At 42.0% G+C, this 71,311-nt stretch overlaps 5 protein-coding genes and 1 long non-coding RNA gene across 8 annotated transcripts; 4 read left to right on the top strand and 2 right to left on the bottom strand.

The window, feature by feature from the left end:
* Positions 1-3,142: 3,142 nt before the first annotated feature.
* On the top strand, positions 3,143-5,743 carry LOC119886952 (transcription factor HES-5-like). Its single transcript, XM_038697961.1, has 3 exons — positions 3,143-3,446; positions 4,798-4,883; positions 5,008-5,743. The coding sequence occupies exons 2-3, from the start codon at positions 4,818-4,820 to the stop codon at positions 5,410-5,412; spliced, it is 471 nt and encodes a 156-aa protein (XP_038553889.1). The 5' UTR covers positions 3,143-3,446; positions 4,798-4,817; the 3' UTR covers positions 5,413-5,743.
* Positions 5,744-10,356: 4,613 nt separating this feature from the next.
* On the bottom strand, positions 10,357-11,555 carry LOC119885431 (transcription factor HES-5-like). The gene is made up of 2 exons (XM_038695471.1): positions 11,344-11,555; positions 10,357-11,219 (listed from the first exon to the last, which is right to left on the bottom strand). Exons 1-2 carry the CDS (start codon positions 11,407-11,409, stop codon positions 10,815-10,817), a joined length of 471 nt encoding a protein of 156 aa, XP_038551399.1. The 5' UTR covers positions 11,410-11,555; the 3' UTR covers positions 10,357-10,814.
* A 6,725-nt stretch (positions 11,556-18,280) lies between these two features.
* Positions 18,281-24,194, bottom strand: LOC119886974 (nuclear factor 7, brain-like). Its single transcript, XM_038697990.1, has 2 exons — positions 22,303-24,194; positions 18,281-22,217 (listed from the first exon to the last, which is right to left on the bottom strand). Exon 2 carries the CDS (start codon positions 22,202-22,204, stop codon positions 20,864-20,866), a length of 1,341 nt encoding a protein of 446 aa, XP_038553918.1. The 5' UTR covers positions 22,205-22,217; positions 22,303-24,194; the 3' UTR covers positions 18,281-20,863.
* Positions 24,195-33,045: 8,851 nt separating this feature from the next.
* Positions 33,046-42,624, top strand: LOC119886855 (nuclear factor 7, brain-like). 2 transcript variants are annotated; one of them, XM_038697831.1, is made up of 2 exons: positions 33,046-33,104; positions 40,888-42,624. In XM_038697831.1, exons 1-2 carry the CDS (start codon positions 33,094-33,096, stop codon positions 42,266-42,268), a joined length of 1,392 nt encoding a protein of 463 aa, XP_038553759.1. In that variant the 5' UTR covers positions 33,046-33,093; the 3' UTR covers positions 42,269-42,624. The 2 variants fall into 2 exon arrangements, with proteins under 2 accessions (XP_038553759.1, XP_038553758.1); XM_038697830.1 differs by lacking the exon at positions 33,046-33,104 and adding an exon at positions 40,639-40,644 and having other exon boundaries at positions 40,864-42,624.
* On the top strand, positions 33,066-34,888 carry LOC119886856 (nuclear factor 7, brain-like). The gene has a single exon (XM_038697832.1). It carries the CDS (start codon positions 33,094-33,096, stop codon positions 34,393-34,395), a length of 1,302 nt encoding a protein of 433 aa, XP_038553760.1. The 5' UTR covers positions 33,066-33,093; the 3' UTR covers positions 34,396-34,888.
* A 17,978-nt stretch (positions 42,625-60,602) lies between the features above and the next one.
* Positions 60,603-64,360, top strand: LOC119886361. 2 transcript variants are annotated; one of them, XR_005441475.1, is made up of 5 exons: positions 60,603-60,688; positions 62,832-62,895; positions 62,988-63,367; positions 63,460-63,747; positions 63,829-64,360. It is a non-coding gene; the product is annotated as an uncharacterized LOC119886361 (long non-coding RNA). The 2 variants fall into 2 exon arrangements; XR_005441474.1 differs by having other exon boundaries at positions 60,630-60,697.
* The last annotated feature ends 6,951 nt before the right edge of the window (positions 64,361-71,311 follow it).

The raw sequence follows: 71,311 nt of genomic DNA, 5'->3' as shown, positions 1-71,311 counted from the left end.
AACTTATTATTTCCCTTAAATGCTGAAGATGTCATCTTGTGTGAGCTGATGTGTTTTGAGTTTTAATAAATTCGATGAGAGCTCTGAGAGCGAGCGGGCCTCACGGCTCGGAAAACTTTCCCAGGGAATATTTCCTGCATCTCTTTGACATCTGGCCCCACGAACAACATCCCACCTGCTCCGTGCGACGGCCCCTCCATTCAGTCCATTGTCCCCCAGCTGCCAGCCTCCCGATTGGCCGAGAGCGCGGGATGAGCTGCATAAATGCAGAGTGGAGCTGCAGCCGTGAACAGAGACGTCCTCTGAACCTTCAGGAAGAAGACAGGAAGCTGTTTGTGAAACGGACCAGCTGGAGATGGCTCAGTATCTGGACTTGGCTCTGCACGGCAGCGTGAAGGAACAGCTGTTCAGGTGAGTTAAGGATTTAGATGAAGACATAACATTTAATCCAGAAACCCTCCCACAGTCTGTGACAGCCCGTGTTAATGAAGGCTCTCTGTCTCTCAGGTGTAAACTCCACCTGTTGGAGAGGAAGTGCAGCAGCGGGGTGGAGAGGCTGAAGGCTCTGATTGGAGAACACCTGCAGAACGGGACCCCCGTGTCAGACCTCCTGGACAGAACCGTGTCCTTCCTCACGCTGAGAAAAGCTCTGCTGTCACACAGCGGATACTCCAAATACTCACGGGACATTTTACGTCTGTTTCCTGACGCAGAGGAAGACGTGGCTCCGCTCTGCTTTTAAAGAAGAACAACAGACTCTGTGGAACTGCACTCTGTTTCTGTTTTCTGGAAATCTAAATAATTTAGAAATGCATTATATGCATTTCAATAAGCAGTTGTGCTGCTGTACAATTAAAAACATGGATAACAAGCTTTTTATATACTGCTCTGACACACCAGACCTGGTGCAAATTATAACAGAAAATACTTTTGTTTAATTGTTTTTACACCCCTGTGCTTAGTGGATGTCATTAAAACCAGCATTATTTGAACCAGGTCTGTGCGGAGCAGAAAAGGCTTCGACTCCTCGGCTGCATGAAAGTTGAGTGCTGGACACTTTTATAGTCATTGAATTATTAAAACTGACATTGATTCAGCTGATATTTGTTGGCAGGAATCAGTGAACTCGTACTTTATTTACTCTTTAATTAAAAGGGGAATGATGATTCGTTTATCTAAACATATTGTTTAATTTGATTTTGCTTTAATTCTTGATGATGGTTTCACTTGTGTACCAGAATCTGTGTGTGTGTTCATGTTAAAAATAAAACATTTTCACCGTTACTCTTTTTGTACTGAGTTTGGTTTGTCAGACAGAAGCAGAAATGATGTTTCTGACAACTGGGAAATAACACAAAGAACATGTTTTGTCAGATACAAAAGCAGGTCTATCAGCAAGTGTTTTAATTGTATTGTTCTAAAGAAGTTTAGCAACCAGTTTTCAGTGGAGCAGAGAAGTGCTGCTGGTTACAAACATGCTGAAGATAAAGAGCCTCAAAAACATTTCACTAAATACTGTCGGACGCTGAAGGAGTTATTAGAAACTCTCTTATATATCTGAATGTTGAGCTTTCTGCTGTCGGGGTGGCGATGGAACAATGGATAAGACTATGCCTTTGGTGTACGGCACCTGGCTTTAATCCCCCACTGTGACACATCCACTAATGTGTCCCTGAGCGAGACACTTAACCCCTAGTTGCTCCAGAGGCGTGTGACCTCTGACATATTTATATAACTGTAAGTTGCTTTGGATAAAAGTGTCAGCTAATTGAATAAAGGTAAATTAACATTTCTTTACTTGTTGTAACAAAGCCATGTGAGGCTTACCTGCACTGTGCTGCTGAAGGAAACAAACAAACAAAGGTGAATAAAGAGAAACCAAACTCAGATTTTAAAGGATCCACATCAGAACGGCCCAACGTCTGACTGAACTCTGATGAAAGTCAAACAGAAACTATAATTATGCCACTGACCATGTTTATTTTATTGTTTATTGCACTTTTTCTTTGCTGAGACGTCCTTTTGCACTTTTTAAAATTACGGTTACGGTACCAAACAAAAACTTTTTTATCACATGACTATAAATATCTCTCATCAGCTGTGCGAGCAGTGAGTGAAAAAAGGGAGGGAAAAGCAGCCAATGAGCTTCTTTCCCTCCAGATGGTCGACGACGTTCTCCAGAGTTAATGGCCACCACAAAAGCTCCATTCATCAGAGGTCAGTGTGGGAAACATCTGCTGCATCAGCTCACTGTGAAACACTCGGCTGCTGTTTAGAAAGTAACTGAGAACATTTACACAACCTAGTGCAATTTAGAGATTCATGTGCTTTACTTCAGTTTTTAAATTTCCTTCTACTTTCTGCTCCACTACATCTCAGAGGGAAACATTGTGCTTTTTACTGCTCTATATTTATTTAACAGGTCTACTTTCTAGTTATTTTTTAGATTACGATTTTACAAAATAAAACACATTATTAAAAAATTCTTAGTTTTTTAGCAGTTCCATACAATTATATGATTTCCATGAGCTGTACGCCTTAATCATTAAAACAAAAAAGCAAATACTTAATTTTATGTGTTATAAAACTAGAGTATATGAAAGTTTCACTTCACATTTATTCATTTAGCTGACGCTTTTATCCAGAGCGACTTACAATAGCTACATACGTCAGAGGTCAGGTCACACGCCTCTAGGAGTTAAGTGTCTCTTGCTCAGGAACACAATGGTGAATGGGTCACAGTGGAAATCTCTCACACCAAAGGCATGTGTCTTATCCACTGCGCCATGACCACCCCTGACCACTTTTTAAATTAAATTACTTTATTTACGTGAAAAAATGAACTTGGCCACGATATTCTAACTTTCTGAGACGCACCTGTATACATCTTTCACAGTCTCCGTCCTCTCCAGGCACATTTCTCCCCAGACCCCTTCATTGCCTTTTTCCATCTGTCCACCAGGTGGAACACTTTCCCTCCATCACCTCATTGTCACACACACACACACACACCTGTTCCCACTTCCCTCAGCTGCTCTGCAGGTGCTTGGCCTTCCTCACCTGCATCTCATTCCCTCGTCAGCCTCTCAGTAAACACACCGGATCAGCTGTTACTTTGCTGTGTTTCTGTCTCGCCTTGTGAGTTTGTCATTTCAAACTTACTTTGGCAATATGTTCCTGCTCCTGTTAAAGCCGCTAAAGTCTTAATGAATTCGAGAGACAGAAAGAGAGAAAACACCTCTGCATCAAAATCAGACATGAAACCTTCCTACAACCAAAGAAACTGGAGGGATTATTTCTGTTTTTAGAGCTAAATACTGACTTATAATTTAAGTATTTCCATTTTCTACTACTTTCTACTTCTACTCCACTACATCTCAGAGGGAACTATTTTAGTTTTTACTGCAAGGAAGTCAATGAAAATACATTTGGCCTGCACCAATTCTGTGAGTATTATTTATTTAACTTTATTTCACCTTTGGAGAATTGTATGTGTTTCAGATCCAATAAATAGTTTTGTCAAATTCAGAGAAAATCTCCTTATGGTCTGCAAGCGTCTGCACTGAAAATAAATCCTCTGTAAGTAGAAAACAAAGAAAGTGGGCCGAGCCACACAACACTACTCCACCCGTGATGTGTGTGTCGGTAACTCTCCTGCTGCTGTTGTGATGTTAGATATAGCAGCAGCAGCAGGAGAGTCCCGCTGGAGCTGCTGGCTCTGGGACCATTTATTTATTTTGCTTATGTTGATAAATTCTGTCATTCTCTATTTATTTTGACATTGTGCTTGAATTTCATTGTTAAAATTCACAATGTAATGCTGATATACTGAGCTGAAATGTATTAAATAATGTTTCTGCTGCTAATATTAATATTATACGGTGTGACCTGATTACAGTAAAGTACAGAGGTTATCACGTGTGGCGGTGCAGGGGCAGCTTTAACTACATGATGGGGGTGGGGAGGTGGAAGTGTGCCGTCTCCCCTGAGAGAGACCGACTACAATAACGAGAATAATGAGCACCACATGTATCACGACACCAGAAGTCGACTGCTGATGTTTGATAAATGATAAACTCATCAGTGTTCAGCTACTCTGCAAATAATATCAATCATAGGGGATCAATAAATGCACAAAGTATTTTGACACTTAGTGGTTATTGTCCATGTTATAATTAATTACAACAGCTTTTCTTGACTTTTAAATTTTGCTAAAACATACAGTATGTGTGATCCTGTTTGTGATTTATATTATATATTTATATACATTGTTTTTGTAAATTTCTACAGTGTATTCAGGATTTCTTGGCTGTCGTACTTCCATTTTTCTATTACTTTATATTCTGTTATTCACCACAACACAGAGGTAAATTCTTGTATTTGAAATCTGTTTCAGTAGGCTTCGAGGCCACAGAGCGTGTAACCTGACCTGGCGTCAGTGTGTTGTGAGTCCAGCATGTGTCTTATCTTTATGACTTTAGGGGCCCTTATCAGGCTGCTGTCTGAGCCGCTGCACATCTGCAGCAGCCTGATCACAGCAGACAGCAGGAAGGTTCCCAGGTAATAAAAGTGTGTCGGCTCTGCAGCAGCACTCCCTCCGCCGAGCCGCCGTGAGGCCACTTAACCATGAGATAATTGATGCCTCTCTCCTATTGTTGTGTGAGCCTCGCCCACTGGCCTCAGAGTGTGGGAAAGCTAATCCTGCCTGGGACTCATGGCTTTGTAATGCTAATGTGGGCCTATAAATAGAGGAGAGGGCTCCTCAGCCACATCACAGCTCGCTCTGCTCTCCCACAGAAGCTCTGCTCTCCACCAGAATGGCTCCAACCAACACCAACAGAGACTCTCCCGTCTCCATGCTCTCCACCAAAGACAGACACAAAGTAAGTCCTGCTTCTCATTCGGTCTGCTGAGCCGCTGAGCTCCTTCTCTCTCTCTCTCTCTCTCTCTGTGTGGCCCGAATGTTCTGAATGTGATCCTGACCGAGCTTCTTGTTGTGTTCCCCAGATGAGGAAACCAGCTGTGGAGAAGATGCGCAGAGATCGCATCAACAGCTGCATCGAGCAGCTCAAGGTCCTGCTGGAGAAGGAGTTCCACAAACAGGATCCCAACGCCAAGCTGGAGAAGGCCGACGTCCTGGAGATGACGGTGGTGTTCCTGAAGCAGCAGCTGCAGCCTCAGAGCCCGGCCGCTCGCTCGGCTCACGGCGACGGCTACTCCCACTGCTGGAAGGAGACGCTGCACTTCCTGTCCGCCAGCTCCCTGAAGGAAGTGACGCTGCCGCACCTCCGGTACCTCCACAGAGCCGGGCAGGACGCCGGGCCCACGCCGGCCCTCTCCTCCCACAGCCACATCCGGGCTGCGGGGAAGCAGCTGCCCAGCTCTGACAGAGCCGTGTGGAGGCCGTGGTAGAAGCTGCGCTCACTCTGGACCACACCGATGGATGTTCACCATCAGGGAGCCTGTATGGGATATTTCTAAACTCACTTAATGCTTTGTTGCTTCAGAGTCTCTGGAGCTGCTGCGTCTTTACAATGTAAAACTGTTTGACTCCTGTGGAGTCGACTTTATTATATTCTGATACTGAATCAATGTTTGCGTCCTGTAGTGGAGGAGAGTCCTCCGGGTCGGTTTGACTTGTCACCTTTTATAAAGGAAACTTGAATATATTTTCTTATGTGGCATCGAGCCTCAATTATATTTGCCTGCTGATATTTGAATAAATTCATTCTAAATCTTGAAACCTTGAGTTATTGTCCTTTTTTGCATTTTAATTCCAGATGTTGAACATAATTTATTCATGATACAACACCAGTTGGTGATCATACAGTATGTAACTTAGCTGTAACAGAATCTTTATATGCCTTCCAGGTGTTCATTTAAAAATAAATGGTAAACATAACATGTATACTTATACTAATACAGTTAGGAGGTACTGCAGTTACTTTGTAGATAAAACATTTTAAATACTTCACACACAGTATTTATCTTATATTGAGTATTTAAACTCTTATTTTGTAAAATTCAATTCATCCTGTTTTAATTTAATTTTTATATGTCGCACACGATGAAATAATCTCAGACTTTTAAAAACGTATTTTGAGAGAAAAATACTTTTAGGACTCCCTAACTGATCAATAATGACTCATTAAGATGGAGAGCAGATATCAGATTAGATGTAAAGTAGTAAATATGAACTCCGCCCTGAGCTGCTAACAACCAGATGCTGCTTGTTAAAACAGAGGTGATAATAATCCAAAATAATATATGTGAATACATTTTATACTTGCTGATCGAACTTCTGTACTTTTGCTAAGTAAAACTTTGAATGCATGCCTTTTACTTGAAATGTAGTATTTTACATTATGGAAAGCATCTTGTACACTTCTGCCGCCACTGTTCAACTGCATAAAACGTATTAAAACTAGTTGTAGTATTTATAAACTTCTCCCACTACTGGAGGACCTTTAATCTTCAGAAACACATCAAATCTTAGAAATGAAACATTTATAATAAATGCGGCAGAGTAGAAGCAGAAAGTATCGTAAATTGAAAATACTCAAAATGTTTTAAAATATTTTGTGTGCCCTCATTGATGGACAAAATAACAGAAACACCTCTCAGTATGACATGATACAGTTTAACAGCAGCACACACTGCATCCTGCAACACCTCTAAGACACCTGTACCTGTAATATTGTAATACTGATATTTTACTAATGTTTGATTGACTAATCAGATGAATTTCCTCATGCAGAGCAGCTTCTAACCGGCCAGCTGTGAATCCAGATAGATGGATGGATGATCCAAATGAATAAACAACACAACATGTGTATTCACATATTTAGAGCGTTGCCTGTAAATCGGATTGCGTGCCGTCACACGTGGTGTGTGCGTGCGTCCGAGCGCGTGCTGTGTGCGCGCTGGCCTCTGACTGGTCGGCTCTGTCAGCTCTGGTTTCATCAGCAGCTGCAGGGCGTCTCCCCTGTGTGGAGTCTGCCGCTCCACAGCTTTCCCACACTCCTCTGCCTTTCTCCCCTTCATCCCCGGGACAAAGGAAGTGTGCCGTGTTAAATTATCCCCCCCCCAACCCATAATGGTGAGAACCCTCCTGACCCTGCCCCCGGCCCCCCCTCCTCCATGCTCACTAATCTGCCTCCAGATCTGGAGGGAAGAGCTGGTCATTTATCAGGTTGTTTTCTCTCATCATGTGTGTAGTTTTTGGGTCCTCATCATGTTTCAGAAGAACAAATTATGAAGTCTGTGCAAAAATATCTTTATATGAATTCATGTGTCTAAAATTATATGTTTTTTTCAGCACGTTTCGAAAAATAATTTACAAACTGTGTTACAGAAAGTCATAAAACCCAAACAAAATGCAGTGGAAGAAGTACACAGATGTTCTACTTTAAGTACCAGTACAACAATGTAAAATACAAGTTCAGGTGCTGCGTTTCAAATCTTATATATTGGTATTAGCAGCTAAATGTTCATGTGGATTGTTCTTGTCTACCTGCTTTCTTTTAAATCAAGTAGTCGATTCTAAACTGTACCTGAGTACAATGTCGTAGTATTGGTTGGGGTATCTATTTTATGCTACTTTAGAATTCTTTTACAGTATTTGAAATCTGTAGCACAGCTGTAAGATTAAAGTGTAGTACAGTACACAGTAGAAATACAGCGTTTAAAAAACTAAATTCAGTGGTGGGACAAATACTTAGATATTTGACTTAATTAACTATTAAATTACTAGTATTATAAAATACCTGCTGACTGTAGTATTTTTACACATTTGGAAGTCTGTGTAGTACACAGTACACTGGTGTGGGACACAGTACTTCAGTGTAGTACACAGTGAGCCGCACAGTTTTCTCTTTGAAGCAGTTTTACTTCCTGTAATCACACCTGTGTGGAGGCGTGGGAATCCTCTGCCCTGCGTCTGATGTCAGCAGGTGCAAGTCGGGCTGCAGGTGTGTTCTCCCAGGTGAGAGCGCACACTGAGCAAACACACACACACACACACACACACAGGTAAGGACACACAATGCAACACAATAACACTTCATTGTCTATTTATACACACATGACTGAGGGAATTAGTTTTGTCGGTTTTTATCAGAAAATCTAATGATTGTATTTCATTTTTTGTCCAACCAAGATACTTCAAGTATAAAAAACAGACAGGAGCTTTTTAAAAATATGTAAGTAAAGGTAAATAGCACTCGCCTCCCCCCAATAATGTTCATACCGTCCTTTACTCTAGGCTGATGATGCAGTCTGCTTCATAATGACAGAACTTTGTTTTAAAAAACTGTTGGAAAAACGAAATATTAAACATGTAACAAAGCTTTTCATGCTGTTACTGGGTGAAGTGTAACTAGCTATAATCAATAAATAAATAAAAATGTCTGTTTTATTATGATTATTCTGTAACAATGCATCAACTTTTATGGAATTTACAATAATCATTATGTTTTGCATATAAAGTAGAAGTATATTGTACCTCAAACATGTACTTAAGTAGCCTACAGTACTTGAGAAAATGCATTTAGTTATTCCACCACTACTTTTAACTAATGTCAATTTAAAAATACTTTTTATGTAGTAATTTCCCCCAAATTGTTGTTTGTTCCTTCAGACTGAAGCTTCAGAGCAGCAAACGCTCACATATTAACATAAAGTCTGAAGCTTGTTAGTTTGGTTGAATTTAAACGCATCCACTGAGGAAGATTCAAGGTTTTCAGGCTCTTAATTCAGATTTGGATCACGTCTGTTAAAGAAGCTCCTCCTGCCCCGACCAAGAACTCACGTAGCCTGAAACGTCGTGCAGGTTTTCACAGATCATGTTTGTTTTGAAGCTCGTAAAGTGAGACGTGCTTGTAATTTCTTCAGTTACGTGTGTGTTTGCCCGGAGGCGTCTGTAACAGAGCGAATGTTTAACCTTTAATGTTTAGTCAAACACAGGAGCACTTTCACTGCAAGACTCATCCCTCAAAGTCACTCCTGCCTGTGGCCATCACACTCTTTGGCTCCTCCCTCAGAGTCAGACCCTCTTTAGTCATTAACTGAACCTTGAAAGTGTAATATAATAATAATAATAAAATAATAATAATCTTTAATTGTAGAGCACTTTTCAAAAACAAGTTACAAAGTGCTTTAACAAGTGTAAAGACAATAATACCCAAAAAAAACAATACATGATAAAAGCAAGAAAACACTAAAAAGATACTAAATAAAATACACGTGCAATACTCGCCCAATACTGCAAATTTATAAGGATTTAAATCCATTTCAGCTCTCATCATCATCAGTACTCATTATTATTACTTCTAACTTACTACTTATTAATTTCGCTTCTGTCATATACGCTGTAAAAAAAATGTACACACTCTGTTAATATTTATATTTTCTTCTTGCCAACACTTTTATTATTATTTCTTCCTCTTTAATGCCTTGGTTAGCAACTGTAATAAACCAATTTATTGATTTGTTTGGTTGTTAATGCAGCCATTCCCCTAATCCAGGACAATAAAGGAACTTTCACTTTTTATTTTATTTGACCTTTATTTAACCAGGTGTGTCCCACTGAGGTCGGACTCCTGTCTTGTGAGCAGCTGTGAACAGTAACTAAGTACATTTACTCGAGTACTGCACTTAAGTACAAAGTCGGATTTTTACACACAAAACATATGAAGAGATTAAAATATATGATGTTTTGTTATAAATTAAACTCCCCAACAGTTTGTACAAGTACAGCTGAAACGATTAGTTGATTGACAGAAATTAAAAATAATTTTAAATTTTTAAAACAGCTACTTTTGTACTTCGAAGAATTTTAAATTGAAGACTTGTCTTTTTAAGACGTTTCCGCCATTAACTGACTGAACTGACCCTCCAAACTGACAATAACCTGGAGGTACAACCCCCCCCCCCCCCCCCCCCCCCCCCCCGCCGCCGCCGCCGCCAACACACAGATTCATAACAATTGTTTTTATCACAATGAGCCTCGTCCTGGTTGACTGGTGTGGGAAACAAGGAAGCCCTCTAAACCCACGAGACTCTGCACCTCCTGTTATCATTGATTAATGAGAGAGAAGCCCGATCAATGTCTCTCTTATCGCACTCAGCAGCAGATTTACTCTTTCTGTCCTCATGTTTTATGGAGATAATAATGATCTCTGCTCACAGCAGCTCGCAACCTCACAATCGATCACTCAAATGTTTTCAGTGAAAGAAAATAACAAAATGCAAGAAAACAGAAAATCATTTGCAAAAGAATTGAATTTTATTTTGAAAATTTCTCTTTTGAGATTACAAGCTCTCATTTTAACTCGGCTTTAACTTTTCCACAGGAAAAACGTTTCACATTCAATCACTTCAACAAGTAATTAGAGCGAACACGCAGTGTCGACGATTAATTTCACAGCACAATAATGCCTCTTTTGGAACAGCTGAGGTCCCAACAGAGCCTTTACAAAAGGCATTCAGTCAGTACAGAACCACATCATTAAACCACACTAACAGAGTGTTAGCTTAGCAAACATCAAGACAACGTCTCTACAAACAATCCTCTGAGCAAACGGAGGATTCGTGAAGTCAAAGTGCTTCAAACTGAACCGCTGCCAACAACAGGAAAACACTTTCTTCAATATGAAGAAACCTAAAAGTCATTTCCACTCTTTCTTTGAGACAGTATAAAAATGATAAGACAATAAACAGGGAAAGATCCGTTGAATAAATGAGGCGGAGGTCAGTCTCCTACAGGCTCCCTGATGGTGAACATCCATCGGTGTGGTCCAGAGTGAGCGCAGCTTCTACCACGGCCTCCACACGGCTCTGTCAGAGCTGGGCAGCTGCTTCCCCGCAGCCCGGATGTGGCTGTGGGAGGAGAGGGCCGGCGTGGGCCCGGCGTCCTGCCCGGCTCTGTGGAGGTACCGGAGGTGCGGCAGCGTCACTTCCTTCAGGGAGCTGGCGGACAGGAAGTGCAGCGTCTCCTTCCAGCAGTGGGAGTAGCCGTCGCCGTGAGCCGAGCGAGCGGCCGGGCTCTGAGGCTGCAGCTGCTGCTTCAGGAACACCACCGTCATCTCCAGGACGTCGGCCTTCTCCAGCTTGGCGTTGGGATCCTGTTTGTGGAACTCCTTCTCCAGCAGGACCTTGAGCTGCTCGATGCAGCTGTTGATGCGATCTCTGCGCATCTTCTCCACAGCTGGTTTCCTCATCTGGGGAACACAACAAGAAGCTCGGTCAGGATCACATTCAGAACATTCGGGCCACACAGAGAGAGAGAGAGAGAGAGAGAAGGAGCTCAGCGGCTCAGCAGACCGAATGAGAAGCAGGACTTACTTTGTGTCTGTCTTTGGTGGAGAGCATGGAGACGGGAGAGTCTCTGTTGGTGTTGGTTGGAGCCATTCTGGTGGAGAGCAGAGCTTCTGTGGGAGAGCAGAGCGAGCTGTGATGTGGCTGAGGAGCCCTCTCCTCTATTTATAGGCCCACATTAGCATTACAAAGCCATGAGTCCCAGGCAGGATTAGCTTTCCCACACTCTGAGGCCAGTGGGCGAGCTCACACAACAATAGGAGAAGGCATCAATTATCTCATGGTTAAGTGGCCTCACGGCGGCTCGGCGGAGGGAGTGCTGCTGCAGAGCCGACACACTTTTATTACCTGGGAACCTTCCTGCTGTCTGCTGTGATCAGGCTGCTGCAGATGTGCAGCGGCTCAGACAGCAGCCTGATAAGGGCCCCTAAAGTCATAAAGATAAGACACATGCTGGACTCACAACACACTGACGCCAGGTCAGGTTACACGCTCTGTGGCCTCGAAGGCTACTGATGGATTAACAGGGAATAAAACAAGCGTTTTAATATAAACCTTTAAGTTTTATTACTTAAACTGTCTAAAGTACGAGATAAGACACGTGCTTACTGGAAACACTGGATTTAAATATGAATCATTGTTTTAAATTAAACTTCCCAACAGAACACAAAGTTAACATTAAATGTTAAATAATGTGAATGAGCATCAACAAACCAATAAAATAATGCACATACAAACACCAACAGGAGCTGTTATGTTGCATGCATATTTTTATATATATCATTTATTTCTGTAGTTTAAGATTTGAAAGGTGATGCATTATTATTAAATTAAATTATATCCTTTTTAAAGTAAGGTGTTGCCAGTAAAATAAATAATAGGTGTTTAATTTCTGCTGCTTCACTTTAACTCAGAGAGAAATGGAGGGAAAAAGAAACTGTCAATTAAACACAATTATCCAGAGTCCTCTGGGAAGGCACACTTCTATTGTGTGACGCCTCCTCCTCCTCCTCTAAGAACCCCACCCCCTCCACCCCCACCTCCTCCTCCCACTCCTCCCCCTCCTCTTCTTCTTTTGCTCACCTCTTTAGGAGAATATGTAATAAATGGGAAAGAGAGTGTGGGAAAGGAGGTTGGGATCCTCACACACATCCTCCAGTCAATAGAGCGCTCCCCCCCCCCCCCGAGCCTCCCCCCTGCCTCCCCCCCTCCACAGAGACCCTTTCAACCTGCAGGATCAGATCAGAGGCTCCGCTGAGCCGGGGGACGCGTGTGGGACGTCTCCCTGTTTTCCCGCCCTCGTTCACATCAACCAAACCTCATGAGAGTTTCAGTGTGTTTATACTCATCTACTGATTACTGCACTCCCCCCCCCCCTCCTCCTCCTCCTCCCCCTCCTGCACATGTGGTTCAACACCTGCTGCCAGCGCTGTAGGAAGAAGTACTCTCACCATTTGCATAAGTAAAAGTACCCACAACTAGAATGTAATCGCTTCAGTTAAAGGTCACATGTATTATCAGCTTCATGTACTTAAAGCATCACAGGTAAACGTACACAAGTATATTGTTTAACAGGTGTTTTTAACAGGGCTTTTCAGTCCCTTTGAGATTTAGTAAGTACATGTAAAGTAGCAGTAAATTGAAATACTAACGAAAAGTACCTGAAAATTGTATGGAACCATCTACAACATATGGAAGAAAGCAGGTGTACAAGAACAATATATACTTTAAGTACATAAAGCTGAGAATAATGTACTTTTACATGGGATTTTGAAAAATGAAGGACTTTTACTTGTGATACTTGTGTATTTGTACTTTGTTATACTGATACTTTTACTGAAGTTAAGGACGCTGCTTTGTTCCAGCTTAATAAAGACAAACTAACTTATTTCATTATTCTGAACATTATTTCCTGATTTAGTGACTAGAGTGACTTCTAACAGCAGAGAGGAGAATCTGAGACGTTGCCCCGAGCGAGGGAGGAAATGACTAAGTAATTTGGACGTCTTTAATGTGTGTTAATGACCATGAAAGAGGCAGATGGCGTGGAGTCCTCTTGGAGGGAAACCTCCACATCCTTTTCTTCTCTGTCTCTCAGGATGCATTTCTTCGCAGTGAGTCATGACACCATGACGCAGATGAAAACACACCGTTCGGCCTGTAAACACATTCCGGCGTGGACGTGCCCCCCATTCAGAGAGAAAGGCCTCAGAGTGGCCTCACCAGCACACGCCCCCACGTGCACACGCCAAACAACACGTCTCCATGGCTTTGAGCCCAGATGCGTCGCTGTGTGTGTGCGAGGACCTCTCTGCTCTGAGGAATGTGTGAGAGCTGCGACCGGCTCCTCGTTCCCACACTTCAGCCTCCATTCAGGTCAGCGGCCCACCCCGAGGCGGCCGCCACTGATCCTCCAGACCCTCATTATGCTCCGGCCTCAATGGGCCATCTGGACAGCTGCCGGTGGAGCCGACGCTCACGCAGACCACCGGCACACCTCCGAGTGTGCAGGTACATGACAATGACTGCACAGGTGTTTGTTTCATTGAAGAAACCAAGATGGAAAATATTCTTTGACGACGAAAAACTGTGACAAAAAAGTTTTTCATCTGCAAAATACACGACAGAATGAACTAATTACTGTTTGAATATTTTCATGCAGAATCTCAGGTCAAACAGTGAGTTCCCTTCAGAAGCCAATAAAATCTCTTGCTCAGGACCTGATTCATCAGTTTGCCCTGCCGTTTAGAAGAGACATCCTGTGTTCACACTGCAGGCCTTAACACTTAATTCTGATTTATTGCCCAGATCTGATTCTTTTAATTGACAGTTTATATGATAGTTTAAATGTGGCCCACATCACGTTCCAGTGTGAACTGGCTACGGCCTCAAAGTGACCCAAGAATAATACGACATTGCCCGCCATCGTACAGAAGTAAACATGGAGGCCACAGAGGTTAGCTCATACCTGCTAACTCTTCTGATTTTTTACTGGAGACCCCCGTTTGTCATTGCCGTCTCCCAGATTCCTGTATCTCTCCCGATTTATTTAATTTTAAATTTTTACATTTTCACAACTTTGTGTCCTTTTCATCACATTCGTTATTGTTTCTGGTGCTGGACCACAAATGAAAGTGGCCCACGTCCGAACTGGAAAATATCAGAGACTTGGGCTGTCCACACTTGATCTGTGTCACACATGAGCAGAGAAATTATAAAAAGACAGGTGTCACTTTGGCCTGCAGTCTGAACTCAGCCTCATACTCAGTCACGTTCTGTCTGATTTGACCACAGCGTCATGAAACAGCTTGGTTTTCCAACAATGACCTGTAACGGTCTGCAAGTCACTGTCACGGTTTTGGTGTTTCCTGTGCTTCCTGTTTTATTTTGAAGTTGGTCTGTCTCTGGTGTCCTTGTCTTGCTTTGTTTCCTGTCTGTCCTGATTGCCTGATGTGTCTCACCTGTGGAATCACCCTGCCTGCTTGTGTATAGTCTCTGTTCCCTCCTGGTTTTGTGAGATGGTTTTCTTACGATGTCAGGTGTCTCTGATTGATCCTGTCTTGTTTTTGGATTTATTCTCGGAGCTCTTTGGATTTCTGTTTGTACCTGTTTTGGGCTGTGGTTATTCCCTGGACTGCTTGTAAGTTCACATCAAACACTAAGAAACTGACATTCACAGACAGATGATATCATCTTCAGACCAGAAAACACTTGAAAGAAATGTCGTGCGTCGTTGTAGAAAGCGTAACAAAGTTTTATTGTATGACTGTAAAAGCTGGTTGAACATAGGCTCCCCTGCTTCCTAAACTATCAAGATCTAAATAGTGGTTGAATCAGTTTAAGGTCACGTGGTTCAGAAGAACTCTCTTTTACCTTGAAATTAACAAATTTACATGAAGTTAATTATAAAAGATTTAATGATTTCGCTGCATTTCTGTTTGTGAAACATGCCTCTAACTAAAGCACAAGAGGAATCAGAGGAGGGCAGATTTTAACCCCCTCAGCGTGGACAGAAAGTTTTCCCGCCTTGAGAGTCTTTTCTCAGACGGTTGAGGATCAGGGTTCACATGTTTCCCAGCTGCTCCGCGATGCTGCTGCAGTCAAAGGGACACTGACTCGGAGCCCCCCAGGTCCCACCCCTGTCTTTGTGGCTCAGGTCTCAGTCAGTCAAAGCCTGGTTCATCACCACGGCCTCAGGAATGCTTTGTGCCCGACCCCAGCCCGGAGACAGGTGTACAAATCACAGAGCAGATTGGGGTATGGACGGCAGGGACACGTCTTCACCAGCATCTTGGTGCTGCTGAATCGTCCGTACCAACATGTCAGATCTCACTTGTCAATTGAACTCTGCTCGTCTCTGACTTAGTAGCATTATTAATATTTTACTGATAGCATCCCTCTCACTCTACTTTATATTTGATCGTTTTGTCTCGTGGAGGCGTTGCTCCAAAATCTTCCACTGGTGTTGGACTGGGTTGAGATCTGGGGACCGTAAAGGCTGCAGCATTTTATCAAAATCATTGCACCAAGCATCTGCATGTGATGTTCCTCTTTCATTCGGGTATTTTTAGTTTGTGGTGATATATGGATTTAACTGTTACTAAGGTGATATATATATATATATAGTATTTCCCACTGCGTCTACTTGGATATGCCGACTCTTTGCAGACTGATGTGATGTTATTTAATGTAAACGTGGGGCACGCGTCCTTTGTTCAGGGTCTCTGTGGGAAAGTTGGACCAACATGGCGGACAGGCTTAAAGGCAGGAAAGCTCTGTTCTAATGTTGGCTAAAGAGAAGCAACATGGAGGACAGTTCTGCTGCTGTGAGACACTTTAAACACATCTGTATAATGTAGAACAATGTTTGGAACAGTTATGAGTGTGTTTAAACACATTTATCTGATGTTTGAAGTGAGGAGAGTTTGTTAAAGTGAGTTGAACGAGAACTTATTCAGTGCCTGCGGCTTTCACCGTGGAAAAACAGAGCCGCTGCAGCCCAACAGGAGAATAAAACTTCCAGTCTTTCTTGTGCTTACCGCTCGCTCCACCTGTCCCCAGGGACACCGTCTTTGTCCAGACAGCAACACTCAGTTTAGCGTGAAGTCATTCAGACCTTCTTTGTCATTATAGGAGCTCTTCATTGGCCTCAGAGTGTGGGAACCTGCAGTCAAACAGTTCACAGAGGGCTGCCCTCAGTTTGGACTACAGGCAGCCCTCCATAGACTGGCTTGCTACACTTCATAAAATAATAACAGCAGTGTTTAGAGTCTCTCACAGCTGTTGAACTGTACCAGTAGAGTCAGGTACTTTCCCTCACCCTTTTCATGAAGAGTGAATAACACAATAAAACCATAAAAGCTCAACAGAAGCTCAGCAGAGTGAAGGTCAAAGTCTGGGACACTAAATTATAACCGTCTGCATTTTTATCTTTGAAACAGTTTGTAGAAAGTAAGACAATAGTTGTATTTGGTCCCAGAAAATGTTGTAATACCTGGATGAGCCTCCACAGGTGTCTCTCATTAACAGACTCATACTGTATAGTGTTGGTTTATATGTTTTAATATATTCTCAGGTCAGGGACTTTTTAACAGACGTAACTGAGAGAATAAAGAGTCAACGAGGCCTTTTTACAGTTTGTCTCTCTTATAAGACTCACAGGCTTTAGACACGGTGACGCCTCCAGCAGGTGTAAGGACTTAGTTACACGCAAATAAAGTAAGCAGACAGCCAACAAATACACTAATAATAAAGAAGAAATGATAAAAAAATGAACAACATAATTGTAAAAATAGGATTTTATGTTCTTAGTGTTGAATTTCTTTTTTAATTTAACAGTTTTTGTTTTGTATTGTTAATCCGTTTCTAACTTCATCCAACTTGTGTATAATGACACTCATCACATTGATCTCCTGTCAGACATAACAAAGGGCCAGATTCCCTGAAGTTCTGCGTGAGTAAAAACATGTGCAAACTTGATATCACCAGCAAATTGACATGTAAGCTGATCTACTAAGGTGTGGACGCAGAATGACGTCTTTCAGAAGTGCACCTGTTGTTCATTTAGTACTTTTGCCTTAATGAATATGCAGTTTGGGGCGTTTCACTTTTTTGTGCAAAGTAATGGGAGGGTAACATGCAAATACATTTGTTTACTACACGCAATATGCTCTTACAAGCAATTTCATGTGAGTGCAACAGTTTGAAAGGAAGGTGCAAACCGCCAAGTGCTGCAGAGATGGCTCCTGTTATCGCTGTGAGAAGGAGAGAAGATGTAGAGAAATTAAAAATATTAGATAATATTATTCTATATCAATACATAGAAATACAATTATTTTATTTAACTGCATGAACTGAATCTTTCTTTTGTATTTTCCTTGAAACTTTGGCAAAACTGTTGTATTAACATTCATGCCAATAAAGCAAATTTGAATTGAATTGAGAAAGGGTTTTTTCCATTCTGTCAATATTTCTGGCATGACTGAGGAATGTATAACGCGCACATTTCGCCTCTCCAGCCATGCAGTGTTGGAGCTGTTGGCTGACCTAAGGGCTGATTTGGAGCCAGTTAGGAGTCACGCTCGCTCGCGTCTGTGTCATTCCAGCATACTGTAGTTGTTTCTGCTGGAGTTTCCCAAAGCAGTTTCTCAGGTGTGCAGGACCAAGTACTTAGTTTCGTCTCAGGCAGGACGGGCAGGTACAGACGATTTCCACACGCACTGAATGAAACAAACCAAGGTTTTTACGCAGTGGCTGCTTTCCCTCCCGACTCTCCAAGGCGGAAACCATTAAAACATACAACCCCTGATTTAAATACTCCACCTCCATCCTGTTTACACCTGTTGTCACTTATGCAAATCGTCTTAGTTAATCACCCATAACAGGTCCTACAATTACACGTGCAATATATTAGAATGCACACAAAATGTATTACTCTTTATTCAGGGTGTTAGTAAATCCAGCCCAAAATGTTTAGTGTTGGTATATAGTCATTTGTAAATATGTATATTGTATATGTAATATTTTGGAAGGTTATCATTTATATTTATATAATTTCACTGAACTTGGTTTCAAACCAAATGTATTTCTCTGACATGAAATATCAAAAAATACAAAACATCCTCAGACATAATTTGGCGAGTGTTTAACTCCTCTGATCTGCTTCATCAGGACCGTGAAAGGAGGACTCTAATGTTTTTGTTCATGTAGGATCCCATCGCTTATAATCAGAAGAACAGAAAACAACTTCAATATCGCACAGTGGTTAAATCTTTAAACAGAGCAGAAGGCCCTACAAAAACAAAACAAGTCAATGTAACATACTCCAACTTCTTATATCTCTTAAGTTGCTGATGAGCTGGTGCCACAGCAAACACAAGCAAAATTATTATTGTCACACAATTTCTTTCCCTCTTATTCATCTCAGTTTTCTTTTTTTGTAATTTAATTTCAATTCAATTCCGCTTTATTGGCATGAATGTAAAACAATATTGCCAAAGCAAAAAAATAAATTACAAAGGACCAATTAATTTCAATAAAACAGTGTGTGTTTGCGTGTGTTTAAAAATAAAACAATAATAAAAAATACATTTATTAAAAATAAAGTCAAGACAGTAAAAGCGTGCGTTTGTGTAGAAAAAAAATATAAAAATAGATATTAAACCTAAAAAAATTAATTAAACCTTAAGCATGTGTGTGTTGTGAATTCACTCATGGAAATGGAGTCTTTTTTTATTTCCACTTCCCCCTCTTTTAGTCCCTATTGATTTTATTTTATAGTGATGTAATTCTAAAACAACCTGCTGTTAGCTGAGAAAATATCATGAAATGTGAGTCCAGATATAAACAGGAAAAACTATCCTCCAAACTTCAGAGGGTTTCTTTGTGGAGTGTTTTTGGCGGGAGTTTGGTGTCGGCAGAGTAAACATGCTGTCAGAGAGTGAAAGGTCCAGCTGCTGCTTGGAGGACAAAGACAGCTTTCTCACACTCTCACCATTCAGAGCAGGCAACTGGGAAGTGTGGGTCCCACTTTCCCTCCAGCTCTCCCAGCAGCTCTTCCAGTTTATTGCCTATAAGTGCAGCCGCATGGTAATAAGCAGCTTAACGGGCTTCATTAGGACGCTGCTGCTGGATATCCGACCGTTGAATCAGTGTTGATCTGTTCGCTGAGCATCTCCCTGTAACACTCGGTGGTGAGAACGGTATTTGAAGCATGCCGCATGCAGCACACTTATTATTGTTGTGCCTCCATTCATGGTGCACAACAATGCATTCCTCCGCCTTCATCTGCACATTCTGCAGAGGGAAGCCTCGGCCTCGTTTCAGTAACAATGAGGCGACATCAAAGACTCCGTGACACTTTGTACACATGCAAATGAGCTTCTCCAATAACTGTCTTTAGTATGTGCTCATATTATAACAGCCCTTCCCCGAGGATTACATTTAATAAAACCTTTAAATAAGTACAAGCAAGCAAAATACACTCAAGTAGGCCTATCAGATATTCCCCGCTGAAAGTTTTCACATTCTTTACTTAAATATCAATACAAACGACATCCAATTAATGTTATAAATAAAAAATATAACAAAGCATTGCAATGAACTTGTGTAAAGGTGCAGATGTATAAGCAGCAAAAAATTAGTAGGGGAGACCGGGTATGATTGTAAATAGGGAGAGTTGTAACAACGCCAATTCCACCAATTAGAGATAAGATAGGACTTATTTCAGTATTTACCTGCTTCCTCCCTGATCAGGCACGGTGGTTATCAAGTCTGGAAAGAGGTGAGATTCCCGAATATTATTATTCATAACTTTATTAACCAAGAGTGGACACGCCATACACACTGTGTATTTTACCCCACTGACAAGGGAGCACGTTACTTCTCTCGGTGATCTTGGTCATCATCTGGCTAAAGTTATCAAACATTCGTTTTCATTTGCAAGGTGGACTAACATAATTACCTGTCCAACAGAAAACATCAGCTCCTTCCATCTGAGAAAATCCACAACAATTATATCCTTTATGTTTGCCATCATCTGTCTTACTCTGGCTTCTTCATGTTTTCGCATCTTCGTCGGCTCGTGCTAAATAATAACTTCACTTCTCTTCTTACTTCTAATGAACCAGATGACTACTCAGCGACTGATTATTATTATTTCATCTTCTTCTTCTTTGTTCGCATTCAATGACGAGTGTCTAAACTGCCGGAATTATACAAGAAGAATCGGAAGAAGAACGTAGTGACGAAACACGCTCTGTAGCACTAAAAACATGGCAACGCAACATGGTGACGTCCGTGTAAGGGGGACCCGCGGTTATGTAGATAGAAATGGCTCACTCTAAGGTAAGAAAAACAGCTCATTATATAAGGTCTTTATACACCACTGAAAACAGAGTTATGGATCTTCTATTGCATTTCTGTCAAATCATCAGAAATATTACACACTGAACCTTTTAAGAAATCAACCTCATGAATATAATCATCCTCTTTATCTCTAACTGCTCTGTTCCACTGTCACACAGACCTTCACTGCTGACAGCTTCAGCTAATCGCCAATGTAAATGTATGGAAACATCCTCTCAGTGAAAGTGTGTGTGAAGGTGTGTATGTGTGTGTTAGTATCAGGATCAGAGAACGACAGCTTTCCTCTGTTCCAGTCCAGATTCACTCTGATCCTCTGGAGCTTCTTCTGAACTCTGAGATCAATGGGTGGAGCTGGTGGTGACATTGCTGAGTATTCACCATCATAGAACTCAATTGTCCATAATCCAGACTCTATGTAGTCCTTCCTCTGAACAGACTCAGCTAACACACCCAATGACCAGTCTGTACTGTCTCCAACCTCGACATCCCAGCTGTGAGTCCCTGAGTTAAAGCCCTCCTTGACCAGGACAGAGCAGAGTTCATCAAACCTCTCTGGATTGTCAGGAAGCTGCTGTCTCTCTCCTACTCGTCTCACACTGGTCAGATCTTCAGACAGGATGAGATATGGACCAGCAGTGTTTGGGTCCAGAATGAGAGGAGTGTAGGAGACCATGTCCTTCATCTTGTTCCAGATGTTGAAGGTCAGGTTGCCCAGGTGTTTGGCCTGGTCTATCAGAGCTCCTGAGGGCAGCTGTGGATCATCCAGCAGGGGGCGCTGCTGGACTCTTTCCACTGCAGCCTTGTAGTTGAGCAGGAATGAGACGTCTTCAGCTCTCAGCTCCTCCTCTGTGGCTCTGACTGTGTCTGAAAGAGCTGCTATCTCTCTGCTCAGAGCCTCCATCTTCTCCTTCATCATCTGACTCTTCTGCTCCTCTTCCTCCCTCAGTGCAGCCATCCTGGCCTCCTCTTCCTCCTCTAGAAACTGGTGAAGCTTCTTAAACTGTTCCTTAATCTGCCTCTCTGTGTGTCGGGCCTGGACCTTCATGTGTTCTGCTGTTTGATCAAACTTCACTTTAACTTGTTCACAAACCTTTAACTTCTCCTTTAAGGGCTCCAGAGTTTCCTGAAGTTCCTTCTTGTGTTGTCGTGCAGCTTCATCGACGGGTCTGAATCTGTGGTTGCTGTGTTTTTCTGAATCTCTGCAGACGACACACACTGGCTGCTGATGGTCCAGACAGAAGAGTTTGAGTTTCTCAGAGTGCAGACTGCAGAGAGCCTCTGAAGCTCTCTGATCTCTCTCCTGTAAGAAGGCCTCACACAGCTTCTTTAACGCCAGGTTATAAGGTGGTTCTTCCTTTGAAGATCTTCTCTTACAAACTGGACACTCAGGTGCTTGTTTTTCTCTCCACCAGCTCTTCAGACAGACTTTACAGAAGCTGTGGCTACATGACAGAAGAACAGGATCTCTGAAGACCTCATGACAGACCGGACAGCAGAGATCCTCCTCTGATCTGGAAGCCATTTTGTCTCTGAAGCTAAAATCACAGCAGACAGAAAGTACAGTCAGTCATGGCTCCCCTCCCTCCTCTACTTTAATGTTATGTTTTTAGTCAAACTCACCTTCAGTGTGTGGAGCGTCAGCAGGTTGAAGCAGCAGTGTTGTGTTTTCCTCTTTTCTCTCCTGTAGCTGAACTCAGTCAGAGGAAGTTGGTAGTTTGGTCTGAAGGTGAATCTGATCGTCTGATTTTCATTCTGTGTCTCTGTAGTGAAGAACTAAAACTTTTTCCTGGTTTGTCTCAGGTGAGTTCAGTGAAGGGTGGGGCTTTGTCAGACCTGCTCTGCTGAACACTGTTGCTTCACCTGCAAAACCTGGGTGAGCTACATTCCAGTATTGCTTCATTGCTGGATATGCATACTGATAGTGTGCAGCAGACTGTTCAACAGCTATGTTTATGTTCCGAAGTAGTTTGAACGTAGGTTGAATGTAGTGGAGGATTTCAAAAATGGGCAAGGCAATAACATACAATAACATAATAACAGAGGTAAGGGATTAAAGAAAGAAGGTACCGATACAGTTCAGGGTATAAACAATGCAGTGCAGCCGACAGAAAAAATAACTTTGAGAGAGTACAGCCACTCTGTATATTGATCTTTAAGGGAAGTGGCATAGCATAATTTAAGTTAAGTTTTGAACAGGCCTAAAAACACAGCTCGGTGCCAGCTTACAGGCTGCCAGCTAGCACCAGGCCGCCTGATCCCCGGCCTACTAGCTGCCTGCTGGAGTCTCAGCCTGCTAGCACCCAGCGAGTTAGCCACAAGCGAACTAACCCCAAGGCTGGCTTGTGGCTAACTCGCTGGCACTGATCTCCGGTCTGCAAGCCCCCAGCCAGCCAGCGGTCCCCGGCCTGCTATCTGCCTGTGGGGAAGCTTTCTCCTGCCTGCTAGCGCTCCAGCTGCTAGCCACCTGCCTGTCCTGCCTGCCTGCCTGCCTGTTAGTGCCCTGGCGGCTAGCTAGCCCTGTTAAGGGATTAAAGAAAGAAGGTTCCGATACAGTTCAGGGTAGCTTACAGGCTGCCAGCTAGCCCGGGTAGCCACCCGCCTGTCCTGCCCTATCCCCAGCATGCTAGCATTGCTAGTCGCCTGCCTGGTCCCCGTCCTATTCCTGTTGCTGGTCCCTCATCAATGGTCGAACTGACACCAGCGCCAAGGCCTCGGTCGGTGGCCAAACAGACTGCAGCTCCACGTGTCCAGTTGGTGGTCAGACCAACTACAGCTCCACGTGTCCTGTTCCCGGTCCCCAGCCCAGCTGTCCAGTCCTTGGCCTTTGGTGCCAACCTTCAAAGAGGTCTCACCTTCGTCGGTCTCCTGTCTGGCCTCAGGTGAGCCCCTGCTCTCACCGTCGACCTCTGGCTAGACCTCCTGAACAGTGCTGCCCCCCTGATCTGCCCGGCCTGTTGGGTTGTCCTCTGTGACGACCTCCTGAACTTTTTTGTCCCCCTGACCCGCCTCGTCTGCTCGGTTGACCTCCGGGTCGGCCTTCCGAACCGTATGCCCCCCTTCCCTGCATGTTAGGCCTAGCGCCTTACCTGCCCTGTTCCCTGGCCCTGCTCTGCCTGTTCGGTCGCCCCCCTGAACTTTATGATCCCCCTGCTCTGCTCTCAGGCCGCCCGCCTGAGAATTAAGTTTACTTAGTATTTGTCTTGTCTCCTATCTTAGTTCTGTGTCTTTGTTCGTGGTCCCTTGTTCATGTCTTAGTATTTTCTCCTAGTTCTGTGTTTACATTATTACAGTTTAGTCTGCTCTTTATTCTGTGCCTATAGTTCTGTTCCTGTTTGGATCTGTGCCTGCCTAAGTTCTTGTCTTTCTGTTATTATCTGGTGTTTGTTCCATGCTTAGTTTCTGTCTGCCTGTCTAGTGTTTATGGTGATCCTTGAGTTATCCCTCTGCCTACCGGTCTCTCTGTTTTCCCCTGCTGTCTCTCTGGCTGCCTGTCTCGTTAGTATCATCCCTGTCACCTGTGTTGATCCCGCCCTGCTCGTTAGTCCGTGTGTGTGTGTGTGTGAGTGTGTATATGCTTGCTTGTGTCTTCAGTCCTTGTCCAGTCACTGTAGCTTGTAATGCTCTGTATTATGTCATGTGGATAGTCAGCCTGTTCGTTCTCCCTGCTTGTTTCTGTTGGATTACCTTGTTAGGGCCCGAGCACGACCGTGCGAGGTCCCTATTGAATTTGCTCGGATTATTTTTTATTTTTTTAATTTTTTTTTTTTTTTCTGCAAAGTAGGCCCAAATGACATGGCCTAAACATACTCGAAAACTCACCAAAATTTGCAAACATGTCAGAACCGGTGAAAAATTTCGTATTCTACAAGTTTCGCACATGGGCGTTGCAAAATGACTCGCTAGCGCCACCTAGAAAATTGGAAAAAATTAGCCCCTCGTTCACGTTCAACCTACATCTACGAAATTTTCTGGGGACATGTATCATGTCAAGACGCACAAAAAAGCCTCAAGAACCCATAGCCTAAAGTCAACAGGAAGTCGGCCATTTTGAATTTTATGGCCATTTTTGGATGATTTACACACTTCGTACTTTAACGAACTCCTCCTAGGGATTTAGTCGGATCGACGTCAAATTTCTGCTGTGCCTTCTAAAGGCATTGAAGATGAAAAGTTGTGCTATTTGCAAGTTTTCGTCAATGGGCGTGTCCGTGGCGTGGCGTCAAAGATCAAGTCTTCGCCATGACACGGAAGTTGTCGTAGCTTCAGTGTACATGCTCACATCTGGACCAAACTGTACATCTAGGATGAGAGTCCCGCCCTGAACACATGTACATGCTGATATTCACCCACAGTCATAGCGCCACCTGCTGGCAAAAGGAAGTGACTTTTAACGAAGCAGCCCCCGCCGCACGTTTCACCTACGTGCACGAATTTTCTGTGGTACGTGTATCTTGTCCAGACGCACAAAAAAGTCTCTTGGAGCCATAGCCTAAACCCAACAGGAAGTCGGCCATTTTGAATTTTACGTCAAATTTTGGATGATTTACACACTTCGTACTTTAACGAACTCCTCCTAGGGATTTAGTCCGACCAACCTCAAATTTGTGCTGTGCCTTCTAAAGGCATTGAAGATGAAAAGTTGTGCTATTTGCAAGTTTTCGTCAATGGGCGTGTCCGTGGCGTGGCGTCAGAGATCAACTCTTCGCCATGACACGGAAGTTGTCGTAACTTCAGTGTACATGCTCACATCTGGACCAAACTGTACATGTAGGATGAGAGTCCCGCCCTGAACACATGTACATGCTGACATTCACCCACAGTCATAGCGCCACCTGCTGGCAACAGGAAGTGACTTTTAACGAAGCAGCCCCCGCCGCACGTTTCACCTACGTGCACGAATTTTCTGTGGTACGTGTATCTTGTCCAGACGCACAAAAAAGCGTCTTGGAGCGATGCCCTAAAATCAACAGGAAGTCGGCCATTTTGAATTTTACGTCAAATTTTGGATGATTTACACACTTCGTACTTTAACGAACTCCTCCTAGGGATTTAGTCCGACCGACTTCAAATTTGTGCTGTGCCTTCTAAAGGCATTGAAGATGAAAAGTTGTGCTATTTGCGAGTTTTGCGAGTCAATGGGTGTGTCCGTGGCGTGGCGTCAGAGATCAAGTCTTCGCCATGACACAGGAAGTTGTTGTAACTTACGTGTACATGCTCACATCTGAACCAAACTTTACGTGCTTGATAACTCAAGGGTCATCTTCTCTGCTATTGGTGGACCAGTCAGACAGGAGAGCTCTTACTCTGCCTGCAGACATCAACGATCTTGCCCCTCACACAGTCAGATGGCTTCCTTCAGTGCACTGAGGTGTTTAACAACTCTGAAGACAATACTACCAGCAATGTCTTCCTTCTCTTTTCATGTAGACGCTCCGACAGACAGTGCTTTCAGTTTGCTGCATGCATGGACACAGAACTGCGGTATAGAGAGAAGCACACGGTCAGCAGGCTGCAGCTAAATCTGGAGTGCACTCGTATTCAATTCTGTATGGTAAATTCAGTTTTAACGGAGCAGAGCGAGCTGACAGGCAGAGTTAGAGACTTTTTCTGTCCGTTTCTCTCTTTACAAAGACGCATGTCAGAGTCTTCTCTGAAGAGGGCAATGAAGTCTCAGTAGTACCCGATGCGAGCACCACATACAACACAATTTATCAAATTACACAACGGATATACAGTATGAAAATAAGACTGATTGGATTATACTCACAGGAAGTATAAAACCTGTTACATGCGTAACACTGTAATGTCAGGGAAATTACTTTACTTAGATTTAAGTACTGCAGTTGTACATTTGAAATACCTTCCTAACTTTCTGATAGGAAGCCTTCTTGAGGTGGTATAAAACATTTCTTCTTATATTCTGACTTGAGTTGTGGACAACTATGACCACATGAATTAAAAAAATTAAACATTTCACTGCCCAAGTCAGCTATAACACAAGTCTTGTTCATCAGACTACATGCTGTGGACAGATTTTGTCCCAGGATTTATTATGCATTTCTTCTTCTTCGTTGCATGATTTAGAATAATAAGGTGAGAAATGGGTCTGTTCTGAGTTCATCCTGCACTGCAGCAGCTAATAAAGTCCATTTAATCCCAAAAACGCTTTTCTTTTAGGCAGGCTGGAGCAGAAAACAACTCACCTTTCCTCAAGTTGTACAGTAATGTCACATGTGTATGAAGGTGGATCAAACAAGCTAATCTTAAATGTCAAAGTAGAGAGGAGCCTAGTAGGCCTATTTATTTTCATTCATTATACAATATGAATAAGCTATGCAGACAGTTGTAAAGAAAGAACATCTTTTTCTTCTGTTCTCTACTTGTTATAGTTACACAGTATTAGGGGTGTGGGCTGTATTAAAAGTATCCACTGTTCTCCCATGCTCTAACACACAGTAACGATGAAATGTGTGCTGTTCTCACATTCTTCCTCTGTATGTACACATAAACAACAAGGCAGGGAAATATAAAAGGAATTTATTTTATTGTTTGGGTACATTATTGTTCAGTGTACATGTTCACATCTGAAACAAACTTTACGTGCTTGATAACTCTCCCACCCCGCAGACATCTACACGCCAATACCGATTTATATTCATAGCGGCAAGTGCAATGTAGCTCCACATAGGGGACACAGGAAGTGACATATAGCACCTTCATGCGGCGTCGGAACCGCGTAGGAAATTCACAGCCGCACCGGCAGAGCTCCAGAATGTGCAACTCGGCCGGCTCACGCGCGGACGCGCTACAAGTGCGAGGGCCCGCCCAACGCTGCTTGCAGCTTTAATTTTATTTGGACTCATTTATTTTGGAAAGCTTCAGCTCAGCCACTCTGCCTGTAAGTGTGCTCGCTTTTAGTTTGTTTAAATAAACCTTTTGAACTGTACCTGCTCAACTCGGTGTCCTGCATTTGGGTCCACCAACCGTTTCAACCACACCAATCGTGACCGAAGTGCAGTGCACTTGCGTACACAACAATCTGTTTAGGGGACCACCGTTTCCGTTGAAAGAAACATTTTTCTACATTTTTTCGCCTCTGATCTTGCCCCTGGGCTTCCCCGCCCACCAGTATCATTCATTCCCTGCCAGACCATCACAGTTGCAATGAGCTTTGAACTTTTCCAGAACCTGAACCTTACCTAGATTCTGTCCCTATAGATGGACCTGCCTGCCTGTATCCAGCCTTGCTTGCCTGTAAGCCTTTATACTAATCCACATTTGTAATAATTAATTTAACTGCTCCATCACATTTATCTACATGTGTGTTCCCTGTACTGATCACATTGAGACAAGTGGATTGTTGATGCTTTGTATCTGCCTACCTTTACATTACATGTGGAAGATTTCAATTAGATGAGGCAGAGAAGGTAAATGCTGTTCACTGGTCAGTAGGGGAGAGGACAAGAGGCAGCTTGATTTAAAAAAAAAAAAATATATATATATATATATATATATATATATATATAATATAGTTTAAGCTTAAGTAATTTTTCTGCTATCTCAGGACTAATAATTTTAGTGTATATGTAATATATGCTCCCCTTTTCACCTGGAAATGTTTGCATCTTCATAATTGCAGCTGCTGCTGAAGATATTTTGGCAGCAAAATGCTCAAAGACTATCACAGGAAGTGCAGTGAGATGTTTGGTATAGACAGATGCTTCATTATGGATGTTTTGTGTAATGGTATTAAGTAGTACGATTTTACCTAATTGTACTTTTAATAAACCTATATATGTCATTACATTTATTCATTTAGCAGACGCTTTTATCCAAAGTGACTTACAATTGCTATACATGTCAGAGGTCGCACAACTAGGAGTTAAGTGTCTTGCTCAGGACACAATGGTGGGAATCAAACCCAGGTCTCCCACACCAAAGGCAAGCATCTTATCTATGCGCCATCACCACCCATCATTACCTTAAGTACTTGGCTCATAATATATTTCAGAATCAGAAATACTTCATCGATCCCCGATGGGAAATTCTGTGTTACAGTTGCACACAATGCACAAAAGGAAAAAGAAATATAAATAAAGACAGTGGTATATACCGAAGTATCTAAATATCAGAGTGAAAATATAAAAGAAAATACAAAGGAGGGTGGATATGTACAATATTTACATATTTAAAGGAATTGTTATGGTGAACAGTAACAATGAATAAATAGTAGCAGCAGAATTGCAGCAAAGAGTTTTGCACGTTAAGCAGGTGTTATTGCACTAAACAGATAATAATGTCCAGTTTAACACTAACTAAGTGTCCGTGTGTCAGACAGGTATAAAGCTTGATGGCCACAGGCAGGAATGACTTCCTGTGGTGCTCTGTGGTGAATTTTGGGGGATTAAGTCTTGCACTGAAAGTGCTCCTGTGTTTGAGCAGCATATCATGGAGTAGGTGGGAGACATTGTCCATGATGACATGTAGTTTGGACAGCATCTTCCTCTCTGATACCACCAACGGAGAGTCCAGCTCCACCCCCACAACGTCACTGGTGTTGCGGATCATTTTGTTGAGTCTGTTGTAAGCAAACATACATGATACATGATACATGTACTGGTGGCCAGTACATGATAGCACTGGCCACCACAGACTCGGAAAACATCCTCAGCATCGTCCTGCAGATGTTGAAGGACCTCAACCTCCTCAGAAAATAGAGACGGCTTTGGCCCTTCCTGTATAGGGCTTGAGTGTCCTTGGCCCAGTCCAGTTTATGGTCCATGTTCACTACCAGGTATTTGTAATTCTCCACAATGTCCACCCTGACCCCCTTGATGGAAACAGGGGTCACTGGTGCCTTTGCTCTCCTTAGATCCACAACCAGTTCCTTTGTCTTTGTCACGTTGAGCTGCAGATGGTTCTGCTCGCACCATGTGACAAAGTCCCCCACCACAGCTCTGTACTCAGCCTCGTCTCCCTGACAGATACATCCAACTGATACAGTTTTAGTTTTAGGGGTAATTCCCTCTAAGTGTACTAGTGTCAGAACATTAAATCGATCATCTCGGACTGTGAGATAGACAAAAACAAATCCAATGCATTCTGAAACGTAATGCAATTTGGTTAGGTTTAGGAAAACATCATGGTTTGGGTTAAAATAAGTAGGACCGCAGAGTCGCTATGCATTGTTCAGAAGTGCGTTGGGCACGTCAACAACAAAACAGCTGATTGTCAGAGCTCAGAGAACTTTGAACCACTATTCGTTTATGTATTACATCAAAATAAATATGTTTTATGGCCATATATCGTTACCCTACAGGGTTTACCATAAATGTGTGCCCCACCCACCATGTCATTTTGTCAAGGCGTTTTGCTAGACACACTTTAGAATTGATTAGGTACACATAGGCAAAACTAATGCAATGCAATAGCTCTGCATTAAAACCTTTCTTTGAGAGGTATTGTGGTGGTAAGTTTATTGAATCTGTTTGACAGAGGTATTACATTATTTTAATAGTCAATTTGAAGGCTGTTTATGGTGACGGTTAACCATGGGGTTATACTGAGAGGTGTTTTCTTAACATTTTGTCAACTATACTTTTTTTATGTATGCATAGGATGGACTAAATATTTGGAACACTTCTCAGTGTAAATTATACCATGACTCAAAAAGACTCTGTTAAAAACTCATTATGATACTCATGAAGGAAGGATTTATTTCAGAGCTGGTATATACACAGCCTAAATAGAAGGCAGCGTGGTCGTGCACAGTACACCATTAAAGTGTGTGAGAATATTTTGTTGTATAGATCCATTAAAAGCAAGTTAATTTGCCTTTTATTTCTCATTGTCCTTGCAGTTATCCTATGTGTGTGGGTTCTGCGTTTTTCTCAGCTCAAGTCAACAAGATCTATTGAGGCGTAGACTACAACACGGAAGAGGAGCTCTTTTTGATGGTGATAAATGTTGAAGTTGGTCATCAGATGTACATGTACACTATTTTAAATGCCTGTTTTAAAAGTTTACACTGGACTTGCATGATTCCCTCTTGAATGACACAGTCATGTGTTTCTTTAGTGTTTGTTGAAAATAAACATGGAAATTGAAGTGGCTTTGTTTGTGGAAATTGGTGTTTTTTTTCAAAACGTAGGACTTTGAGTTGGCCTCAAAACTGTTGTGCAGCAAGTTGCATAGAAATTTTGAGTTTTTATCCATATGAAAGATATGTTATCTGAACAAAAGATATTTAGTTGGTTTGACTTTTTGATGGGAATATATAGTACGTAGAACTCAAAATTTTAAGTTTTTACAAACGAAAAACAGACACTTTTACAAACAAACGTTTCCTTGAAATTTTGAGTTTTCAGAGCCTTTTCATTTTTACAGTGTACAATGTACTGTCGTCCACTGGTCGCAGGGTCGCAGGGTTGCAGGTTCGATTCCCGGCTCCTGCTGCCCACAGCTGTATTATTACCAATTGGAAAAGAGTTCCAAAAACAGCTGATCCAGAATCTGAATCTTTATAACTGATCGATAAAACTTTAATAAATTATTTATTAACCACTATTAAAGTTATTAATTTTTATAAATCCTCTTTGAAGGTAGTCTTATTATCAAATGATAGAGAAGTCTTTAACAACCAATCAGTAAATCAATTTTATCAGGACTTTATCATGACTTTACACAGTACTTTTCATATTTTGTCATGTAGGAGCAAAGTAGACTAAATGATCGATTAACAAACTAATTGTTGCAGCTCTACTCTGATCTTTATATTTCTAATTTCTTAATGTTCGGCTGATCTGCACTGGATCCTCCACCTGTTGAACATCAGGATGGAGGTCTGCTGCTCTGATTCAGCCACACACTTAATGTCTGCAGACTTTACCTCCATGTAACTTTTAAATATGAAATATTTAATACTTTTCCACTCTCACTGAACCCTAAGCTGAACTTCAAGCATAAAAAGTGTTGATGCAGTTAGCTGCAAAATGTGCAACTTGAGGTGGAACTACATCTATGACAGTTAACAGTGTGGAAGTGTTACTGAGCTTTAGAGAAGGCGTCTTTGTTTCAGTACATAAGATATAAAAGCTCACACAAAGTGTTTTTCTGCAAAACAGTATAGTGAATAATCCCCCTTGACTCTGTCACAAGAGGGCGCCGAATAATCATATTCATTGATATTTGTATTATTACCATTTCTCACTCTCCCTCTTTCTTTCTCCCTCTCTCAATGATATGATCCAATAATGAGAAGATGAAAACAATACAATTAATTAACTAAATAAAATAAATAAAACCATAGGTCAGTAGTATATAGTAGTGATTTGTGTTTTTCTCTCTCCCTCTCTCTTTTAATAAAATTTTTTTAATTTTTTGGCATCAGAAGAATAATATTGCCAAAGCTTCAAGGATAATACAAAAAAACCCAATTCCATTCATACAGTTCGATAAAGAAGACAGTCAGTGTGTGTGTAAACCATAGGTCAGTGGTATTTGTAATTTTTTGATAAAGTCAATAAAGAAACAACAACATATTAATAAAAAATCAGAAGTATCAAATGTGAAATGTAAAAAACAAAACCATTCTCTCTCCCTCTCTCTTACCTCAACTGGTCGCGACAGATTTCCACCCGCCCTTCTGCTCTGGTTTCTACCAGTTAAAAGGAGTTTCTGCTCTATGGAAATATGCTCTATAGCACTATATATATGAAAGAAATTGAATTAAGTAATTAATCCCCCAGACGTCTTGTGGAAAGGTGCGAAAGTTCAGTGGGTGGTAGACTTGGTTCTGGGTGGACTTCGTTTTCAGGGAGAGAGATGCACCTCAAACATGTTCCAGCTGATCCACAACGCACACTTTTTGTTTTTATAATTAAGTTTTGATGAATGTTTTATTTAAGGCACAACCCTGTTTCCAAAAAAATTGGCATGCTGTGTAACCGATTTCTGGAATCTGGTAATTCTTGCCTTTGTCGTATTTTATGTTTCATAATGCCCCAAACTTTTTCAGGAGGTGACGAGTTGGAACTGCAGATAATAAGTGATTTCATTCAAAAACTACATATAACCCCTTTAAGATCAAACACATCAATGGTCTGACAAAGCTCCGCCCCTCACCTGACTCACCTCAAACAAACAGGGACACAGTTTGTTCCTGTTCAGTTCTCAGAGAGAAGAGACGCAGCAACAGACAGACGGTAAGATTTACCTTTATTACAAAACTGTGACTTCAACTGAGGGAGGACAGTTACAGGAGGGAGTACTGAAGTACTCAAGTACTTCAACTGCAACCTGCTGCTGCCTGAAACACTCAGAGACTCACAGTGAAAGTAACTGAGGCAGCTTTCTACAGCAGGGAGGGAAACACAGCTGACTTCCTGTTGTGTTTTCAGCTTCAGAGACAAAATGGCTTCCAGATCAGAGGAGGATCTCTGCTGTCCGGTCTGTCAGGAGGTCTTCACAGATCCTGTTCTTCTGTCATGTAGCCACAGCTTCGGTAAAGTCTGTCTGAAGAGCCGGTGGAGAGAAAAACAAGCACCTGAGTGTCCAGTTTGTAAGAGAAGATCTTCAAAGTCAGAACCACCTTGTAACCTGGCGTTAAAGAACCTGTGTGAGGCCTTCTTACAGGAGAGAGATCAGAGAGCTTCAGAGGCTCTCTGCAGTCTGCACTCTGAGAAACTCAAACTCTTCTGTCTGGACCATCAGCAGCCAGTGTGTCTCGTCTGCAGAGATTCAGAAAAACACAGCAACCACAGATTCAGACCCGTCGATGAAGCTGCACGACAACACAAGAAGGAACTTCAGGAAACTCTGGAGCCCTTAAAGGAGAAGTTAAAGGTTTGTGAACAAGTTAAAGAGGAGTTTGATCAAACAGCAGAACACATGAAGGTCCAGGCCCGACACACAGAGAGGCAGATTAAGGAGCAGTTTAAGAAGCTTCAGCAGTTTCTAGAGGAGGAAGAGGTGACCAGGTTGGTGGCACTATGGGAGGAAGAGGAGCAGAAGAGTCAGATGATGAAGGAGAAGATGGAGGCTCTGAGCAGAGAGATAGCAGCTCTTTCAGACACAGTCAGAGCCACAGAGGAGACGCTGAGAGCTGAAGACGTCTCATTCCTGCTCAACTACAAGGCTGCAGTGGAAAGAGTCCAGCAGCGCCCCCTGCTGGATGATCCACAGCTGCCCTCAGGAGCTCTGATAGACCAGGCCAAACACCTGGGCAACCTGACCTTCAACATCTGGAACAAGATGAAGGACATGGTCTCCTACACTCCTCTCATTCTGGACCCAAACACTGCAAATCCATATCTCATCCTGTCTGAAGATCTGACCAGTGTGAGACAAGGAGAGAGACAGCAGCTTCCTGACAATCCAGAGAGGTTTGATGGTTTTTGCTCTGTCCTGGGCTCTGAGGGCTTTAACTCAGGGACTCACAGCTGGGATGTCGAGGTTGGAGACAGTACATACTGGACACTGGGTGTGTTAGCAGAGTCTGTTCAGAGAAAGGGACTCATATGGTCTGGATTATGGACAATAATGTTCTCTGGAGGTAGATACTCAGCATGGTCTCCACCAGCTCCATCCACTGTTCTCAGAGTTCAGAAGAAGCCCCAGAGGATCAGAGTGAATCTGGACTGGAACAGAGGAAGGCTGTCGTTCTCTGATCCTGATACTAACACACATATACACCTTCACACACACTTTCACTGAGAGGATGTTTCCATACATTAACACTGAGGATGAAGTGAAGCTGTCAGCAGTGAAGGTCTGTGTGACAGTGGAACAGAGCAGTTAGAGATAAAGAGGATGATTATATTCATGATGTTGTTGATTTCTTAAAGGGAAAAGTCTCTGAATTTAACCTGTTAAGCTGCACCTGTCCTCCTGCTGTCTCATTATTCCAAACATATCTTTATTTTCTTTTACTTGTTGTTTTTTATTGTTTCTATTTTCTTTTTCTTGTTATTTAGTTTGACAATCAGTTTTTTGGTTCTCCTGCCGGCCTTTTCATATGTAAAATGATTTCACTGAGTTTCTTTATGTTTGGTGGGTTTAGCTGTTTCTTTTTTATCCACACTGTGTCGTTTTAAATAGTTGTTCGTGTTTTATTATTTAGACTTGTGTGTGTGGAGCCATGAAGACCAGCAGCCACTTTGTGGAAGCTGATGAGGATTGAAATAAAGAAGTTTGTTTGAGCGGCCAATCATTGTTCAGATCCAACACACTTTATTTTGAATTTAGTCCAGGAAACGGCAGATTAAAAGAATATAAACAGAAAAGTGAAGAAAAATAAAGATGCAAACAGCAACGAAGACGCCTTGCAAGTGTGCAGCAGCTGCAGCATCCATTAAAGCGATCACATCAGTCCAATCAGCTGCTGCGTCCAATCAGTAACTCATATCCCGTAAGTGAGCGTGTAGGCCAGTAAGATGCTGCAGTCACTCGCTCCTCGGATTGTCCCATTTCCCCGGTTGGGAAGTCGCTCTCAAGGCTTTTTTGTGTTTTTATACTTTGTGTACATATGTAGACCTACTGTGTGTGAGTATTGTTTCAAGACAAACTTTAAGATGTCTCATTATTAGACTGTTCAAACATTCATGCAGATTCTTTTCCACAACTTGAGGCTTATTGTGTCAGTAATTGCCGTCAGTCATGATTTACTCAGATTAGGACTTAAAAGCAGCCAGTTCATTCTTTCTACTTGGTCAGCTGAAGAATAAGGCTTAATTACTAACTGGGCAACGGCGGTAACTGACCTCCTCCAGAGGCTCCAGACCTCCAGGGGTAATATTAACTGTATTATTACCTTTTTTTGTTCATATCAAATAAAGTTTCATCAATTTCCCATAAAGTGAAACACGAAACTGGGCCAGGTGTTATCTCAGTACAGGAAAAGTGACTGGTTTCTGGGAACTTGGAGGCAACAAGAGCCCAACAACACGTTTTTGTCCCCGGAGGCCCCAAAACAGGTTAATCTGCCCTGGAATACAACTGTTTTTAGAGATCAGCTGGTTGTGAAGCAGTGGTGCAGACTTAACAATTTCAGTGAGATGACTTCACATTGTGTTATTACAGGTAATAATACATCAAATAGTACAGCAGGTGAATGCGTGCAGATAAAATAATACAGATTTCTTGTCATTATATATATATAAAAAAAAAAAAAGGAGTGGCACAGTGGCTCAGTACTTTCGAGATAGCTATACATACACATAAACATATTCATATGTACATACACGCATGGAATACATACAGACGGGAGGGGGATAACTTAGGCTACACTATATTGAGTGTTGAAAGGGAATTCATCCTCAAAATAGGATAGGAATGGTTGCCAAACTTTTAAAATCTATGGGACCCAGGCAGTGTATTTGAGTTGTTCTAGTTTGAGATGGGACATCACCTCCTCCACCCATTTCCTATGAGAGGCAGGCGTAGCCTTCTTCCAACCAAGAAGTATTAGACGTCAAGCCAGTAGGGTAGAGAAAGCTATGGTCTCAGCCTGGGGCTGTGTTTCCTGAGGAATCACCCCAAACAGTGCAGTTAGTGGGTTGGGACCAATAACTTTATTACACAAATACTGTATGTAAATGTGTCATATATACCTGTCCAAAATAAAGTCAATTTTGGGCATAGCCAGAACATGTGACTGAGGCTAGCTGGATCCCTCCTTCATCTGATGCAAGTCGGGTCTAAACCAGGGTAGAGTTTGGCTAGCTTACTTGCAGATAAATGTAATCTGTGTAGAACCTTAAACTGCAGCAAACCATGTGGAATACACAGTGATGAGGAGTGTACCAATGTAATTGCTTCCTGCCAGTTTGCCTCTGAAATGGTGGTTCTTAATTTTTCCTCCCATAGCCTCGCCAAACGATCAAGTGGTAAAAGGGCAACTCTTTGGATATTATCAGACCTCTGTCGACTGGGTCCATACTTAAACATTCATCTATCCATGTACTCTGGGGAGTTATTAAAGAGAAGTGTGTTTTTACAGAACTCCGTACCTGGGGTTCAGGGGACTTTTTTATATTGCATTATAGCCATTTTTACTGAGTTGATCCTTCTGGCAAGTGACAATGGGAGGGTTGACCATCTCTCCATGTCCTGTTTGGCCTTGTTGAACACCATTTTGAAATTGCTGTCGAACAGATCCCTGTACTTATAAGTGACACAAACACCCCATAAGCTATCCTTACTAACGAAGAATGGAAAGTCATGGAATGACATCTGGCGTGCTTTGTCGTTTATCAGGAATAAAACACTTTTAGTTTAGTTTAATTTATATCCTGAGACTCGCCCGAACTTAGCGATGAGCTCGATTGCAATTGGTATAGTAGTATATGGGTCTGACAGAAAAAGGACAAGGTCGTCCGCATAAAGTGATAATTTATGCAAATGTCCCGCCATTCGTACTCCTTCCAGATTCGTGGTCTTCCTTAACATTATTGCCAAATGTTCAATGGCGATGTCAAATATCTGGGGCCTCAAGACAAGGGTCTTGTCTTGTCTCCCCAGGAGAGAGAGAAATAATCTGATGTTATCTTGTTTGTTCTTACCAAGGCCTGAGGTGCCGTATAAAGAATTTTAATCCACGAGCAGAAAGTTGGACCAAAGCCAAACCTCTCTAGTGCGGTGGTCAGGTAATTATATTCAATCTTGTCGAAAGCTTTTTGTGCATCCAAGGATAGTATTATCTCTGGCTCAACATTGTTGGTTTGCTATATAATGTTGAAAACTCTGCAAATATTGCTTGATAGTTGCCTGCCTACAATAAAACCTGTCTGGTCTGGGTGTATCAATTTAGGCATAATCTTCTCTAGCCTACTAGCCCAATACTTTGGTTAGAATTTTATAGTTGCAGCATAGTAGGCTAACCGGCCGGTAGGACTCACACAGTCGCAGATTTTTTTTTTAACAACAAAGAGATGGACGCTTGTGTCATAGCCAGGGGGATCATTTATTTACCCAGGACCTCTTCAAAGACCTTCACTAGGTATGCTAGTAATTTAGGACCAAATGTCTTAAAAATTCTATTGGGAACCCATCAGGGCCTGGTGCCTTTCCGGGTTTCATTTTTTTTATTGCGTTATTCATCTCTGTTATATCGGTTATATGCCTTTCCAACTCTGATTTGTCTAATTCGTCTAAGGAGGGCATTTCCAGGTTACTGAAGAAATCCTCCACCAACTCCCCGTCTCCCGCTTCAGAGGTATACAAATTTTCGTAAAAAGACGTAAATTGAACATTGATGTCCCTTTGATCCGTAACTATATTGCTTTCCCCGTCCATTTATTGCAGATATAAAGCCAGCCGCTGCTGTTTGAGTTTATGGCTCAGGAGCTTACCGGCGCGTTCCCCGTATTCATAAAGGTTATGACGCACTTTTAAGAAAAGATCTATAGAATTGTAATTTGTCAGGGAATCGAATTCTGTCTGAAGCGAGATTCTCTCTCTGTCTAAGTTCTCAGAGGGTGATGTGGAGTGCAGTTGGTCCACCACTTTAATCCTGTCGATCAGCACCGCAGCCCTCCTTGACTTATTTTTGTTTTCACCAGCCATATAGGAGATTACTTGTCCCCTTATTTACGCTTTCATGGTTTCCCACAGCGTCCAATGGCTTATCCCCGGGGATTCATTAGTTACTAAGAATAAGTCTATTTGAGTGTTTATGAAATCAACAAATTTTCTATCAGCAAGTAGTCTTGAGTTAAGGCGCCATGTACGTCTAGGAAGTATGTTTTCTGGAAATCGACGCTTCAGAAGTACTGGGCAATGGTCTGAAATGACTGTACTGTTGTACTCAACTTGGGAGATTAGTGGAAGTAGTTTTTGGTCTATTAAGAAATAGTCGATTCTAGAATAGGATTGATTAGCTGGGAAGAAGAAAGAGAACTGCCTGGATGTTGGAAATTTGAATCTCCAGGGGTCGATGACTTCATAGGTTTGAAGAAAGGTATTGATGCATCGTGCCGATCTGTTAAGTGAAGTGACCTTCGTACTGGAACGGTCCTGCTTCGCATCCAGGACACTATTAAAGTCTTCCTCCAATATTAAATCATGTGAATCCAGTCCCGGCAGAAGAGAAAAAAGATTACTGAAGAAATCCGCGTTATCCCAATTGGGTGCATAACTATGAATAACCCGGACTCCCTTGTTATTGTTCTCGGTGACTTTAACAGGGGAAATCTCAGACATGAACTCCCCAAATACAGACAGTTTATAAAGTGTCCAACCACAAAGGGGAACACTTTGGATCACTGCTACACCACAGTTAGCAGTGCCTATCATGCTGTCACACGCGCTCCACTGGGTCACTCTGATCACGTGATGGTCCATCTGATTCCTGCTTACAGGCAGAAATTAAAGATTTGTCAACCTGTAGTGAGGACATCAAAGAAGTGGACTAGTGAAGCTGTAGAGGATCTTCAGGTGTTTTTGGACTGCACTGACTGGGATGTTTCAGGACTGCTACCAACAGTCTGGATGAGTTTACTGATGCTGTGACGTCCTACATCAGTTTCTGTGTGCTGTATACCAACACGCACCAGGGTGAGTTATAACAATGACAAACCCTGGTTCACAGCTAAACTCAGACAGCTGAGGTTGGAAAAGGAAGAGGAATATAGGAGTGGAGACAGGGTGCAGGGCGTTAAAGTACAGGTTTAGACATGCGAGAAGCTAAACGACTGTACTCAGAGAGACTACAACACCAGTTCTCTGGAAACGACGCCACTTCTGTCTGGAGGAGGTTCAGACAGAACACAAACCCAAAGCCCCCGTCTCCATCAACGACTGTCACCTGGCAAATGAGCTGAACCAGTTCTGCTGCTGCTTCGAGACACCATCCCCTGTGACTCCTCTGCCCAGCTTCAGCCCCCCCCCCATCTCAGAGAGGAATGTCAACAGACTATTCAGGAGGCAGAAACCCCACAAAGCACCCTGCTGCAGGACAAGCACTCTCAGCTGAACGTGCCTGACTCCACCTGCAGGTGGATCACAGACTTCCTGACGGACAGGAAGCAGCGTGTGAAGCTCGGAAAACATGTGTCTGATTCCAGGACCATAAATATCTGCCACATTGTTCTTACGTCCTCATTTAGTTAATTATCAGAAGCCACAAAGTTCAATGGCTAGTAACAGTTAGACTATTTCATTATTGGTCACAGGGCATTCTGCCAAAACTGCCAACTCAATAGCATTTTGTTCTCACGTCAATAACATCTACCGTCGCCTAGAGTAATTGTTGGGAATCGGATTCTCTGTCTTTTCTTGACCTTGTGATGTTTTTCATCCAGGTCAAGGAAAAGCAGTTAGAAAAAGGACATTTGAGAAAGAATCCAAGCGCAGCCCAGGTTCTATTCGAGGTTTCTAGTTGTGTTTCCTTGGTTTCCACTGTGGCCATGTGCTCGCTCATGGTGGGAATTGTTTGGTCTCTGCAAATAATATTACAGACAGTACAGTCTAGACCTGCTCTACATAAAAAGTGCAATGACATAACTTATGTAATGAATTGACACTATATAACTTGAGTTGAACCGTAATGGCTCACTGCCGGTCTGTGAGAGATCAGCCTGATGGCCTCTGACCAGAAGCCCCTGTCCCTCAGAGTCCTGCAGAGGGACGTCCACCAGATCAGACTGCGCTGCTTTAAGTTGTTCCTGACAAGTTCCAGCTGGTCCACAGTGCAGTACTTAACTAAGGTATCGTACTTTTAGTTTTAAGAAGTGAATTAAGTTTTATTAGTGGTAGAACAGGTGATAGTAGAGATGACAAAGTTGTCGTGTTTTCATTTTTCTTTGACGTGTGATCTCAGCGTGATGGTTCATATTCATCATATTTATCGTCTGTTCTCTTTAAGATTAGTGGCCTGACAAAGCTCCTCCCCTAACCTGAGTCAAACCAGGAAACAGTTTGTTCCTGTTTAGTTCTTAGTGAGAAGTGTCGAATGACAGACAGACGGTAAGATTTACCTTCATTACAAAGCTGTGACTTCAACTGAGGGAGGACAGTTACAGGAGGGAGTACTCAAGTACTCAAGTACTGAAGTACTTCAACTGCAACCTGCTGCTGCCTGAAACACTCAGAGACTCACAGTGAAAGTAACTGAGGCAGCTTTCTACAGCAGGGAGGGAAACACAGCTGACTTCCTGTTGTAACCTGCTGTCTGCTGGGTTTCAGCTTCAGAGACAAAATGGCTTCCAGATCAGAGGAGGATCTCTGCTGTCCGGTCTGTCAGGAGGTCTTCAGAGATCCTGTTCTTCTGTCATGTAGCCACAGCTTCTGTAAAGTCTGTCTGAAGAGCTGGTGGAGAGAAAAACAAGCACCTGAGTGTCCAGTTTGTAAGAGAAGATCTTCAAGGTCAGAACCACCTCGTAACCTGGTGTTAAAGAACCTGTGTGAGGCCTTCTTACAGGAGAGAGATCAGAGAGCTTCAGAGGCTCTCTGCAGTCTGCACTCTGAGAAACTCAAACTCTTCTGTCTGGACCATCAGCAGCCAGTGTGTCTCGTCTGCAGAGATTCAGAAAAACACAGCAACCACAGATTCAGACCCGTCGATGAAGCTGCACGACAACACAAGAAGGAACTTCAGGAAACTCTGGAGCCCTTAAAGGAGAAGTTAAAGGTTTGTGAACAAGTTAAAGTGAAGTTTGATCAAACAGCAGAACACATGAAGGTCCAGGCCCGACACACAGAGAGGCAGATTAAGGAGCAGTTTAAGAAGCTTCAGCAGTTTCTAGAGGAGGAAGAGGAGGCCAGGATGGCTGCACTGAGGGAGGAAGAGGAGCAGAAGAGTCAGATGATGAAGGAGAAGATGGAGGCTCTGAGCAGAGAGATAGCAGCTCTTTCAGACACAGTCAGAGCCACAGAGGAGGAGCTGAGAGCTGAAGACGTCTCATTCCTGCTCAACTACAAGGCTGCAGTGGAAAGAGTCCAGCAGCGCCCCCTGCTGGATGATCCACAGCTGCCCTCAGGAGCTCTGATAGACCAGGCCAAACACCTGGGCAACCTGACCTTCAACATCTGGAACAAGATGAAGGACATGGTCTCCTACACTCCTCTCATTCTGGACCCAAACACTGCTCATCCAAGACTCATCCTGTCTGAAGATCTGACCAGTGTGAGACGAGGAGAGAGACAGCAGCTTCCTGACAATCCAGAGAGGATTGATGAACTTTGCTCTGTTCTGGGCTCTGAGGGCTTTAACTCAGGGACTCACAGCTGGGATGTCGAGGTTGGAGACAGTACAGGCTGGGGACTGGGTGTGTTAGCAGAGTCTGTCCAGAGGAAGGGGGACAACATACTGTCTGAATTATGGGTAATAGGTTTCTATGAAGGTAGATACTTAACATGGTCACCATCAGCTCCACTCACTGATCTCAGAGTTCAGAAGAAGCCCCAGAGGATCAGAGTGAATCTGGACTGGAACAGAGGAAAGCTGTCGTTCTCTGATCCTGATACTAACACACACATACACACCTTCATACACACTTTCACTGAGAGGATGTTTCCATACATTAACACTTGGGATGAAGTGAAGCTGTCAGCAGTGAAGGTCTGTGTGACAGTGGAACAGAGCAGTTAGAGATAAAGAGGATGATTATATTCATGATGTTGTTGATTTCTTAAAGGGAAAAGTCTCTGAATTTAACCTGTTAAGCTGCACCTGTCCTCCTGCTGTCTCATTATTCCAAACATATCTTTATTTTCTTTCACTTCTTGTTTTTTATTCTTTGTATTTTCTTTTTCTTGTTATTTAGTTTGACAATCATCGTTCACTGAGTTTCTTTATGTCTGTTTCTTTTTTATCCACACTGTGTCGTTTTAAATAGTTGTTCGTGTTTTATTATTTAGACTTGTGTGTGTGGAGCCATGAAGACCAGCAGCCACTTTGTGGAAGCTGATGAGGATTGAAATAAAGAAGTTTGTTTGAGCGGCCAATCATTGTTCAGATCCAACACACTTTATTTTGAATTTAGTCCAGGAAACGGCAGATTAAAAGAATATAAACAGAAAAGTGAAGAAAAATAAAGATGCAAACAGCAACGAAGAGGCCTTGCAAGTATGCAGCAGCTGCAGCATCCATTAAAGCGATCACATCAGTCCAATCAGCTGCTGCGTCCAATCAGTAACTCATATCCCGTAAGTGAGCGTGTAGGCCAATAAGATGCTGCAGTCACTCGCTCCTCGGATTGTCCCATTTCCCCGGTTGGGAAGTCGCTCTCAAGGCTTTTTTGTGTTTTTATACTTTGTGTACATATGTAGACCTACTGTGTGTGAGTATTGTTTCAAGACAAACTTTAAGATGTCTCATTATTAGACTGTTCAAACATTCATGCAGATTCTTTTCCACAACTTGAGGCTTATTGTGTCAGTAATTGCCGTCAGTCATGATTTACTCAAATTAGGACTTAAAAGCAGCCAGTTCATTCTTTCTACTTGGTCAGCTGAAGAATAAGGCTTAATTACTAACTGGGCAACGGCGGTAACTGACCTCCTCCAGAGGCTCCAGACCTCCAGGGGTAATATTACCTGTATTATTACCTTTTTTTTGTTCATATCAAATAAAATTTCCCACAAAGTGAAACACGAAACTGGGCCAGGTATTAACTCAGTACAGGAATAGTGACTGGTTTCTGGGAACTTGGAGGCAACAAGAGCCCAACAACATGTTTTTGTCCCCGGAGGCCCCAAAACAGGTTAATCTGCCCTGGAATACAACTGTTTTTAGAGATCAGCTGGTTGTGAAGCAGTGGTGCAGACTGAGTTTAACAGTTTCAGTGAGATGACTTCACCTTGTGCTCCCTCTGTTTCATTAAAGGTAATAATAATACATCAAATAGTACAGCAGGTGAATGTGTGCAGATAAAATATTACAGATTTCTTGTCATTATATGAAGGAAAAAACAACTAAGGGGCATGTGGGCTTCAGTACAAACCAGAGATGCTCCCAAGTCACTGAGCTAGAGTCCAAGTCAACACTGCATAGCAAAAAGGAACTCTGTAACTGTAACCTGTTTTTCACTTCCAGAGCACAACCATCATCTCCTCACTTGAGGGCCCAAGTTGAGTCTTTTCTCTTCATACAGAGCCACTGACTGCCTTTTTTCAGCAGCTCTGGAGAGGTCTTTGACTGAATGCTGGTGGGCCTTCCCTCGTACTCCCATCTCCCGTAGTAGCCTCGATATTTATGTGGCTGTTACGACCCATGGGCCATTTATGTGTATATGGGGTGTTGCGTTTGTGTGTTTTCCTCTCTGCCCTAAGCAGGACCTTGCCCCGCCCCCAATGCTGCAGCCAGCAAGCTGAGGAGCGCGGCTGATTCCACTCTCCTAATCAGTGGAGGGTATAAGGGCTGGAGGAGGAAGCTGCTGTAGGTTAGAGTATGGTGGTCTACAGCGAAAGAGACAGTGTTACTGAGTGTTTGGAGTCTGCGGCGAGCGTGTGGCAGAGACAGTAACCAGAGGTGGCGACAGTGGGATACCTGCGGTTAAGTGTAGTGATTTACTGTTTTTTGTTTGCACCGTGTGCTTGTGTGTGCTAGGTTGCCATCACTACTTTTGTGTTTATCCAATACCTAGTTCCCTTTAAAAAGGACCTTGTTGCTGCTTCCCTTTTGGGAGTTGTTTTCTGTTTATTGTGCATTTAAGAGACACTTTTTGTTAATATTGTAAATAAGACCCATTTCATAGTAATTGTACTAACCTCCTCCCCCTGGGCTTCCATCTGAGGTTCGTAACAGTGGCTGCAAACCCTCTGCAGCCTACTTCAACCAGTTGGACTTTTGCTTTTCAGCCGCGTTGTCGTGTATCGGCTGCAAGCTCTGCCTCAGCTTATTGCGCTCATGTTTCCTCTACTGCGTCCTCCCAGGGCACTATAATTTCAATGTGTTCATGCTTGTCTGTCATCTTTCCAACATTGCTGCAAGAATCTGTAGCACCTGGTTGTGCTGCCAGGTATATCAAAGATGAAATGCTAATATGCATTATGTTAACTATCAATAATAACCTATAGGTGAGCTATGAATGTTAGTTATTTTGGTATGTACAACTCCTACAATCACTAAAGCGATATTCAGAGATTTTAAGATGGTATTTATTACTATATTTACTAAGCCTGTGAATCATTTTAAGAGTTTGTGTATAAGAAGCTAAGTTAAAGTACTTATATAGGCCTACTTAAATTAGTAAAAGTATTACTCTAGTTGAAGTGCAGATGTGCATGTAGAAGTATTTCTGTAGTTAAAGATTTACATAAATTAATAAAAGGTATTACTCCAGTTAAAGTACAGACGTGTTTATCAGAATGTACAGAATAAAAGGCCATAATGTAAATATTAATAAGCCACTAAATCATCTAAATTTAGACGTTTTGGAAATAAAATATTTTAATAACTTTAAATAGTGAAAGAAATTCACAATTAATTATTCAGCCGTGCAGCTTATTAGTGCCTTTCCTTTCTTCTATAACTGTTCTTAAAACAGCTAAAGTGGTGTTAAATGTTGTGTGGGGGCTCAGCAGGTCGAGACGGTCGCCAACTGGTTGCAGGTTCGATACGCAGCTGCATTATTACCAAATGGAAAAGAGTTTAAATGACCGGTAATCTAGAATCTGAATGGTTAATAAATGATTTATTAACCACTAATAGTTCATTTAGAATTTATACATCCACTATGATGGGTGGCACGGTGGTACAGTGGTTAGCGACGTTTCCTCACAGGAAGAAGGTTGCCCCGGCCTTTGGGTGTAGAGTTTGCATGTTCTCTCCGGGTGCTCCGACTTCCTCCCACCGTCCAAAGACAGGTTGACTGGTGACCCTAAATTGTCCTTAGGTGTGAGTGGTTGTTTGTCTGTGTGGCCCTGCGATGGACTGATACCCCGCCTTGCGCCCGCTGTCAGCTGGGATTGGCTCCAACCCCCCCCACCGCAGTTAGCATAAGCGGTTGACGATGGAAAGATGGACATCCGCTATGAAGGTAGTCTTAGCGAGTGCTACAGAAGTCGTTATCCGTCAATTAGACTTTATTTGTACAGCACTTTTCATACAAACAGATGAAACAAAGTGTTTCACAAAATAAAACATAACCCTGATTTCAGACACGGCCAGTGAGTTAGCTATGGGCTACAAATAATATTTGTATAGCACTCTCATACATAAAATGCAGGTCAAAGTGCACAAATCATGAGCACTTAAGTAAATAAAACATACAAGAACAATACAGCAACATGTAAACAATCCACAAGCACAAAAAGAAAGGTATTAAACTGGGAAAGGGTAGCAGCCAGGCTACGGTATGAAATGAGTATGAGATCAGATAAAAGAAAGTCGTGAGCTGCTTCTTAAAACTATCAAGAGAGGCTGTTTCTCTTATTTGTAATGGGAGTTTGTTCCAAGTCATTAGTGCATAATAACAGAAAGCTGCTTCACCAAATGTTTTACTGTTCATTCTTGGGACATTAAGAAGACCAGCATCCGAGGATCTGAGAGAGCGAGTTGGAACGTAATTCGGTAAAAGGTCAGATAAGGTGCTAAACCATGAAGTGCTTTAAAATGAAATTTAAATGCTTCAGGAAGCCAGAGAAAAGAAGCTAAAACTGGAGTGACGTGTTCTCTCAACTCCTGCTGCTGCATTTTGAATTAGTTGTAGCCTATTAATATATATCTTTTTTTTTTTTTTTGTATTTTGGTATACCAGTAAAAAGGCCATTACAATAATCCAACGGTGGGGGGGAACAAAAGCATGTAACAACTTTTTAGCACCTTCCAAGGTGGGGTCTAACTCGGGCAATGTTCCTTAAATGGAAAAAAATGCAACCTTTGTAACACTGTTCAAATGTGACTTAAAATCCAACTCGGAGTCAACAAGGACACCCAGAACACTCTTTTCCTGCACAGCCAGGCATTTCAATGTATTAGAAATAATTTTTCTGTGTCTTAGAGCCAACCACAAGAATTTCTGTCTTATCCTCCAATTAGTTTAAGAAAATTTTGACTCATCCAATGTGTAATGGAAGACAGACATTCCACTAAGGGGTTGAACTTTGGGGTTGACTGCTGCAACAGATAAATATAGCTGTGTGTCGTCTGCATAAAAGGGAAAATTCACTCTATGATCACTGATAATTGTGAAAAGTGGTAACATGTACAAACAAAACAGTAAAGGACCAAGAATGGAACCTTGTGGAATACCTGAGAGGATATCAAGACATGGCCACCAAGACTGACAAAATAACTTCTGCCAGTCATATAGGTATGGAACCATGACAGGGCAGTGCCAGAGATACCGACCCAGTTCTCAAGACGATCTAAAAGAATGTTGTGGTCCACTGTATCAAAGGCAGCTGTCAGATCCAGAAAGTACAAGAAAGGAAACATTTTTTACAATCAGTCCACCCTGAGGTCATTGACAACCTTCACAAGTGCTGTTTCTGTGCTATGTCCCTTTCTGAAACCAGACTGAAATGTATTGTGTATCTTATGCTCATGTAAAAACACATTTAATTGTTTATTCACTACCTTCTCCAGAATCTTACCCAAAAATGTCAGATTTGAGATAGGCTTGTAGTTGCTCAGCACTGAGGGGTCAAGGTCATAGTTCTTTAGTAAGGGCCTGACTAAGGCTGTTTTTAAATGAATCAGGAAAAACACAATGATCTAGAGAGCAATTTACAATGTCTAATACATTGTCAATTAAATAATTTAAGACCTATTTAAAAAATGTGGTAGGGACTGTGTCTAAGGAGCAGCTAGATGGTTTCATCTGCATGATGGTTTTAGGGAGCGCTCTACTGATTCTGCAAAAGGAATTAAACTTACCCCGGGAGGTGTTGAGGGTTTGGCTACTTGGGTTAATAGTACTATTAATAATTCCAGTTCAGATGTAGATTCTTATTTTTGTAAAATGATGCAAACTCATCACATTTTAATTTAGACATTGGACTGGGCAAGCGACTGGGGGGGGATTTATGAGACGATTGATTGTAGAGAACAATACTTGATCTAATCTGCTGATTATTTTCTCAATTAACAGTATAGTCATTGAAACATCAAAACTAATAAAATGGCAATCACACTGTGGGATGCCTGAGGTCATATTTGGTCAGCTGCAAAGTAGACTAATTAATCGATTAATAAACTAATTGTTGCAGCTCTACTTGGATCTTCATATTTCTGAACTGAGGTTGTTACAGCTACAGGAGGGAAAATCCCTGTAGCCGTTGTTTCAGGGGTTTGAGGATCAGGATCATTGGTTTTTTTAATGTTTGGCTGATCTGCACTGGATTCTCCACCTGTTGTCGGTGTGGAGGTCTGCTGCTCTGATTCAGACATGCACTTACTGTCTGCAGACTTTAAACTTGAACACTTTTACCCTACAATTCCTCCACATAACTTTTTTTAAATATGAAATATGTAACATTTTTCCACTCTGCTGAACACTAAGCTCCCATTTTAGCATAAAAATGTTAATCCAGTTTACTGCAAAATCTGCAACTTAAGGTGGAACTACATCTATGATAGTTAACAGTGTGGAAGTGTTACTGATCTTTGGAGAAGGCGTGTTGTTTCAGTACATACGATATAAAAGTTCACAGACAGTGTTTTTCCTGCAAAACAGAATTTAACACCAGTGAATTATCCTCCTTGACTTTGTCACAAGAGGGTGCCAAATAATCTTCTTCTTCTTAATATTCTTTGATATATGTATTTTTACCATATCTCCCTAATAAAATAAGTAATTAGTTGGACAAAATAAGCAATTCATCTTAGGACTAAGAAATTGTGATGGGCATCACCATTTTGACATTTATCAAATAAGCATATAAGCAACCCCTAGTTGCTTCAGAGGCGTGCGACCTCTGACATATTGACTGTAAAGTCACTTTGGACAAAAGCATAGGCTAAATGTACTGTAAAATATTCAGCCCTCTTCATACCCCAAAGCCTTAAAGATTCTTGATATATGTAATCTTCTTCTTCTTAATTGCCTGAACTGCTGATTATGTTTTAATTTTCATTTCACTTTAACGTTTAAAATTCCTGAGTAGGCCTATGTTAAGCACGAGATGAGGGACCAACATCAGATAAACATCAGAGACCAACATCAGATAAACTCTAGATCAGTAACCTCGGCAACAAATGCTGAGTTTCTCTCTGACTCCTCCCCTCGTGCGAAGCCTGAAGTGGCAGTCTGACATTTCCTCATTCATACTGTCGATATCAAAGCACATATCTGAAAGCAATTACGTCTTTAGAAACATTGATATCTCGGTTAGATAGGCTAGTAGTTTTGTTTTTTTTACCCAAACGTGATCTTGAACATGACCGCTTTATGATCAATCTATGTATGGACAGAGTTATCTTTGGACATCGTGGATTTATCCTCAGCACAGAATAAAATCTATGAGCTACACTGTCCTTCTTTATAACACAGTGACACTGTGGACATAAGGTTGGCAACAGTTGCACTGAAACACTTAGGCCTACCTTGGGCTACAGTGCTGCAGTAATCATTGTTTAAAGTACTCAGTAGGCTATAAAACTGATCAATTAAGAGTAATCTTTCATCTTGTAGTCGCACTGATTAGAACATTCCTATCATAGTTATCATGATGTGAATAGGCCTATTTCTGAGTGAGGATGACTGTTGTGCAGCTGAAACAAATAAATGTAGTTTAAAGTGAGTTTTTCATTATTGTAGTCCGAATGTGTTTTGACAGCATTTCATGAAAACTACGAAATGAGAGATTTTATTAATGTAAAATAGACATCTAAAATTTTACAGTCAGTTTGAACCTAAACACATTTTCCACTGCAAAAATAAAAATCAATCAAGCCAGACTGTGGCTTTACAATCATAGTTCCAGCCTAAACTGTGTCTAATCTGTTAGATTAATATTTTCATCTTCAGTTATTGCCACCGGCATTTAGTCCCGTCAGGTTCCAGCTGAATAAACAGGCCTGTAGCTGTTTAAAATGAATAACAGGCTGGAGGAGAGTCCAGCTGTTTTTCATTCATTAATGAAATTCCAGTCTGGTAAATGATGAATGACCAACGCTGTATGAAATGTACCTAATATTGTCAAAGTATTGATCCTTATTGATCCACTCCTGCGTTTTAGAGCCAATCATGGTCCCCGTTGGCAGCGTTCATATTTCTCTCCACCCGGTTAAACTGGAGGCTCTGCCTTTATTTACCCGTTGCCATGGTGACTCGTAGTATCGGAGCTCCATTGATGATGGCGTTTTTTCATCCCCACGCACGCGCTTCCATGTATCCCAAGATTCATTACGCACCGGTTGATTTTTCACAGCGTAAACGATGGTCAGCTGTGGATTTGAGCCCCTTGGATTTTACCCTAAGTGTAGAAAATGTCACCACAAAGTAGGGTAGGCTTACTTGCTCTGGTTCCTGCTCTGTATGAAGAGAAGGCTGAAACGTCTCGGCGGGGAGGAACATCGTTTCGTTCAAGATCGGATGTGCTCGGTGTTTGTGCCGCCTCTCCAACACTGAACTGACAGTGACGAGCGCTGCGTTTTTCTCAAAGTTGAACCTTTTTTTTTTTTTTAACTCTCCGGAAACTTGACGTGACGCAAATAGACAGTCCTCCGTAGACCAGACCCCCTCATTTAACAACGGTCGATTAGATCTTTTGCGGCCAGAGTTGACTGAACTAATTGTGCCGCTCTCACAGGCGGCCCAGTGCTCAGAGCAGGAGCGTGCACCTCTTCTTACAAATGAATCGCGCATGAGCAAGCAAAGGTGGCGACGTGTGTGTGTGTGTGTGTGTGTGTGCACATGCGCAGAACGGACAGAATGAAATGAAATAAAACTGATCAAAACGTGTAACATTTGCAAGGGTGAGAATCATTTTTTTCAGTAAGTCCAGCAAACAGAGCTAAAAGTACTGTGCTTCTTGGGGACAGGGACCACTAGTGGTTTTCCCAGGACTGTGGCACAGTACTTAATGCAAATACATTATTGTGAATTGCATGAATCATATTTCATCTGAGGATATGTTAGGCAACCAAGTGGGAAGGCTTTTCAGATCTTTTCTGAGACGGCGCGGAGAGGTTCTCCAGTTATCTGGTCAGTGTCTCTGATAGTTTGTATTTGCATTTATTACTGACATTTGATCTTTTGGCTTTAATTACCACACTTGAAACATGTTTGGGTGCATGTGTCTGGATAGTTTCAAACGCTGCATGTCTGCATTAGTAACTTAAATATATCAATTTAAAGCTAAGCTAAATTGTAGGAGATTCCAAGTGTATTCAAAACTCGGATTGTCTCTGTCCTTGTTTATTGTGTCTATGTCAACAATACACAGTAACCGCAACAACAACAACAACTGCAGTGTCCGTGGTAGGCTATTTAATATGATCTCAATAACATCAACAACTGCACAGCAAGTACACTAACAGTTATGAGGAGTTAGCAGTAAAGTCATTACAGTTTCACTTTATTTCGCTCTCTTGCAGGGAATTTTTGCACCCCACCCATCCACTCTGATTCCAGGAAGAGTAACGGCCTCATTAGGAACAGTAGAGGAGAGCGGGGCAGACTGTCACAAGTTGCAACTCACTGTCTGAAGTCATTTTGCTCTTGACATGCAGTATATGTCACTGTAATCTGAGGTGAGAACAATTTTCATATTTTTAAAAGAAAAAACTAAACTGTGCTGTTCATGTAATACATCTTTGAAGTATCTAGGTTCTGTGATATTATTTTTGCACAGAATAAAGGAGAGAAAAGATGTTCGTCCTGTACTAAGTCCGAGGGAGGGGGGTTGTAACAATCACTTGTCAACAAGAGAGATTCATAACTAAGACTGATAAATTGACAATAATAGCTTCTAGCTGATTTTGATGACAACAAACCCCTTTAACTTAAGCTATGGATTTGTTGACACCCACATTTCTCCACTTCTTCCTTGTAGATGTTCGCCACAATCGGGGATACCCGTGAGCCCGTGGCACAGCCATGCTTCTGTCTGTAGAATCCTCCGTTGTACTGGAAGTAGGTGGAGTTTAGACAGAGGTTGAGTAATTTGCAGATCTGGTCAGGGCTGAGTCTAGTTCTGTTGTCCAGGGTGTTGTCTTGTGTTAGCCGTTCCCTAACGGTTTCTGCTGCCTCTATGGTGGGGACGCAGGTGAACAAGGAAGTCACATCATAGGACACCATGGTTTCATCTCATCAAAATTTTCATCAAAATGCCCAAATTTACAGCAGAATAAAACATGTTTACAGCCTGGTTCAAAAAATGGTTTTAGTGTATATCGCTAATTTTGCCCCTAATGACAACCGTGAGGGGGGGGGGGGTAATATTTTTGATAACTCGCCTGTTTAAATTAAATTAAGCTTTAAAGTTCTGCAATTTTAGGGGCGTTGCCACTTTGACAGCTGACTGCTGTCTGTTAGTTCAACTAATACAGTCTGTCAAGGAGCTTTTTGGCTCAGCCTGTTTGAGACATTTGGACCTTTCTTCATGCAAATACCGGACAAATAAGGGCAGCAGTTGACAGTAGAGAGCGACCATCAAAGATACCTGTGCTCCAGTTGGTGTTAACATTGATAGTAGTGCACATGCGCCACTAGTGCATACAGCATGTTGCAGTTGCTCCCACTCATCGTCTTACTCGATACACAGAGGATGCAGAGGTGGAACAAAACGGCATGGGCAGTCCAGATTATCCAATGGGCATTCTGGGCATGGGCCCAGGGACTCATGCGCACTTGGGGCCAAAGCAAGGGGAAGAAGAAATTTGTTTCTTTTCCTTTTTTATCGTTTACATTTCCGATATTGACGCCATGTATAACCAATAAAAAGCACGCTGATTTATTTTATTATTTAAACCGAATTATATAATTGGTCAAGCCCAAGTGTGGAAAGCACGTAACAACCCGCCCTTAACAATAGTTATCAAATAACTGAGCGCTGAATGAAGCGGACTGAGGGAATATTTGTCGTAGTTCAAACTGAGTGAGAGAAGCGGTTGTAGTAAACGCAAACAAAACGGAGAAGAGGAGTGGAAGGCTTTTTACTGAGACATGTGCCATCTATTCAAAAGGAGCCAGGAGGAGAATTAATGTCGTGTAGAAATTCAAGACTTGGGCCAGAAGAAGAACAAGGTCACACCTCAAGAAGAACAAGGTCACACCTCAAATCTGAATCTCTGAATGGACAGGCAGTCTCTAGGAGGGGAGATGACACGGTGAGCGTTTGTGTAATCTCGTGAGACTTGGTGCAATTCAAACATGGCAGCGCGCAGCTAAACAAACAATTCATTAGATAAACAATCCGCCAATTTTAAGCGAATTAACAAATAAGAGCAGTCAAATCGCACTGGAGGACCTCGAGGACGAGTGTTTGGAGGACCTTGAAGTTTATATTGACCAGTGTTTTCATCGAGTGGTCATGGGGAAATCAAAAAGAAACCGCACTGAAGACTCACCTGGAGCATCACCTGGAGCATCACCTGGAGCATCACCTGGAGCATCACCTGGAGCAGTCTCCTCGCAAGGTGCAGATTTTACAGAGATTCTGGATTCAATAGACAAGAAATTGTCCAGCTTTGATGCCCGATTATCTCTTGTGGAAGTACTTCATAAAGAGTTTCAGGCTCTGCGGGGATCCCTGGAGTTTAGCCAGAAACAGGTGGTTGAGCTCGCGGCAGAAAACAAGGTCCTCAAAGGTTCAGTTAAATCCCTCACGGAGGGAATGACGCGGCTCTCGGCAGACAATAAAAACATTAGAGAAGCGATCATCGATCTCCAGGCTCGTAGTATGCGGGATAATCTGGTCATTTCGGGTATCCCGGAGCAGGCGGATGAAACCCCAGAGGAGACCGTTAAAAGCTTCATCCAAAATCAACTGAAGCTCCCGGCCGAGACCGTAAAGAACATCAGCTTCCACCGGGTGCACCGCCTGGGAGGACGCCGTCAGGAGAACCAGAGGCCCAGGCCCATCGTCGCGAAGTTTGAACACTTCAAGCAGAAGGAACTGGTTAAAGGCCGCGGCAGGGAGCTGAGAGGGACCAACTTCAGCGTTAACGACCAGTTTCCCCGGGAGATCCTGGACCGACGCCGAGTCCTGTTCCCGATAAGAAAGAAGCTTATTGGAGAAGGATCACGGGCTGTCATCGCTGTGGATAAACTTTACGTCGATGGCCAGCTGTACCGCGACCGAGACACCACTCCTTGGCTCTACTAAGAACCAAGTCCAGCAACAGGTGAACTGTATCAGTATGCGATCATTTTTTCCCCTATCAGTTAATTACTCCGTGACATATGGCAAGTTAATAGTTATAAAATACAGTGCACGTCTCAACAGCCTATACTGTGGTTATCTGACTAGTCTGTCCGATAATGTTTTGTGTATTTTCCCCTGTTTTTGTTTCACTGTTTCTTTCTTTTGTTAATGTTGCTCTTCCTCCGCCGTTTACACATCGATCAGCTGCGCAATTTTCATACTGTTTAATTCACAAACAGTCGGGCACACCGCTAGCACACACACGCAGGCGCATACAACATGAACACATAGACACACACATACAGGCGCATACAACACACACAATGATACAACACGCACACTGCACACACTAGCCATCACCACATCCCTTAGTTGAATGATGACCTCACTTATAATCACCTCTTGGAATGTAGCGGAGTTGGTTCAAGGGAAAAGAGATTAAAAATTTTTAACCATCTAAATAATCTGCAAGCAGACATTGTCCTACTACAGGAGACTCATTTACCCAAGACAGCAGATAAACTAACCTCACCACAGTTTCCTCACTCGTACTCAGCCTGTTATAACTCAAAACAAAGGGGTGTCACCATTATGATAAATAGAAAAACACACTTCAATCATAATAACACTACTATTGATCCAGAGGGTCGATTCATTATTGTTAACATTTCGATTCAAAATACTCCTTTATGCATTGCTAACATCTATGGCCCAAATGTTGACGACCCCTCCTTTTTTCATGCTTTCTTCAACTCACTCTCTGCTCACTCAGACACAGCTCTTATATTAGGAGGGCACTTCAACATGGTATGTAATCCAGCAGTTGACAGGCTCAGTACGGCAGGTGGTCACCGTATTTGGAAATCAACAGACATCCTTAAACAATACATGAGCGATTTTGGTCTTTGTGATGTTTGGCGTTCTCACCACCCCACTCTTAGAGAATATACCTTCTTTTCACCAGTCCACCACTCATTTTCTCGCCTTGACTATTTTTTGGTTAGCAGCTCAATTATGACAGACATTTCCAACACTCAGATTCACCCTATCACTATCAGTGATCATGCACCGGTTTCTATCACTCTTACTAAAAAAAGGGTCACACAGCCAACTAGAAGTTGGAGATTTAACGCATCATTGCTTAAAGACCTAGATTTTATAAATTACTTCAAAAAGGAGTGGGCAATATATATGGAAACTAATGACCTGCCAGGAACCTCGCCATGTCTTCTTTGGGAGGCAGCAAAAGCAGTCATGAGAGGTAAAATAATCTCCTATTCATCATACAAAAAAAAGAGAGATCTTGTGAATTACAGCTAGAACAAAAAATAAAAACATTAGAAACTACCCTTGCTACCTCCCCACAGGAACACATGCTGAATGATCTGAGAAAATCAAAACTTGAATTAAATGAAATTATTAATAAAAAGACCCAATTTCAGTTGCAAAGACTACTCTTGGAGAACTTTGAACATGGCAATAGATCCGGCAGATTCTTAGCCAGCCAATTGAAATTGAATAAAGAAAAAATAACTATTTCTTCCTTAAAGGACTCAGCTGGGAATCTGACTTATAACCCAGAAGAAATCAACAATGCATTCAGAGATTATTATAAAAACTTATATACATCACAAATTGACCCATCTAGCTCTAACATCGATGCATTTCTGAACAATATAGATTTGCCAAGGTTAGATGATGAACAGATCAGGGCTCTGGATTCACCTGTTTCAATGGCTGAACTCCAGGAAGCTCTCTTACATATGCCGAATAATAAAGCCCCTGGGCCAGATGGTTTTCCCGCTGAACTCTATAAGGAATTCTGGGAAATACTTGCCCACATTCTATAGGATGGTTATGCAAATTAGGGGTACTTGCATGTTGCCTCCAACAATGAATTCTGCTAATATCAGCCTGCTCCTTAAACCAGACAAAGACCCCACACTCCCGTCCAGTTATCGCCCAATATCACTTATTAACGCAGATCTTAAAATCATCTGCAAAACCCTAGCAAGAAGGCTAGAGAAGGTCACTCCTGGTATAATACACTCTGACCAAACAGGATTTATTAAGGGCAGGCACTCCACCAACAATACACGCAGGCTACTTAACGTAATAGACTATGCCACTATTCATAACCTGGAAACTATAGTTGTTTCTTTAGATGCAGAGAAAGCATTTGACAGAGTAAATTGGAAATTTCTATTCGCTACTTTATATAAATTTGGATTTGGAAACTCTTTCATAGATTGGATTAAAATCTTATACAGTTCCCCAAGAGCTTCTGTCAAAACAAATGATCATACTTCTCCATGCTTTAGTCTCCAGAGGGGTACCAGGCAGGGTTGCCCACTCTCTCCCTCGCTATTTGCTATTTTTATAGAACCACTAGCAGCTGCGATCAGACAAAATAATAATATTAAAGGAATTCTTGCCTGCTGCTGTGTCTGCCTCACGAGGCCTCATAGGAGAGTGGCCTCCTCTGGTCTTTGACTGGCTGTGAAGGATTATTAAGCTTTCTTGCAACTGTACTTGTTACTATTACCAATAAGTGAGCTTTATCCTACTGTTTGTAGTTTGGAGACTTTAACTATTGTTTCTATCTGTCTAATCTTTTTCAACATGAGTTTGCTTCCTAGATATTATATTTGCTTGCAATTTAACCCCTCTAACATCCTGTATATCTGTGTATTGAATTACATTGCTATTGGACGTACAAATAGTAAATCTTGAAACACTCCATTATCCATTAGTGCACTACAATTCTTCCATACTTCAGACTAGTTTACTAATACTACCTCCAAAAACAGAAAGAAAACATAGATTAACACAGATGTTCAACAAAAACAGAAAGAACATAGATTAACTCAGGTGTTCAGCATCACACGTGTGTCTCAGGTTATCATTACAGTTGCTTGGTTGTTCCTGTGGAATACATGACAAAGATCAGTTATGATTTAAGACTCACAATCATCAAATTTAAGCATGCAGTAGCAATGTGCTGCTGAAATTGCTTTATAAAGGCTTTAATGAGGCTTCTCCTTTCGGCCTCTTTAAAATCACGCCTGAAAGGTTGCCTGTCATTGTATTTGCTACATCCGAGGAGCTCTGCGCTGGCTGTTCCTCTGCACAAACCCAGAGCAGACAGTGATCTCTAACAGCTATAATATAAAAATAATCCCACTAGATCCCTTTTTTCTAAAAACTCTGTTTAAAAACACAAGGAATGCCTGATGTTCTGATCCCTTTTTGCTGAAATTTAGTATCAGGTGGCTGCTGGAGGAGAGCAGGACACCAAAGTTATTAACTTAGTATATTTGTGTTAATGAATCAATTATTAATGACATATCTTGGGCCTCTGATAGTCTGACCATTTGTAATGTTGATCATGTGAGACAGAGAGCTCTTCCTTGGTGATGTCTCTGTCAGCACTCGGTCACATGTGCATTTTGGCTGAAGTTCATTTTCACAGTTAAACCTTCTTGACCTTTTTAAACTTTGTGCTGTTAGGTTCACAGTCTTTAAGGTGGTGTTGTCCTCTTTATGATTGGACTGTAGATGTGGTCTGACTCGCTGCGTCCTCAGCGTTGGGAAGATGCTGACGTCAGTGGAGGTGGGCTTGGGCCTGTGATGCATCAGGTTGACACGCCTCTCTGTGGAACGCCTCCTGTATCACCTCCCTCTCTTCCTCACAGTCAGATTCTGCTGTGTCCATTTTGAAGCTGCTCTCTCGCCTTCTTCATGAAACTCCAGAGCTGCCATCTTGTCCAGTGCAGCTCTGTCTCGCTGTCGTCTTGTCTCATGGTTTGTTGAGCTCTGCAGGTGCCTCGGTCTGTAGCCAGATCTTTTGTCTTTCTGAGATCTGTGCTATGACGAACTTTTCACTTTGTTTGGGAGTTGTTTTTCTTTCTATTCATATCTAGCTCTCGTCTCCTCCCTTTCTATTATAGCCTCTCTTTTTCCATCTCTCCTTTATATCTGAACTCAACCCTTTAAAGACCCTAATTCTTTTTTCTTCTTCTTCTGCCTGTACTGGCCCTTAAATGCACTTACTTATATCTTTCTTCCACTTGCTGTATACGTTTCTTCATCCGGGGGGGTATATCTATTTAGACCTTATCTAACAGGATGGGCTCTTTCATTATTCTGTCTCTGTGACTACTTTTCCTTCACTAAAGGCTATATAGTATGTCAATATTATCTAACTGTTGGTCAAACTGTTTCTCCCTATTTTCCCTTCATTCTGAGCTTTCTCTATCTCTTATCTGACGTCTTTTATCTTTAACTACTTAGTTGTGCTGTTACCACATATGTTGCTGCCACAGCTCCTTTGACCACCTTTGCAGCTAATATTTCTTTTTTCTGCTCTTTACCATTTAATTTCACCTGCTGTGTGCCTCCCAGGACAGCCATCGCACACTCACTGCGGCAAACACTTACTCTCTGGAAACTTTGGAATTTGGACGGCCTTCATGCCTCGAAAGGAAAAAAAAAGACAGTTAATTTTCAAGCCACACAACCAAGAAACTAGAATGAAACAATTCATTGAAAGAAACTCAGGCAGCTCCCCTTGTTTTTATATCAAAGAGCTATTCAACTGAAAAATCATCAAAGTAGAGTTTATTAAAAATAACTAACATCAGTGAAACTAACAACTATTAAAATATCAAATTGATTTTCTCACATCTAATACAAAATTGATGGCTCTCAATCCCTTCTCTAACTTAAATCCTTCATAGATAACACCTCACATTGCTGCCTATCAATCTGTACTTCTATGTTCAATAAATTTGCAAACTTTATCAGATGTCATCATTTTTCTAGTTTTGTTCCTTCTCCTCGACCAAAAAGTGTCTTCAGCTACACTTTTCTTTTCTGTATCCAGCAGTCATTGCCGTTCTTTTACTAATCTGCTTACTGTCAAGCTGTTATTGGTTGTAACTTCTGTTATTATTAACTCATGATAACTTGCTATAACGTGCTGTTGTTATACTATAAAGGTGCAACAGATCACAAAACTCTCATATAACTTTTGGTTTAGGGCTGAACTCTTTTTCTCTCTCTCAGCCTGCTGTCCTCCCCCACATGGACACTCCTCAGCTCCTGCTCTGAGCCTCTCTGCTAGCGTGAGCAAACTCCTTTTTTTCTCTTTTCTCTTCCAGTCTCCATTATTCGGGCGTGGACTGCCACTTCAGAACTTTATTTTGCACATAGCTTTATCACAATTCAATCTGAGACTTTTACACTATACTAGTCCACATTCACTATTTCATCAATATATATTCATATATTTATTACTTTATAACTCCTTCCATCAACTTCTTATACTTTTTTTATATCACCATATCAACTCTATTCATCTGTTATCCTTAAGCTTTATGTTAATTTAATATTAGATCAGTTATTCAACTGTCATTATTTTATACTTTTTATCTAATGGTCTTAAACATGAAGCTTCAAGACTCAAACTCTTAGTATTATTATTTTAGGCCTTGGTAACATTAATATGCACTTTTTCTTAACACACAGCTATCAACTATATTTTCAGCAATGTTTACATGCACGTACGTCTCTGACTCCTATCTCCTGCCGGCCCCTGACTTAATTTACATTACCTAGGTTTTCAAATGGACTTGTCTGATGCACTTCCTCAACACAGACCCTGTTTACACACAAATAGCCTCTCAATCCACTTCCACGACATGAGGGCTTAGACAGAAATGATACACTTCCTCAACACAAAATCTGTCTTTACAAATCGCTACTCAATCCCAGTCCCGACTATTCTCATCTGTGACACCACGATGGTGGAACGAGCTACCACACGCAATCAGAGCAGGGGCGTCCCTCTCTTCTTCTTAGAGAACACTTCCTCTTATAACACCTCTACCTCCTAACCTCTAACATGCACTTCCTGTGCTCTTCTTCTTCTTCTATCTCCTACAATGATCTTGTTTGATTGCACTTTTTTTAACTCCCTTCCCTAGGAATCTACCCCATTGATGTGATATGTACTGTGAGCTCTTACTAGTATGTATTGTCAGTTGTAGATCTGTAGTTGATGCTCTGTTGATGCTTGTATGTTGTTCCTCAAATGTAAGTTGCTTTGGATAAAAGCGTCTGCCAAATGACTAAATGTAACTAGTTAGTTTGAGACTTAAGCTGTGTCGATGTTTGGTTGCACCACAGAGACGCAAGGTTCATCTTAGCTACTCTGACATAAAGCCCATACTAATCAAAACATAGTCGCATAAATTGACGTTTACACATCCCATGGCCAATCAGTGAACAGCACTATTTTTAACAGAGAGTTTATTACGGTGTTGTCGTTTGTTTGTTTCTCTCTATCAGCCCTATAAATCATAATCGAATCGTGAGGTGCTTAGAGATTCCCTCCTTCAATGATGACGAGAAACTGTATATTATAACACCATATTTCTACTATACCTTGTTTATGTAACTTTAAAAAAGTTACATCAGATAAGTTACGTCTCTTTTTAGTTGCCAGGAGTGAAAATGAATGTTCCTCAACATTTGTTGTGTTTTAGATTAACTAGAGTTGGAGACGATTATTTTTCAAATCAACAATCATCTTTTTCCCAGATAGTGTATAGATTTTTAGGCATTCTATCATCTCAAACAGCATGAGGGGTGGTCTAAGTCCCAAATCTATACAATGTCTTGCACCGCCCCTGCATACTACTGTGACCCAGGAGGAACCGGGGGAGGGCAATGAAAAACGGGAGTCTCCCAGGTAAATTGGGTGGGTTGGTATGGTCATGAATGTTTCGGGCATATTTGGAGGAGAAGTGATGAGGGCTATTTTTATTTTTTAAGTAATGTATTTCATGTGACAAATGACCAACTCATTGTGACCTGGTTCTGTATTCTATTCTCGACTCTGGTCAGCTGATTGCTTTGTTTTGTGCTGGATTTGTAGCGCTGTTCTATGTCGTGGAAATTATATCCTGGTGAGGGGTTGAGCAAAGAATTGAGTTACAACCAACCGTTGTCTTTGAAGAATTTATTTAACAAAAGAGAATAAACAGAAGTACTGAAACACAGATATATACAGCTGGTCCAGATACTTGCTACCCAGGGCGGCTTCGGGCGTCTGGCCCCGAGCAAAGGGGCCCTCATCATTCACACAGTCTAGGTTTCTATGTTTTGGCGAACAGAGATCCCCTCTCGGCCTTGTCTATGATGATTCTCAGTCATCCAGGTCATAGTTATCCAACGAGGGTTAAAATCAAGGGCAACTGGACTTGGTTGAAGATACTGGAAGATGCTGGAAAGCTCTCTCGGCCTTGAATGAACATTTAGGGAGAGGAGAGGAACGACAAGAGAGGGAGAACACCAAAACAATCTCACAGCTCTGAAGTAAACCCTAGTAAATGTGGACAGACTAACATAAGTACTATAGGAGAGGAAAGGTTAAGGATAAAAACACAATACATGTATCTATAAGCCATAATGACAATAGTAATAATAATATTAAAAGATCTATTAAAAGATCGTACATAAAAAGATAAAATGTAAACACAATTTTCTGCCATAACATTATAAACAGGGGATGACCCTGGACCTGCTGTATGCTAACGTTGAGGATGCATACCGATACCCCCCACCTCCTCATGGCCTTACTGAGTGCATCACATACTACATCAACTTCTGTGTGGACTGCACTGTCCCAGCAAAAACTGTCCATTGTTACCCAAACAACAAACTGTGCAAGGCATATCAAGGACATCCTGAATGCAAAGAGGAGGGCTTTCAGAGACGGGAAAAGGGAGGAGGTGAGGGCCATTCAGGGGGACCTGAAGGTGAAGATCAGGGAGGCTAAGGAGAAGTACAGGAGGAAGCTGGAGTGTAAACTCCAGCAGAACAACATGAGGGAGGTCTGGAGCGGCATGAGGAACATCACTGGCTTCAGACAGACTGGCAGCAGAGGAGTTGAAGGCAGCTTGGACTTTAAGTTAACGTTACATTGCCCATATGGCAAGTTTAACGTTAACATTGCAAAACTGTTGACTTCTGTGCATGCTGGTTTAAAAACCAGCAAGTTAGCACAAGGGGGCTCAGGAGATAGAGCGGGTTGGCTGTTCAATCCCTGGCTCCCCCTGGTTGCGTGTCGAAGTGTCCTTGGGCAAGATACTGAACCCCGATTTACATATGAATGTGTGTGAATGTTAGTTTCTGTTTGAGCACTTAGGCTCAGTGTATGAATGTGTGTGACTGGTAAATGCAGATGTAGTGTAAAAGCACTTTGAGAGGTCAAAAAGACTAGAAGGGCGCTATACAAGTACAGAGCATTTACATTTACATTTACATCGTTAGCACAGCTTGGTGCAACCCTGTTAGCATAGAGGGCTACTGATGGTGTATACATGTTCAATGTTTCACAGAAGAGAGATATTGTTGTTCTTAATAGTCTGAAAGAATTTAATGATCTAATGGGAAGTTTATTAGACTAATAAGCAAGACTCTTAACCCCTAGATGCTCCAGAGGCGTGTGACCTCTGACATATATAGCAAAAAAGTCGCTTTCGATTAAAGCGTCAGCTAAATGAATAAATGTAGATGTAATACAATCAAAGAGGACAGATAAGCAATCAGTGCAATACAGTGATTTTTTTTTTTTTTTTTACTTTTGTAAGTCTGTGAATCTCTATTATGCAAGCCTCACAACTTTATGGAAATTCAAATTACATTGCTTGAGTTACCCTTAAACATTGGAACTATAGGTTAGATCTGACTTTGAAATATTGTTATATAGTAAAATTGTATTTTTCATCTGATAAATATGAAAAAAGATGTATTCTGTTGTCCTCCTTTTGTTAATTTCTTAATACTTTGTAATGCCTAATACTAAGATGTTCCTTTTGCATATATTTCAGGTGTGTGGTACCATTCATGAGATGTCTGGATTGAGCAATTTTCTCCTGACCTTCTGCATTTTAGGTACTGCTCTTTGGTACTATTCAATTTCTGATAAACACTTCTTTTAAAAACAAAATTCAAGTTTTCTCTTTTGCATATTGGTCCTCTTGCAGGATACCTTTTCTGCAGTTCCAACACTTGGTATGTAAAGATGCCAAGCAACATCAAAGGATTGCTGGGTTCCTGCCTTGTCATCCCTTGTAGTTTTGGCTACTATCAGTATCCACCTCAAAATCCAGAACGTGTGGTTTGGTACCAGTATGTGAGAAGTTGATATCCATTAGTACATGACGACTGGTATCCGGACTATGTCATTTCCATTTTTAAAGGAAAAACACGTGTATTGACTTCCACAGACAGCATGACATGCAGTCTTCAAATCTCCCCAGTGAGCTGGTCTCACCACAGACTGAAGATTTACCCCTGGGTAGATCCAGAGAATGTTGGGACAAGCACCTACCGATTCTTTGATACAACTGTAATAATGTAGTGGGTAAGTCATTATGGTGATCTTAGGAAAATATACATAGTAGATCGATGTATATTCATGTGTCATCAATAATTCTTTACATTTCCTTTGTAAAGGAACAGCAGAGAAACCGGATATTACGACCTTTGGAAACATGATTGTTGGACAGTGCGTGACAGTGCTATGCACTGTTTTTCATACCTGTCCCACTACAGCACCCACTCTGAGTCTTAACATCCCACTGCAAGACGACAAAATAACTCATACCCGGAACATAGATGGCACATCCAACACATCCTTGACGACCACATTATGCATTGAGAACGAACACCAAAATGTTGAGTGCTCTGTCAAACACAGTGGTGGTCTCAGTGCAACAGCCTCTAAAACCTTAACTGCAGAATGTACGTATATGTGATGGACATGCAAGTTGTTCTTTTATGATGACCTATTTTAACATTTATATTTTAACATTTGTATTTCAGGCACCATTTCATCCTTGACTATCCAGTCTACATCAGATGAGTTTCTTGAGGGACAGGCACAAGAAGTAACCTGCACTGCCTTGTACACATGCCCAAAACATTTACCAACTCTCACATGGAACTATGGTAGCATGCAAGCTATCACTGAATCTGGCAAGATTGGACATGCTCAGTGGAGGACTGTCTCTACACTGACATTCAAAGCAACAGCCAATGATCATGGAAAACCTCTGACATGCTTTGCACTATTCACCGGGGCTCACAGGCAGAAAGTGAACATTACCATAGGGGTAAAGAGTCCTTAGAAATAATGAGATTCTTTATTTAACAACTTAACCTTTTTGTCTTAAAGCCTGTATAGCTTTTCACAGACATTACCAACACATTCTGCAACATAACTGAAATGTATTTTGATAAAATGTAATTTACTCGTCACATTTAGCCAATTCTGTTAGTGCTGCAGTTTCTTCTTTAAGTTTGTCTTTTTCTATGTTCTTTAAATGAACAAATAAAATGAAAAATATAATAATAATTCCACAACAGGCTTGTTTAAAACAAGACAATTGCAAGAAAGATTTTAAAAAATATATATCTATATCTTATATCAGTTACACAAATAATGTTTAATTTTTAATACTTTTTTCAGTTGTTTTACCTTGTGAAATACTGGATCCTTCTCAGTGCCTCTAAAGCATTCATATCAAACAATCTGAGAAAAACTCTTTTGATAAACTGAGTGTAACTCTAAATTAAAGAAGCTCTGATCAGTATTTTTAAATTAAGAATGGATGAAATGACTGTGTGAAGTGGATAGTGTCGGGCATAGTGACAGTGAATTATCAACCAACTCTGCAGTTCCCCTCAGGTCCGTGGGGCTTTTTTAGCTTCTTTAAGCTCATTATTTGAATTTTGTAGCCAACAATTCTAATTCATTACTTTTGACAGACACAGTTAGCGACTAGCTGGTGAATATAATGGAGCACTTAGCAGCTAGAGAGCCAATTATTTCCCTCAGGAGTTTGTAGAGACCAAAAACTACAACTGAGCTAAAAAGAGCGTGAATTTTTGACTTACTTTCATCAGGTGGACATAAACACAACAAATGAATGCTGATGATTCCCTTATATCTGCTGAATGTGTTAATCAACTGTTGCGTTGGAGATGACTGCGGCTGACTTTTGCCAACTTCATAGTCAAACTGCAGGGGTGGGGTTTCAAAACACTGCTGTCAAGTTGGACACATTCTACCACCTGTAAAGTGTTTGAGCTTAGTCTGAGCTTAATAGAAGAATTAAAACTAAAAACTAAAAGTCTAAAACTAAAAGTCTAAATCAGAAATGCATTTAGCCATTTAGGATTGGGCATTTGACCCCAAGGAGGTAGTTAGGGATGTTAAGTGGTGAAATTTCTTTATGATGAAGAGTTCCTCCCAATTTCTCCTATTATCTTGCACTTAAGACTTTAATCTGTGTTTTATATTAACCTGCCTAATTAAGCTTTTTCATTATCTTTTTTGATCGCTAGGAATTATGTTTGATAAGCCTAATTATATGTAGAACTGTTTTGTTTAAGAATATTTTAGTTAATGAAATATGTTATTTATTTACATGTGTATTGTCTAGAAAGCCTCAGAATGTTTAACTGTTATAATTGGTGTGTTTGATTAGCATGAAAGGAGATATGGTCACATCAGCCAAACTTGCGCCTGAGAACACACAGTTCTTGAGATCTCTTTAATTCTCCATTTTTTTTGTCTTCAAAGTTTTGTTTTTCGTTTACAGTTTTCCTGGCCTTTTATTGTGTATGTTTTGAGTATCTTATTTTGAAATGTTTTTGTATTCTTGCTGTCGCGTCTGCTACCCATCCAGTAGAAAGAGCTGACATCAGACATCCATCTTTGATTCATGGACTGCTAACGAAACTGTTAAGAGACAGTTTGTAATGACTTTTAGCAGCCGTTTGCTGTGAGTGTGTACCCTTGGAACAATCCACAGTCAAAATGAGCTGTGAATCGTACATTAAATTCTAATCTCCTTTATATATTTACCCATAACTTGCGTCCGTCTGTTTCCCCTTATGATTTGAAAGCAGTCTTGTTTGATATTATATCCGTTCACACTGGCAATTGTTGTATTTACAGTATTGCTGTCCATTACTTCATTTTATTCACTTGTATTCACTGTAGTTTAGGAATAAATATTCACCATATCACTTAGTTGTTGTATGTACTACTTAACAGAGTTTGAATCCCTGATTTAAGAACATCCACCTTAGATATCAGATTGATTAATAAAGTGATTCATAATATATTTCCTAAAGTTTCTCAGTTCCTTTCCAAACGCTGAGGGGAGCGCTAACTGGAAACCATCGATATATATTTACAATAATTCATCAATTCAATCATAATTCATAAATGTAAGTTCACTATAGGTACATTTCACCATTTCTAAACACATGATGAACTACCAAACTATGGGCCACGTTAACAGTACATAAGCAGTCATGAAGGACTGTACTCAAAGGTACAATGTGTAAGATAGACATAATTTATTTTAACACATTAAAAAATGTAACTGACCTTATCAACACAATGTGAAGAAGTATAATCGTTTTGTTTAATTCTAACAACAGACATTTTTTGGCAGATCTAGGCACCGAGGAATAGCCTAAACTAAATTATTTATTATATTTGCTATACTCTAACCAACTTAACTTTCTGCATTTATTGGCTGTAATAATAAAAAAAATATAGATGTTGCTTAAATTTCTAGTCTATACATGACCATATACCCACAGATACACACAGCATCCATACATATCATTACTCCAAATATTTTACTCATTCCACCATCAGGTTATTAAATCCAGACAGTAGCCACTTTAAATAGGATCCTTATCCATAGCTTACGCATACATGTTTGAATGCAGCCAAACAGAGCAAAATCACACTCTGAGTGAACCAATCTACAGTGCAGTAACAGCAATCAGTGTAATTAAATAGCCTTCTTTGGCAGGGGCACCCTATAAGGGGGAAAATTTAGCCCCCAAAATAATAAAATAATATTATATTATACATTAAATAAATCATCATTTATTATACATATATTTCAAATATAATAATAAATTAATTGTTTTTGGCAGAGGGGCAGAGCTGTCAACTGATCACCATCTGGTGGTGAGTTGGGTCAGGGGGTGGGGGAAGACTCTGGACAGACCTGGTAAGCCCAAACGGGTAGTGCGGGTGAACTGGGAACGTCTGGAGGAGGCCCCTGTCCGTGAGATCTTCAACTCAAACCTCCAGCGGAGCTTTTCTGGCATCTCTGTGGAGGTTGGGGACATTGAACAGGAGTGGGCAATGTTCAAAACCTCTATTGCTGAAGCTGCAGCGGAGAGCTGTGGTCTCAAGGTCTTAGGTGCCTCAAGGGGCGGTAACCCCCGAACACCGTGGTGGACACCGGTGGTCAGGGAAGCCGTCCGACTGAAGGAGGCCTTCCGAGATTTGTTGTCTCGGAGGACTCCGGAGGCGGTTGCAAGGTACCGACGGGCCCGAAGGGCTGCAGCCTCTGCTGTGGCAGATGGAAAGCAGCGGGTGTGGGAGAAGTTCAGAAAAGACATGGAGAAGGATTTTCGGTCGGCACCAAAGTGTTTCTGGAGAACTGTCCGCCATCTCAGGAGGGGGAAGCGGGGAACCGTCCAAGCTGTGTACAGTTAGGATGGGACCCTGCTGACCTCAACTGGGGAGGTAATTGGGCGGTGGAAGGAACACTTTGAGGAACTCCTAAATCCGACTGACACGCCCTCTTTAGTAGAGGCAGAGCTTGAGGCTGATGAATTTCCCTGGTGGAAGTCACTGAGGTAGTCAAACAACTCCACAGTGGCAAAGCCCCAGGGATTGATGAGATCCGCCCAGAAATGCTAAAAGCTTTGGGTGTGGAGGGGCTGTCTTGGATGACACGTCTCTTTAACATTGCGTGGAAGTCGGGTACAGTGCCCTAAAGAGTGGCAGACTGGGGTGGTGGTTCCCCTGTTCAAAAAGGGGGACCAAAGAGTGTGTGCCAATTACAGGGGTATCACACTTCTCAGCCTATTCCAGGGTGCTGGAACGGAGGGTTCGGCCGATTGTCGAACCTCAGATTGAAGAGGAACAATGCGGTTTTCGTCCCGGTCGTGGAACAACTGACCAGCTCTTTACTCTCACAAGGATCCTGGAGTGGGCTTGGGAGTATGCCTATCCAGTCTACATGTGCTTTGTAGATCTGGAGAAGGCGTATGACCAGGTCCCCCGGGAGATACTGTGGGAGGTGCTGCGGGAGTATGGGCTGTACATCCAAAGCGAGAGCTGTGTCCGAGTACTCGGCAGTAAGTCGGAATCTTTCCAGGTGAGGGTTGGCCTTCGCCAGGGCTGCGCTTTGTCACCTATCCTGTTTGTGATATTCATGGACAGGATATCGAGGCGTAGTCGTGGCGAGGAGGGGCTGCGGTTCGGGGGGCTTGGGATGCTTTTTGCGGATGATGTGGTCCTGATGGCATCATCGGTCCGTGACCTTCAGCTCTCACTGGATCGGTTCGCAGCCGAGTGCGAAGCGGTTGGGATGAGGATTAGCACCTCTAAATCTGTGGCCATGGTTCTCAGCAGGAAACTGGTGGAGTGCCAACTCCAGGTAGGGAATGAGTCTTTACCCCAAGTGAAGGAGTTCAAGTACCTCGGGGTCTTGTTCACGAGTGAGGGGAGACTGGAGCAGGAGATCTCGATCTACTGGTCGATTTTCGCTCCTACCCTCACCTATGGTCATGAAGGCTGGGTTGTGACCGAAAGAACGAGATTGCGGGTACAAGCGGCCGAAATGGGTTTCCGCAGGCGGGTGGCTGGTGTCTCCCTTAGAGATAGGGTGAGAAGCTCGGCCATCCGCGAGGAGCTCAGAGTAGAGCCGCTGCTCCTTTGCGTTGAAAGGAGCCAGTTGAGGTGGTTTGGGCATCTGGTAAGGATGCCCCCCCAGTCAGAGCTGGTTAATGTGGCTCGGGAAAGAGAAGTTGACCGACCACCCCCCCTGTATCTGCATGAAAAGGTTTGGTCCTGCCTCAGCGCACTGATCAGTGACGTGCTTAGTTGCAGTCAGTAGATGAGCCAGAAATACAGTGATCACAATGTTGCCAAGTAAACCAATATCTGGTTTTCAAAAAAGGAAAGAGAGGAAAGACAAAGGAAAGGATGTCAATCTGTAATCAGTGACGGACTGGCCATCTGGAAATTGGGCAAATACCAGAAGGGCCGCTCCGAATGGGTCATTGTATAGATCAAAAAATAATGACAACTATTTAGACTTAGATTATTTTCATAATATTTTATTTATTGCAGGCAGCCACAAACACTAGCGATCGCCCCAAATCATAGATGTACATTTTTATTAACACAATCCTGATCCTCTGTGCAACATGCACTGTGTTACTTCCTCTTGCATTAAATGAACTTGTTAACTCATGCCACATCACAAAATAGGCTGCACAAAAGTGGCGTGTGCAAGAAGTTTTTCTGTATCAGGGCCGTGCAGAGACCTCTGGAAGGGCAGGTGCTCAAAGTATAAAAGAGGCACATGGAACAAGGATTTAAATTGGGCTGTTCTCAAAATATTGACAGAAATGTATTGTTATGTATTCCTTGATTATATGCGTATACAGATGCTTTTGTATCGATACATCAACAAATGCTGCAGAGTTTTGAAAAAGAAAACAGGTAATACCCAGATCTACCTTTAAAACAGGGTGGGCTGACACAACTTACAGTTGCTGCTTTTGTTGCTGCTGATACTACTGGAGGTGATCTGTGATTAGAGATATTATAACAAACATAGGAGATATGATGAAACAAATATGTGACCATGACAAGATGTAAAGATTGCTGACAGTATTTGGGACCGGCTCACTATGACTGACCTGCTGTAGCTGCAGCTGCTGCCAAGGCTGACTGCTAGGAGAAAATAAGAGGGAGACGCTCACAGAGACGGCTGCACACCGAGAGCTGCAGGGAGAGGAAATAAGATACCAGGTTCAAAAAAGTGTGGGAAATAATCTGGGAACAGATGATCCAAGTCTGCCAGAGAACGCAACATAACTTTTCCTTTTTATTTCCCAACAGAGCCGTGCTGTTGTTTCACAGCTCCTGACTGCTGAACAACCTGCAGTGTTTGAGAGCAACGTGCTCATGTGTGTTTCTCTGTCTGCAGAATCAGGACCTGATGTGGCCCATTCTGAGTCCAGACCTGCCAAACTGCTGCGTTTATATAATGTGTTAATATTTCTCTGTTCCTCTCTCTGTGCTGGAGTTCTTTAAAACTTGGTGGCTCGATCCAGATTATTATTAAATTGTTTGAATTTTAACTAGTGTGTGTTTCTTCATATAGTGTATCAAGCTTATTACTTCTATATATTTACTGCTCATCTGATAGTAACATTTTACTCATGGATTGGGACGTTAGGCTGCTGTATGAATGAGCACTTCAGAGATAATGATAGTAATTATATACATCAGCCTTTATATGGCTGGTCTGGTTGTATACTACTCAGGAAAGATTGTGAAAATGGAAGGATTTAGCCGGAGTAGTGGTGATTACATATTGACAACATATTTCTGTGGTTTTTACATGGTTTGAATTGGTTGTGGGCCCAGGGGGGGTTATATAATGATGATAGAGAAAGATCAAGAGGTGAATTTGTGCATTATACTTTGTCAAATAAAGCAAGCCAGGCAGCCTTCCGTGTTTGAGGGCTGCAGCGCCGCAATAACCAGCCTAGTTCAAATGAACGAAATGACTCAAAATAAAAATTTGTTCATTTTAATGAACGAGTCTGTCAAAAGACTCGAACTTGCCATCACTATTAGCGAGTGACAGGGCTGAGTGAGAGAGAGAGCAGGAGGAGAGTGGAGGTGAAGCGGTAAGCATGAGTATCTCAACCTGTAGGGAGGGAGCAGGGAGGGAGGCTCGTTTACGCTGGGGACATAGGCTACCCACCAACGGCGTCGCCAGGTCGTTTTTCCGGGGCCCCGAATGCTTTGACAGTAGCCCCAATGTAACCCAACAACAACATAAAAAATATGTTTCATATTAGGCTAATATGCAATAATCCTCATCACGCACACTGTCTCGCAGCTCTTCAGACACCTGACTGCGACACAGACACCTGTCGCTCTCTCTGCTGTCTCCGTCCCCCTCGCTCAGAGACACTTCACTCTGTTTGACTGTCTCTCTGCTCCAGGATGCTTCATTCCCTCTGAAGCGGCTGTGAGCTGCACTTTATCAGAGGGGCTGAAGTGAACATGTGTGTGGATGTGTGCTGATATTCCTGTCTGATCACAAATGTTTTCAGTTTTGGTTTTATACCTCTGAGGAAGAGCAGTGAGCTCGTCTCATCCTATTCATGAGAACAACTAGGGTTCAGGGTTTTAAGGCACCAGTCGTAGTTATCACCTCTCTCCATCTGGTGTGTT

The sequence above is a fragment of the Micropterus salmoides genome, unplaced genomic scaffold, assembly GCF_014851395.1.
Source record: "Micropterus salmoides isolate LMB-PRFRI ecotype aquatic unplaced genomic scaffold, ASM1485139v1 Ms_hic_scaffold_4, whole genome shotgun sequence".
Taxonomy (NCBI): domain Eukaryota; kingdom Metazoa; phylum Chordata; class Actinopteri; order Centrarchiformes; family Centrarchidae; genus Micropterus; species Micropterus salmoides.
The sequence above is the reverse complement of the archived record's forward strand: the minus strand, read 5'-3'. Positions and strand labels throughout refer to the sequence as shown.

What these genes read in the sequence shown, in the direction of transcription:
- LOC119886952 (XM_038697961.1), top strand. Translation starts at nt 4,818, where the DNA reads ATGGCTCCAACCAACACCAACAGAGACTCTCCCGTCTCCATGCTCTCC. An exon ending in CCACCAAAGACAGACACAAA is followed by an intron (nt 4,884 to 5,007) that starts GTAAGTCCTGCT and finishes TGTGTTCCCCAG; the next exon opens with ATGAGGAAACCAGCTGTGGA.
- LOC119885431 (XM_038695471.1), bottom strand. Translation starts at nt 11,409, where the DNA reads ATGGCTCCAACCAACACCAACAGAGACTCTCCCGTCTCCATGCTCTCC. An exon ending in CCACCAAAGACAGACACAAA is followed by an intron (nt 11,220 to 11,343) that starts GTAAGTCCTGCT and finishes TGTGTTCCCCAG; the next exon opens with ATGAGGAAACCAGCTGTGGA.
- LOC119886974 (XM_038697990.1), bottom strand. Translation starts at nt 22,204, where the DNA reads ATGGCTTCCAGATCAGAGGAGGATCTCTGCTGTCCGGTCTGTCATGAG.
- LOC119886856 (XM_038697832.1), top strand. Translation starts at nt 33,094, where the DNA reads ATGGCTTCCAGATCAGAGGAGGATCTCTGCTGTCCGGTCTGTCAGGAG.